Raw genomic sequence first — 72,089 nt, forward strand, 5'->3', positions numbered from 1 at the left:
CTGACTTAAAGTCTCATCAACTATGCAAATAAATATAAATCAGGATTTTCAAACCACAAGAAATAACACAAATACTGTAATAAAATTCAATTCTGACAGATAAATAAATAGAAATGAGTCTCACTTTTGTCATTCTTCAGCCTTATTTCATGTGCTGGGACTGCAGTTTAACTCTTACCTATTTTGAGATATCCTCAGATAGAATAAGGGTGTAGAATGAACATTGAATAAAAAATAAAATTCAAAATAATGCTAATGGTACCTTGGAAAATTCTCAAGGGATTCTGTTTGTGATAACTGAAGGCTCCCTCCTATCTACAGCATGATATTTAGATTCAGGTGTTTCTAGTCTCAGGCTCAGCAAGCAACAAATATGTATTGAGCCTGCTATGCTCCAGACCTTCTCCAAGGCAATGGTGATACTATGTTGAACAAGACGAAGTCCTTCCTACCTGAAGTTGCAGTCTGGTAATCCTACTGCAATAAGCCAACCATTTCTTTTACTCCCACTCCCACCACAAAATCTTGTGCTCTAATCAGACCTGTATTGTGCTGCTTTATACTCATTCTTACTTAATTACAGTTATCTCGTCCCATAAGCCCTAATCCTTTCAGTCAAGGCTTGTCTGAAGTCTCCTGTGAAGCTCCCCCCAGCTATTACAATAGTCTGAACACTTAATTCTGTACTTACACTTTAGAACTTGATTATTCATTGTCTTGAATAATAGCAAAGACTTGGAACCAATCCAAATGCCCATCAATGATAAAGGCTGAGTAAAGAAAATGTGGCACATATACACAATGGAATACTATGCAGCCATAAAAAAGGATGAGTTCATGTCCTTTGCAGGGACATGGATGAAGCTGGAAACCATCATTCTCATCAAACTAACAGAGGAACAGAAAACCAAACACCGCATGTTCTCACTCATAAGTGAGAGTTGAACAATGAGAACACATGGACCCAGGGAGGGGAACATCACATACCGGGTCCTATAGGGGGTTGGGGGGCTAGGGGAGGGATAGCATTAGGAGAAATACCTAATGTAGATGATGGGTTGATGGGTGCAGCAAATCATCATGGCACGTGTATACCTATGTAACAAAACTGCACGTTCTGTACATGTATTCCAGAACTTAAAGTATAAAAAAAAAGTTACATGCATGAAGTGTTCTAGTTTCTCCCTTTCCTCTTAAAGAGGGAGAGGACTTATTAAGGATAAAGAGTAAAGGTAAAAGGGACTCCGAGATAACTGTTTGCCATAAATTGCAGGGCCTGGCAAAAAGGGGGCACTGGCTTTTCATTTTGCTTTGTTTTAACCTCTGCTTATCAGGTGGACCATCTTATTTGTCCTTTATGACTGAGCACCAGGAGAAAACAGCAGAAAAGAGATATTAGTGGAACAGTCTGAACTCCCAATTTGTCATAGAAAGTACATATGTGTTTCCCTTTGATCAAATGGATGACACCAGAGGTAGCCAGGCTTGAGTCTTCCTTCCAATATGCTACCCAAGTGGGCTATCAATTGATGAAGCTGTTCCCAACATCCAAAGGCTTTGAGGTGTGCTACCAGAGGCAGGAGCTGAGGGAAGCTTCGAAGAGGTTGAAATTCATTGTCAGATTAACAGTGCAGTAGGGGAGTCACTCAATTATATAGCTCCAAAAGACCTCACATGCACCCATTATTTGGATAGCTGACATGCAGAGGGCATTGATGACCAGCCATTCATAGCCAGAGAAGCAGTGACAGCTGAGCTTAGATTATACCAGTAGTGCCTTCTAACTGCAACTCTGCAGAGTAGAAAGGAACTCTGAAGAGAGAGGAGGAAAGTGCAGGTGGTATTCAATCAGCACTCCAAGTCTCTTGAGTTGAAGTTTGGCTGTTACTGAGGGAAGGGAAGAAGTAAACTGGCAATGAATTGAAATTTTAAAATGGGTTACAATTTTTAAAATGGGTTGGACTTTTTAATAACTAAAAGTGATTAAAAAAAAAAAGCTAGGGATCTGCCTAAGGTGTTTTTAGGGGTCAGGAAATGCAGATTGAAGACATCATGGTTAAAGGTAATAATCTGAAAAAAATCACATATTTGTACCCATCACAATTCAACAAACTGAATATCAATACAGATTTTTTTTCCTAAAAGTACCCTAGTCAGAATAGGCAATAGGATTTAGTACCTATGTCAGAAAACGTTGCTATTTTTTGTCTGTATCTACAGCATTTTTTTTTTGCATCAAGAAGTTATGTAACAACAATGTGTTTTCTTCTGAACTACTTAACAAAAAGGACTAGGACACACTATACCTATTTCACTTGTAATATCCGATTATAAGCAGCAACTCAAGCTGGTAAAATGATTAAATGGAAAGATACTATGTAAGAGGTACTGTTTAAACTTTTTTCTGCATTTTCATTACTTCCTAGTAAGTTTTAATCACATAGCTCCCTTCATTTCTAGACAAAAAAAGATCTAAACAAATGAGTCAGACTGTAACCCACACCGAGGCATTAGCTGGTGTTGTGTAATTACAAGACAGGTGTATCACCACTCCTAAGCCTGAAAACAACAGTATTCCAATAACACAGGTCATGGGCCAGACCACCTGTAACTGATTGCTGCACCCCACTGATGTTAACAACTATAATAATACTGATTATACAGCTGGACTCCACTTAATTGTTTATGAGTCCTCCCTTCCATGGATATTGGTGGAGGTCCCAGTGCTAGTTTCATAAACTGATCTCTGATTGTTAGTTGAAAAGTCTATGGAACTGATCCAATTGGCTTATGCACAGAATCGACCCTCCTCTCTTCAGCAGTCTCCTGAGAGGGATCCTCAGTTTGGAGCAGTGAGATATCTATCCGGTGTTAAGGTGTTATCTCCTCAGGCTGGTAATTAATACTAATTAGCCCTTTGTTTGTGTTTTAAGGAGAAACTGGATAAGAGGGGAAAGGTGGAAGGAAGGAAGTCTTCCAAGAAAAAGAAAACAGTTTGGAAGAAGGACTGGGTGAAGCATGACGTGGGGTAGAGGAAGGAGAAATAGAAGTAAGCAAGAGGGAGGAATACTAAGAGGGAAGACAATTTAATAGAATAATTGAGAAAGGCTGAGGTGGAAAGGAGACCCTCTGTAGCAAAATTACTGGGAAAAACTCAGGTTTTGTTAACACAACTGGGTTTGAATACCAGCCCCTATATATTCTAGCCCTACGACCTTGGACAAGTTATTTCACCTATCTCTGCCTATTTGTTAATATGTAAAAATGGGGATAGTAGTACACTTGTGTGGTAGAGTTGTTGTGAAGATTAGAAATAACACGCATAAAGTACATGGCATATGGTAGCTATTCAAAGAAAAGGGTAGCTGATATTGTGGTAATAGTGGTTATTGTTATTGTTAGAAGCAGTCACATTATTATTCTTAGTGACAATATTATTTGACAGTAATAAAGCACAAGTTAATTAGTTGCCATGACATTCAGCAAAAAAAGAAAGTGCATCAATGAAGGATGCCTCAGATAGCCCTCCATATGTCAGTTTTAGAAAGAAGCTAGAACATTGGTATGTGTGGTGAAGGAAAAAAGAATTGCACTGTGTTATTCACATATTAGACATAACTTTTACATTAAAGAACTTCAGGCAAGCAAGAAAAAGTAAATGCTATACTTTATGACTAGTTTTGTTTGCAGCACCTCCTTTTCCAGTTCTTTAGAATATGTAGTGATACAATTTAAACTTTATTAATTAGAAAAACATATTGAAAATGCCTGCACACGAACACACACAGATAATATTAATATAACCATTCTTTTTTTTTTTTTTTTTTTTTTTTTGAGACAGAGTCTCACTCTGTCGCCCAGGCTGGAGTGCAGTGGTGCGATCTCAGCTCACTGCAAGCTCCGCCTCCCGGGTTCACGCCATTCTCCTGCCTCAGCCTCCTGAGTAGCTAGGACTACAGGTGCCCGCCACCACGCCCGGCTAATTTTTTGTATTTTTAGTAGAGACGGGGTTTCACCATGTTAGCCAGGATGGTCTCGATCTCCTGACCTCGTGATCCACCCACCTTGGACTCCCAAAGTGCTGGGATTACAGGCGTGAGCCACCACACCCAGACTAATATAACTATTCTTTAATTGTTTTTTATCTCCTCAAAGGACTCTAGTAGGTAGGTTAGGGTTCATAATAAATTATACTTTGTTTTTATTTAAGAAGTTAACAAGAACAATTATTCCGTGGATCTTATGAAGCAAATAATTTCCTGAGGTAAGAAAGTAAAAGTAGGCATTTGGCTGTCTTGAAAGGCCTTGGATTTAAGAGCTAAGATACATAGTTTTGATAAAGTTTATTTTTGTAAATGAAAACCGGCAGCAAGCATACCTTACAGCAATGCATTTAAAAGGAGGAATACCAGTATACCAAAGGTGAAGTCTAAGTCCAGGCATACCTCATTTTATTGAACGTCACTTTTATTGTGCTTTGCAGATATTGCACTTTTTACAAATTAAGTGTTTATGGCAACCCTGGTTTGAGCAAGCCTATTGGTGCCATTTTTCCAACAGCATGTGTTCACTTTGTGTCTGTGTGTCACACGTGGCTAATTCTCACAATATTTCAAAGTTTTTCATTATTCTTATGTCTTATGGTAATCTATGACTGGTCATGTTTGATGTTAACATTTAATTATTTTGAGGTGCCATGAACTATGTTCATACAAGACGGCAAACTGTTGTGTGTATTCTGACGGCTCCATTGGCCAGCTGTTTCCCATCTCTCTCCTTCTCCTTGGGCCTCTCTATTTCCTGAAACAAAACAGTATTGAAATTAGGCCAATTAATAACCCTGAAATGGCCTACAAATGTTCAAGTGAAAGGAAGAGTCTCACATCTCTCACTTTAAATTTAAAAAGCCAGTAATGATTGAGCTCACTGAGGAACCATTATTGAAAACTGAGAGAGGCTGAAAGCTAGGCATCTTGTGCCAAACAGCCAACTTGTGAATGCAAAAGAAAAGTTATTGAAGGAAATTAATAGTGCTATTCCAATGAACACATGAATGATAAGAAAGTGAAACAGCCTTATTACTGACATGGAGAAAGTTTTAGTGGTCTGGATAGTAGACCAAACAAGCCACAACATTCCCTTCAGCCAAAGCCTAATTTGGAGCAAGGCACTAACTCTTCAATTCTATGAAGGCTGAGAGAAGTGACGAAGCTGCAGCAGCAAAGTGTGAAGCTAGCAGACCTTGTTCATGAAGTTTAAGGGACGAATCCATCTTCATAACAGGAAAGTGCAAGATGAAGCAGCAAGTACTGATGTAGAAGCTACAGCAAGTTATGACAAAGATTTAGCTAAGACTATTGATGAAGGTGGCTACATTAAACAACAAATTTTCAATGGAGGACAAACCAGACTTCTATTCAAAGAAGATGCTATCTAAGACTTTCATAGCTAGAGAAGTCAACACCTGACTTCAAAACTTCAAATAACAAGCTGACTTTTTTGGTAGGGGCTAATGTAGCTGGTGACTCTAAGTTGAAGCCAGTGCTCATTTACCATTCTGAAAATCCTAAGGTCCTTAAGAATTATGCTAAATCTATTCTGTCTGTGTTCTACAAATGGAACAACAAAGCCTGGATGACAGCACATCTGTTTACAGCATAGTTTATTGACTATTTTAAGCTGACTGTTGAGACCTACTGCTCAGAAAAAAAGATTCCTTTTGAAACATTACTGCTCATTAACAAAGTATCTGGTCACCCAATAACTCTGATGTACAAGGAGATTAATGTTCTCTTCATGCCTGCTAACACAGCATCCATTCTGCAGCTCATAGATCAAGGAGTGAGTTTGACTTTCAAGTCTTATTATTTAAGAAATATATTTTGTAAAACTATAAGAGCCATAGACAGTGATTCCTCTGATGAATCTAGACAAATTAAAGTGAAAAGCTTCAGGGAAAGATTTACCATTCTAGATGACATTAAGAACATTCATGATTCATGGGAGAAGTTCAAAATGCCAACATTAACAGGAGTTTGGAAGAAGTTGATTCCAACCCTCATGGATGACTTTGAGGGGTTCAAGATGTCAGTGGTGGAAGTAACTGCAAATATGGTGGAAATAGCAAGAGAACTAGAATTAGAAGTACAGCCTGAAGAGGTAACTGAATTGCTGCAATCTCATGATAAAACTTGAATGAATAAGGAGTTATTTCTTATGCATGAGCAAGGAGTTGTTTTTATTTATTTATTTATTTTGAGATGGAGTTTTGCTCTTGTTGCCCAGGCTGGAGTGCAGTGGTATGATCTCGGCTCCCTGCAACCTCCACCTCCCAGGTTCAAGCGATTCTCCTGCCTCAGCCTCCCAAGTAGTTGGGATTACAGGCATCTGCCACCACACCTGGCTAATTTTTTGTATTTTTAGTAAAGACGGGGTTTCGCCATGTTGGCCAGGCTGGTCTTGAACTCCTGATCTCAAGTGATCCACCTGCATCGGCCTCCCAAAGTGCTGGGATTACAGGCGTGAGCCACCACACACGGCCAGAATTTTCTTAAGATGTCATCTACTGCTGGTGAAGATGATGTGACTATTGTGGAAGTGACAACAAATAATTTAGAATATTACATAAACTTAGTTGATAAAACAGTGACAGTGTTTGAGAGGACTGACTCCTATTTTGAAAGAAGTTTTGCTGTCAAACAGCATCACATGCTACAGAAAAATCTTTTGTGAAAGGAAGAGTCTGTTTATGTGGCAAGCTTCACTGTTGTCTTAAGAAATTGCCATAACCACCACAACCTTCAGCAACAACCACCTCTATCAGCCAGCAGCCAACAATATCAAGGCAAGGCCATCCAGTAGCAAAAAGATTATCACTTGCTGAAAACTCAGATGATTGTTACCATTTTTAGCAATAAAGTATTTTTAAATTAACACATATACATTGTTTTCCAAACAATCCTATTGCACACTTAATGGACTACCATGTGGTGTAAACATAACTTTTATATGCACTAGGAAACCAAAAAATGTGTGTGACGTGCTTTATTGCAATATTCACTTCATTGCGGTGGTCTGGAACTGAGACTGCAGTATCTCTAAACTATCTCCGTACTTCCCTCCTTTAATGCATCACTAGAATAGTATCAGGTAACTAGGTCATGTTAAAATGTTTTATTCATTGTTTGTTTAAAAAAGTAGTTAAACAGCCACACTAGCTCCATTGCCCAGTTGATTTAGGTGTGCCTTATATTAAGGATTTGGCTTGGTTAAACATATTCAGGAAAAAGGGTGCATTGCATGGGTTGGTTAGTGAAGCACCCAAGTATTCCAGAGTCTCCGAACCTATTTGTTTGTTATACCTTAGTAAACAGTATATGTCTATATTTGTTTCTGAGCCATAGCTACTGAAATCCAGCCTTCATCTTGAGCACCTAGCACTGATTGTCCTCACTGTGGATCCAAACTTCTTGCAGGTGACACTTGTAAATGGACAATGTGAGACTCAGCTGGAAAGGAGGCACAAATGTTGTTTAAGTTGCGACCTCTTCAAAGAGGAAATATAAATAAATGTGTTCAGTCTAACTGAAGTGGATATTAAACAGAGTTTCATCTATGTGTGGTGCTCTATTAGATATGGAGGGTGAAGTGATGCCTAATTATTCCGTGTTACCATAAATGCTGGTGGATTACAGCAGGGAGTCAACAAACAGAATTTTCTAACATGTTACCTTATTTTCTTATAGTAAAATAGTTAGAGAACATAGGCTTTAGAGTCGGATTGTTTGGGCTGGAATATCAGATCTTTCACTTACGAGTTGTGTTATTTTGAGCAAGTCACTTAACTTCTCTGAGCCTTAGTTTCTTCATTAGTAAAATGAGAATTATAATTTTTCCTACCTCAAAGGGGTTCTGTGAAAATTAAATTCGAGAATAAATGTAGATCACTTAACACAGTACCTGGCTCAGTAAATAATGGTTTTCTTTTCTCATCAGGCACCCTCTTTCTTCTACCTTCTTTCTTTTCCTGCCACAGCTCATTCCATGCCATGAGGCCTTTAAAGGTCTATGTTGTAGTGCTGATGCTGATGGAAAGATACATTGGAAAACTGTTGGGTAACATATATTAAAGCTGAATTGATTATACCCTGTGATCAGAAATTCTACTCTAGGTCTATACCTAACAGAAATACATACAGAAGAAATGTTAAAAGAAAGTTCGTAGCAGGAATATTCAAAATAGCTCTAATCTGGAAACAGCTCAAATGTTCATCAGTGAAATGGTTAAGTGAATTTGGTATGTATTGTATAGTAGCATATTCACACATTGTAATATGATACAGAATGATAATAGGTGAACTACAGAACCATGTAACAGTATGAAAGACCCTGTAAAACATAAGGTTGAGTCAAAGATATCAGACACAAAAGTGTATATATTACAATATTCCGTTTGTTAAAAGTTCAAACACTGGCAAAACTAACTTAAGGTGGTAAAACTCAAGATACTGGCCAATCTTTGGGAGGGTAATAAGAGGCCTTCTGAGGTTCTGCTAATGTTGTTTCTTGAACTTACTGCTAGTTGCATGGGAGTATTAAGTTTGTGAAAACTCATCAAGCTGTATATCTATAATTTGTGCATTTTTGGTATACATGTTACACTTCAATATAAAGTTTATACTAAAAGCTCTATGTTATGTTACAGGCAATGTAACAAAAACATGAAATTTAACAAATTCAGCTTCCCTATTTGGAAAGAACCAATATGAAATTATGCATCAGGAGCTATTATTTTCTTTCAAGTTTCTATAGCAAGTTATCCTTTATATTCTGTAGAAAGCAAGATTTGTGTTCTCTGTCAATTCACTAGTTGATACTGCTAGAGCATCATTACTTCTTTGGCTGACAACAAAATTTTCTTTCTTAAATAAGTCTTGCTTCTTAGAATTATAGGAACCTTTTCTAGAAAAACTTACTAATGTTTTGACTATGGGTAGACTCTGATTTTTAGTAAAGTGGTTAATGTCTGAAATCATAAACTTCAAATGCTTAATTCATGTATACACATTTACTAAAATAGGAATTTATATTATCTTTACTGTAGACCAACTAGTCTTTCTTCTTCATTCTTTCACACTTTCAGATGGTGAAGTTTAAAAGAGTTCTTTCAGGAGAGGGCTAAAAAACAATGTGGTTGCTCAATAAGGCATTGGGTTTCATGAAAGTATTCAAATGGCTTCTCTTTTGTTTGTATTTTTTTAATTACATATTTGATGTATATATTTTGGAAGTACATGTGATGGATAATTTGATATATTCATGTAATCAAATCAGGGTAATTGGGATATCCATCGCCTTAAATATGAGACTAAAGACAACTTCCATGGTTAATGACATAATCTTAGTGAGAAAGAAGAAGAATATGGGATGTAACTATTGGATCAATTTTTATTTTAACTTGTTTCCTGGAAAAAAATCACAATTATGAGCTGATTTTTAGTTGCTAGTGACTTATTACTAACTAAATCTTTCGATTGCTGTATTAGTCTGTTTTCACACTGCTGTAAAGATACTACCTGAGACTGGGTAATTTATAACTAAAAGAAGTTTAATTGACTCACAGTTCCACATGGCTGGGTAGGCCTCAGGAAACTTATGGAGGAAGGGGAAGGAGAAACAAGCACCTTCTTCACAAGGTGGCGAGAGAGAGAGAGAGAGAGAGTGCAGGGCAAACTGCCACTTTTTAAACCATCAGATCTCATGAGAACTCCCTATCACCAGAACGGCATGGGGGAAACTGCCTCCATGATCCAATCACCTACCATCAGGTCCCTCCCTTGACAAGCAGGGATCACAATTCGAGATGAGATTTGGGTGGGAACACAGGCAAACCATCTTATTTGCTGACAATGCTTTGTGTGTGTGTGTGTGTGTGTGTGTGTTTGTGTGTGTGTGTGTGTGTGAAAAAAAATAGCAAATCAGGTTCATGGCTATTGTTGTGTGTGTCCTAGCTGGGATGGCCCATATTTAAAAGTCCCCCACTGAACAACGTAGTGCCTGTGGGTCATTAATTATAATGTTGAGGTGTTTTTGCACAACTAAAACAGAGCTTGCCATGTGTCATGCCCAAGTTAACAATCACTTTACTATTGCCATTCAGACTGTGGCTTAGGCTTAGATTGCAAGGCAGATGAGTGGTCACACACTCTCTCTCTCTCCTTATTTTTTATTACTGCAATAATGAACAGTCTTCTCCTGTTTTCCCACACCATGCTCATTCATATCCCTGTGATCAAGTTTACTTAGTTCCCTCTCTCTTTCACCCATTCAACTTCTATACTTCTTTCAAGTTCCAAATCAATAATTCATAAACATAATTTGTTCATCAGTTAATAAATCAGGGCCCAAAGAAAAGAAAATATTCCCTTGGATCTCTTGAGCCTTTGAGAGTGAATTACAGATCAGGTGTCCTTCCCTTTTTTGGCAACAAAGTCATTAAATTACTTGTCTGAGTCAAATTTTCTAATAAATATTTACTGAGTGCCTACTCTGCATCAGGTTTTGTGCTAGATGCATAGAATACAAGAAGAATTAGCACAGTCTCCCTGCCTTCAAAGAACTTGTAGTCTAGTGGATGATAAACAAGTAATTTCACACAATGTAAAAAGAATATATGGTGCACAGGGACACAGAGGAGAGACATCTAAATCTGGTCCGCTGTAATAGAGGAGGAACTATTGTGAAAAGACCTGGAGTAGGACACCCAAGCAGAGTTTTAAAGGATGAGTAGTAGCCAAATGAAGAGGAGGGTGGGAATTTCCAGAAGAAGCAATAGCATGAGCAAAGGCACTGAGGTGAGAAACATCATGTCTGTGACATACACACTAAACGTTTGAGACAATGAATGGGAAGAGATGATACTAAAAAGGTAGGCAGGAGCCAGGTCATGAAAAGCAAAGCATGGTAATGGGAATAGTCCTACCCCCCAAAATAGAAGTATATTATCTAAAATCGATCTCACATTTTATGTGTTAAATGCTCCAACTCTTAAAGGTGATAGAAACTTTACTGCATAACAGGCAGGGAAAATTGGTCCCGCTGTATAACAGATACCCTTGCCTTGTGATATGTTTGGGCTTTGTGTCCCCACCCAAATTTTATCTTAAATTGTAGTTCCCATGATCCCCACGTGTGATGGAAGGGACCCGGTGGTATGTCATTGAAACATGGGGTGGTTACCCCCATGCTGTTCTCGTGATAGTGAGTAAATTCTCACAAGATCTGATGGTTATATAAGGGACTCTTCTCCCTTTGCTTGGCACTTCTTTCTCCTGCTGCCATGTGAAGAAGGACGTGTTTGCTTTCCCTTCCACCATGATTGTAAGTTTCCCAAGGTGTCCCCAGCCACGTGGAACTGTGAATCAATTAAACCTCTTTACCTAGTCTCAAGCAATTCTTCATAGCAGCATGAGAACGAACTAATACACCTTGTGATTCCCGTAATCTCTCTATCCTTAGGATTCTTGTCTTCTTTCTATTCCCTTGGTTACCAATTGTTTGACGTGCCCCAAGGTTGGCTTCTTTCATTTATATGGGACTTTGATAGTTTACTAAATGCTATTGGATTTGCTTTTTAGCTCATCCTTTTATAAGGAGGTTTATAAGCCCTTCTTGCTCCTCTCCCTTCTATGTTTCATCTTAGCCTTTAGGTCATACCAGTAGTGTACAGTACTAATAGGCACACACTCATGCATTAGCACTCTCCAACCCCCAATTCCCCATTGATACATGCACATGTGCACACACACACACGCACATCAGCCTTTGTTATGTTCAAGACAAAGTTAAATAAAACTTATTGATACTTTCCTTACTACCATCCTACATCTTTCATGGACTTTTCTCTACCTTACCTACCAAGATTCCCCAGGGCATATTTCTATTGCAAATGGAAAATTCTTGCAGTCAGTGGAGAACAAAGGAGCTGTACATAGGGTACAGAATTTGCCTGTTTGCTCATTCCTCTGTGTGCATGAATTTGTGCTTTGCTTCATAGAACCACCATCACTATCTCTTACCTGGGCAGACTGAGTTTAAATCCTTTGAGTTTCCTGATGAAAAGGCATTGCATTGGTAAACAGCATTATAATAATTATTTCCTCCCTGGTCAAGCTGGGATGTTTCCTCATAGTTTACTTTCTAGGCCTCATCTTTCTTACAGAGTGTGCTCCTTTGTTAAGGTTAGAATTTCCCATAAACCTGCTCAATAATTTGTTTGTGTTTGGTTTCTTTGAAATACTACACAAAGCAATCCCTGTAAAAGGCAAAGCTGTCCTGAAGGCTGAGAAAGGAGCCTGAGACATAGGCTCCAAGTTGCTCTTTTCAGGCAGAGCCAGCTGGGTAATCTTATCTCAGATGGCTGCTTTTCAAGGTGCCCAATTCAGGGGCTTTTCCTCTGGGAGCAGCATTTGCTCCAGGGAATCAAGTGCTTTCTAGTCAGGGGCAAAACTTTGGGAAATCTGAGGACCCAGGGTGGTATGGTCTGTTCAGGAGAATTTTGGGGAACAGAATGGCCCCCTTCTCCCTCCAGCACTTGTGCAGATCAGCACTTGGCCCCAGAACAGAGACCAGACTGAGAGGCGAGGTTAGGAGGAAACAGGGGACCCAGGAAAGGAGGCTAGATTGCAAACGCACCTACACAGCTCTGAGTCAAAGCCTGTCAGTCATCTCGGCTCAGACTGCTCTGCTCTCCAGCAGCCCAGCCCTTTCCCAGGGCTGGGGCAGGAGATTGCTACATGTAGGCTTATCTGGGGAAAAACCAGAGCCTCACTTTAGTCCCTTCCGGTAATTGACACTACTGGACACCCGGGAGGGGGAGGAGAGAGCTTCTCTTCATAAATGTTCCCACCCCTGGGCAAGGTGGCTCACTCTGGCAGGTAGGAACAGGGGAGTGTGCACCTGCCACCAGTCAAGCTCAGCCAGACTGCAAGAGGAGGCGAGGCGGAGCCAGCCGAGGGAGTGAACCATGGACAAGTTGAAATGCCCGAGTTTCTTCAAGTGCAGGGAGAAGGAGGTAGGGGTCTGGGAGCTGCGGGAGGTGTGGAGGACCTGAGAGTGGAAAACTTAAGGGGGGTTGCTAGTCTCAGTTTTTGCTTTCTGTGGCTGTTCCTTGTGCTCCACATTTCTGTTCAACTATTAGGTGTGACTGAGATATACCTATAGAGTAGAGAAGAAAGAAAAGCTCTTACTCTCATAGCTAGAAGACTTAGAGCCACCTCATCCTCTGCCTTGGGAGTACCCACAAAATCCTGTTCTCTATCCCTCTCCTAACTGTGTCCATATGCTAGAGGAAAGTACAAAAGTACACTGTTCTTAATTGACCCAAGGAACCCTCCATACCCCAGAGAAGTGAGCAGGTTGGGATAGAACCCCTGTCCCTTCTCTCCCTCCCAAGTGGAGAAAGAGCTACTTCATCTGGTGAGACAGGAGAATTTGTCTCTGCATATTATTCTACGGCTTTTAGAAAGGCATTGATTTTAATCTGTAAGACAGAGAAAAGTTAAACTACCCTTAACTTGATACATCCAATACTATCAAGCCATAAGAAAAGTTTATAGATTCTTGATTTTTTTTCCAGCAGACACTACATTTGATCCTGCTCAAAGATCTGCTACAATATCAGTACTAATGACTTTATCTAATTCATCTTTAAGACTTTTGTATTTGAAACCTGATTTGTCTACTTTCATTTTTCCCTCACACCAGTGTGACAAAGACCTTTGTATTTCAAACCTAATTTGTCTGCTTTCATTTGTGTCTCACACTGGTGTCACATTTAACGTTTTTACCAAAATTTGGATAATCTTAGCTGATGGAGTAGTAAACATATCTACCTACAGAACTTTGCTCATTTTAAGAGGTAAATGTTGTAAAGTAAAAGCAGCTATCAGCAGAAATCTCCCCAACTTTGTAAAGCATTCCCCTCAGCTATGGTTTTCAGGGTTTCCTCCGCCCATTTTCTGTTGCTCTATGGATTTGTGAAATTATGCTTCTGTGGAATTTGTAATGGTAGAAAGGCAAGCTGTTGATATTTTTTCTTTCCCAGAAAGTGTCGGCTTCATCAGAGAATTTCCACGTTGGTGAAAATGATGAGAATCAGGACCGTGGTAACTGGTCCAAAAAATCGGATTATCTTCTATCTATGATTGGATACGCAGTGGGATTAGGAAATGTGTGGAGATTTCCATATCTGACCTACAACAATGGTGGAGGTATTCTATTTCACCCCCACCCTCCCACCCCCGCTTTTCCCTCCAGTTTTAAGTGTGGTTCTGTATGGCCTCTGAGAATATTTTACGAGTTGAAGGAAGGCATATGATAGTTGATAGTTTGGGTTAGTGGGAGAATGAGAAACAAGCATATTGAATTTATTATTAGTCTGAGCTACTAGCTCAAGTTAGAAACCTAGTTTCACAAAATCCTCAGGTATAAACTTGATAAAAAAGCTTTATTTTTAGCACTTCTAAGCTTCTGATTTGAGATCTCACGTAATCTTCAACTATGACATACTTTTCCTAATTTATGCATGTTTCTGTGATAATCTGTTCAAACTCAAGTTGTGCTTTGCTTAATTTATAGCTGAATCAGAAATAAACAGAAAAATAAGTTCTACTAAGAAGCTCAAGTAAATTATTTGCTTAACTAAAATAATGCATTACATTTTGGTGATTTAAGTGTGGAAAGAGATCATTAAAAAGTAATTAAAGGTTTAGTATTTTAAGCTGCAATATTGAGTTACACGTATTCCAAATTGGACTGACTATGTAGAAGATCCTTCTAAAATGAAATAATTTAGTTCAAGGATTGTTGTTTTATTCCTGCAAAAAAACACTGTTTATACCTTGTAGATCATTAGGGTAGACTCAATTAGAAAAAGGAGAGAAAAATAACTTTGAGGTGACACACAAAGGGGAACAAAATGAATTGCACAATTCTCTAGTAATGTCCAAACAACTTTTCACTTACACCATATTTTATTTACTTGTAATTACAGGTTCTATTAGAAGTATAGAGATGACATGCCCCTATATTTCATAACTGGGTACCAGTGAGACTGTGCCACTATAATTATTTTTCTTAGTATAATAGGATTTTGTGTGGTGATATTTCAATCATATTTCTTATTAATTGGTTACATTAAAATATTCAAAGTGGTCTTCAGAGACTTAAGAAAGGAGCTCTGTTTATTAAACAGTTTAAGGGTCAGTAGCATGAATTCCCCTATCTAGAAGCTGGGTCACTTAGTTGTCTTGGTATCGAATATTAGCTGGAAAATGCATCAGAAATCAGTTTTATTTCCGTCTATGTCCTAAGGTCCAGTGTGGTAAAGAGAAGCATTCTGGATCATTTTGAGCCTCTTGTAACTCATGTTTAGAAAAAGAAATTCCCTGTGCCTTGACATCATACATAGGCCCAGTAATTGCTACAAATTTCTAGGAACTATATTAAACTAGTTTTAATAGAAACTTTTAAAATATAGCCAAAACAAAAATAATAATATTAATTGTATGCTATTATCTTTTTCACCATTTCCTCTAAAATTTAATATGCTACATTGGCTTTCAATTTTTTATAATAACATCATTTGGGTAATAGATGATCTAGGCGCTCTCAATCCTTCTTTCATCCAAGAGTAGAAGGGGAAAATGAAATTAAAATTTGTTAAATGCGAATTAGGTTTAAAAATATGGTCAGGTTTGAAAAGTTGTTTCTAAAATCTGGAAATATTTTTATCTGTATATTCTTTTTAACAGTTTGTTAAAGAGAAGTGTCATACCACTTTAAGGTCTAGGTCTGCAGTATTGACAATTTGTGGCTATATTAACTATATTAACAATTTATCATCTGTGGATAGTATTAATAATAAAATAATATAATAGGTGAAAAGTCAGGTATAACACTGAAGAAAATAATCTTTTTTAACGAAAAATACCTGTTCACACTCGGCTGGTAAAGCTTGTTTATTGTTGTAGTTAAACAGTTGTATTTTTTTCTTCATATTTGTCATTCATAGGACTTAAACTTCTATTAGTCATAGTAAAGATGGTATGTACATTGCAACATCTATACAAACATATTTTTCCCTATGGTCTAGTGACTTCCAGGGTTAGTATTAAAGTAAGTCACTTACCTATGAATAAATAACAAGTTCTTTATAGACTCATTTTTAGTAGAATGTATTTTGAGAGTTGAAAAAAATGTATTCCTAGGTATGATGTTACAGTATCATAATATGAAAAATACTTGAGGCAAAACTGTAACATGAGTAAATTAAATGTATATAATCTGAAAACCCATTTTTATCCACTGATCCCCACATTCTTCATTAAACTTTGCCAATACTTCTGGAATGTTTTATTAATAAGTTTAATATTCTGCCCTTGCTTCAACCTATAATTTGGCAAAACTTCTAACGAAAAATACTATGCCCCAAAAGTGGAAAGAAAAAAAAGGAAAATGATAAAAGGTTAAAAGGATGGGGGAGGTGAATTGTCTAGTGCGGGAGAATTATTCCTTATGAAATTGAAAGTTGGTGCAGCGCACCAGCATGGCACATGTATACATATGTAACTTACCTGCACATTGCGCACATGTACCATAAAACCTAAAGTATAATAATAATGATAATAATAATAATAATAATAATAATAAAAGAAAAAAAAGAAAGTTAACTACAAGTATTTCTCAAAAGTTCAGAGTCTTCAAACAAAACCAATACATTTTGTATTAACATTGAGTGAAGAACCTTGTGACTCTTTGGAGAATAATAAACTTAATTGCAATAGCTTACACTCTGAGCCACATTAGCATTTTTACCCCAAGTCTTAAAAATAGACCATTTATTTTTAAAGGAGAAAGGAAGATAACCAATGTTGAACACGGGCTATGTGCCTGGCATTTTGGCAAGTGTTCTCACATAGGCCCTGTATTTGAGCCCTTATGACAAACTGAGTTGGCATTGTTCTCCCCTTTTATAAGGAATCCAAGATTCAGATGTTAGGCAAATTGCTGGAGGTCACATAACTGGTAAATGGTCTAGCCAGGATTTCAACCTAGGTTTATCTGGCTCCAACGCCTGGGATCGCTCAATTCCTCTGGCTTACTTTTTATACTCTACCATTTTTAATAATCACAACAGCCTCATTAGGTAATACTAGCATCCCCATTTCATAGATGAGAAATCCAAGGTTTAAAGAATCAACTACTTATTCATGGAAAGCAGTGAATTTTAGGCCCAAACCCAGCACTCTTTGATTCCACTATATCAGGATGCTTTTAAAATGTTATGCTGGTTGTCAAAGTGCCATCAAGACTTTGAGCTGTAATAGTGCTTTGGTTCTTTCTCACCTTTTTTAGGCGCCTTCTTGATACCTTATGCAATTATGTTAGCATTGGCTGGTTTACCTTTGTTCTTTCTGGAGTGTTCACTGGGACAATTTGCTAGCTTAGGTCCAGTTTCAGTTTGGAGGATTCTTCCATTGTTTCAAGGTTGGTATTAAAGCACTTTCTTGGTATTAAAGCATTTTCTTCACCATGCTTTTTTGTATATTTGTGCATATAGCTACCTTCACCGTGAGGAACAAAAAATTGCTTAAAATTCTGACAATTTAAAGCAAAGAAAACATGCATTATTGTTGTTTTGCTGTACAGTTTGCAGCTGCAGAATTTAAAAAATCAAATGTTTTTATTTCTGTTTATCATGGGCTGCAGAAATGGGAAGGGTTAGAAAGCACGCTAAAGAAGGTTAGAAGGGTGTCATTATTTTCCTATTTTCACCCTGTGAATTCTTTTGGCACATAGTCTCGTGCTCTAATTTAAAGGCCCTAACTTTTTCCTAATTCATATGTAGTTTTTGTCTTACTGCCTTTGCATATCTTTTACAATGCCTCATTCAGAAAAGTTGAAGGGTAGGTCACTATTTTTTTTCTTGGATGCGCTTAATACAATAGGACACTGGTAAAGCTTAAAAATGCCTTGTTATTAAACATCAAACTACCTCTTTTGACTGAAGATTAAATATCATTTTGGTATGTGCTAGCTGCTGAAAATTATTTGTTTTCAATGCAACATCAAAAATAAATTCATAGTGAGGTGAATAGAATATTGCTCTGGAAGAGTGGAGAAACTACCTTAAAAGCTAGTTTTAAGCATTGGAGTTATATTCAGCACGCTAAACTGCATTTTGAAACTACCTAGTTAAGGAAACTTTGGATATTTAAATTCAAATTGTTACTGAATTATTTAATTTTCTTTACACATAATTGTAGATACATGTACACCATCCCTCCAGGTCATTATTTTAGAGGCTTCACTTTCTACTTCTCAAAATGTTGATTTATAGATGAATATTGTATTGGTCAGTGAGTAAATAAGATACAAGCTTTGAATTTTTTTTGTCTAAAGAATGTCGACTTTGCATGATCTGACAAGAATTTGCAGGCTTAACAAGAAAAAGTAATAAACATGGGTTTTTCTTTATGTGAATTTGATGCGCTTACCACAAGTCTTCTGGCCTTGGCCTTAATACTCTTTCTAATCAACTGAGAAACTGCATCAGAAAGCCAATCATAAAATTAAATTTAAATTTAGAAGAAAATTACTCAGACAGCATTAGCCCCTACTCTCTCAGAAAGAAAAAGGAAAAAAGTAATTTAAAACAGTCTTTATTTATTTAGAGACAGAGTCTCACTCTGATGCCCAGGCTGGAGTGCAGTGGTGGATCTCGGCTCACAGCAACCTCTGCCTCCCAAGGTCAAGCAATTCTCCTGCCTCAGCCTCCCCAGTAGCTGGAACTACAGGCATGCACCACCACGCCTGGCTAATTTTTGTATTTTCAGTAGAGACAGAGTTTCACCATGTTGGCCAGGCTGGTCTCGAACTCCTGACCTCAAGTGATCCACCCTCCTCAGCCTTGAAAAGTACTAGGATTATAGGCATGAGCCGCCGCACCCTGCCTGAAACAGTCTTTTTTATTTTAAAATAGATTTTGTGGTAATTGAGATACAACTTTTTTATGCATTAGCAAAGTAAATTTCACTTGAGTTTGGTTTTTATTTTAATTGTTCTTTTTTTTCCAGGTGTGGGAATTACAATGGTCCTGATATCCATTTTTGTGACAATCTATTACAATGTCATAATTGCCTATAGTCTTTACTACATGTTTGCTTCTTTTCAAAGTGAACTACCGTGGAAAAATTGTTCTTCGTGGTCAGATAAAAACTGTAGCAGATCACCAATAGGTAAAATTTGTCCACCCCCAAATAGTTCCTTTATATATTTTTTTTATAAGCTTGAAGGGTCAAATCATTCTCTAAGCAACTTAGGTACAATTTTAAATGTTCCAAAGGTCACTGGTGAAAGCAGAAGATAGCATATATAATCAGAAAAATGATTAATACAATGTATTAATCTCTGAGAGCAGTCAGGAAGGCTAAATCATGCCTAAGAGTACTTCTTCCAGGCCTAAGTCTTGGGCAGGAGAGGAGAAACTGAGAAAATGATAAAGGGAGAAAAGTGCTATCTAGGATAGTTGTGTGTGTCTCAGGAGACAGTAGGTGTTGTTCATGTCATATGTTGCTAATCTTTGGAATAACGTACCATCCATGTCATAGGCTATTACCATTTTAACTACCTATGTATATCAGAGGATAAATTTATAAATATTTAATGCTTCTGAGAAGTTTAAAGGCCTTAATTTGTCTATATACATAGGTTGGATAGGTAAATCCACATACAAAATTTGTTAGAGCACTCAACTTCAACTGAAACAATTGTTACTCTATACCTGTTGTTACTATAAATACAATCACAGCTTAAAACGGCAGACAGTTTTGTAATCCCTCCTAGTTTAGTAGAAAAGATTTTAAGATGCTGAATGTACATAGCTTATTCCATCTGTAAGATTTCTACTCCACTTTTTTCAAGTAACAATTTTGATGATAATTTAAATATTTTACCATTAAAACATTTTCTAGGAAAGTAATCTTCTAAAACTAAGTACATGTCTGTGTCTATATTTTTTTATCATCTTTAGTAACTCACTGTAATGTGAGTACAGTGAATAAAGGAATACAGGAGATCATCCAAATGAATAAAAGCTGGGTAAACATCAACAATTTTACCTGCATCAATGGCAGTGAAATTTATCAGCCAGGGCAGCTTCCCAGTGAACAATATTGGAAGTAAGTATACTAGATGATTTACTTTTAAGCAGATGCTATCTTAAAATTTGTACAAAACAACAAAATATTAATCATCTCCTTCCTTAACTCACATAAATAGAAAAAGGAAAATCAGGACAAATTATATTTCATTTAACTCAAATGTCTACCTATCCCAGGTGATTAGTAGTTACTTGCAAAATTAGCTCATAGTCAGCAATGTGTCTTTTATAAATTAGTTATTAAATGGGCACAACACTGTAATGATTTATGAAGTGCTTATTAGCTATGAGTTAGGAAATTGCTTTGAAGAAAACACATACAAATTTTAGACTACAATGATCAAGTTGTAATGATAAATAGTTGGGTGATGAGTAATATTGCTATTTAAAAAAGTGTAATTCTTCAGCAGTTTTGTTTACAATTGTCATTATATGGTAAGAATAGATATGTAGTGTTCTATTTACTTTTATTAATTTCAAATGATCTCTCTACTTACTCTATATCTATCCATTACTCTTACCTAATATTGTTGACTCTACTGCTAAATGACCTCTTCGTCATTCACTGTTAATGACCTTTGTAACTCTTTTAAACTTTGGATCTTCAAATGTTCTCAAACTTCAAGCTTAGAAATAAGATCCTAGATCCATGCATGTACCTACTGAGAATCTTGGAATTTTACAGAAAGTCTGTGGAAAAGGCATGAATAACAGGATCATTTGAGTTTGATGATATCTATAAATATGGAATGAGGAAATATTTATTATAATTGTAAATGTTTTCCTCATTATTTTAACATGAGAAAATACTGTAATAGTAAAATAAAATAATCTGACATAAAGTCAATTTATTTACATAAAGGATCTTGAAATAGAGGAAAGTAATAGCTAAAAGAATCAGTAGATCTTTTATTCTATGGTTTGAAACTTTGGATTGGCTGTGGTTAACTGAAGTTCAGAGCCTGGCCTTTTAATGAACTATCTGTGCCCTTCATATTGATAGTATCTATCAATAAAGGCTCACCGAACTTTGATATACAATATTCATGAAGCTTCCACCTGGATAAATGGTATTACAAAACTCAATGTATTTTCTTTAAGTCAAGTGATTCTGTGATCATAAAATGGCTTATGTGTTTCAGTAAAGTGGCGCTCCAACGGTCAAGTGGAATGAATGAGACTGGAGTAATTGTGTGGTATTTAGCACTTTGTCTTCTTCTGGCTTGGCTCATAGTTGGAGCAGCACTATTTAAAGGAATCAAGTCGTCTGGCAAGGTAACTTGAAAAACACATTAGATAGTGATATAGCAGCTTTCCAATTTCATGGTAGTTCAATATCAAGCATTATCAAAAGCGTGTTTTTTTTTCTTTAATGGGAGCATTCAAATGTGTGAAAAGCTTTCTAAATAGTCTGTGAAAAGCTTTCTAAATAGTCATTTTAAGCTCTAAGTAAATACATAGGATCTCTGTTATTGCTAAATACAAAACAAACAAACAAAATAAAAACTGGTACTAGAGGTGCACATTTCCTAAAAACATGGACCCTTTTAGCTGATAGAGCATTCTGAAGCTTGAGTATATTATTAAATTTTATATCCTACTATATAAAGAAGCATCTTGAATGGAATCATATATTGCAATATATGGTTTGGAAAGTCTAGATTCTTGTTCTATAGAGTAATAGTATCAGGAATCCCCTAGTCGGAGAGAGAGAGAGAGAGAGAAATGTGTGTATGTGTGTGTTTGTGTGTATGTATGTGTGTGTGTGTGTGTATGTATATATACACACAAACTATGTATTCATTCTCTTAAAGATTGCCAAAATGGACACAGAACTTTTTCTCTCAGTGAAAGGGCCTCTTCTGAAAAACATTGTTATATTTTCCCACTTCATTGTTTACTTTTATAAACTTTCAGAGAGAATAATGGTAATTTAAGAGAACAACATGAAATTTTCTCTGTGAACAGTTACACAATACCCAGAAAAAAATGTCTATGTGTTTTTAACTAGTAAATGGATATTTCCTTAAAGGTGGAGGACAGGAATAACTGGGGATCTTGTCTTTGTATTCTCAGTACAATATCTAGCATGTTCTGTTAATGTTAAGTTGTGATGAGACATGCTGTTACATCACAAAAATACTGTGAATATCACAAATCCAGTGAAAACTTTCCAAAATGTTTTAGTTCCACATTTTTTAAACCCTTGGTTTCCTTTTGATGTTAATATTGAAAGAGTCCATTAAAGGCCATTTACCCAGGCGATTAATTTTTATTGGTCTCTGAATGACTTGTTTAAATCATCTCCTTGGGTGTATTATAAAACATAGGACATCTATGGATCAAGGAAATTATCCTCATTAAGGCAAAGTTGGTCTCAAAGGCAATCTGCTCATCTGGAACCCTGTGTTATCTAGTACAGAAGCAATGTACTTGTATGTATGCTATCAAACTCTCTTAATGGTAGCTGTAAGGATAACAGTAACAAGTATCCAGTATTCACTTCAATATGCTTTTCTGGGATTTGAACATCTACTAGGAAATATTTTCCTTTTCTTTGAAGACTGAATATATATTAATCAATGCAGGGATTAAATCATTTCTCTCCTCACCTCAATGCAGTAATTTACTGAGAGAAGACATTCAGTCTCCTTAGACATGTATAAGGATATATTTATCAGAGCAATCCATTTAGATCCCAAGTTATCACTGCTGATGTATTATTTATTTACAGAATAAACCTGGGAAATGTGGATTAATACATCAAATTATTTTTGAAATGGATCATTTGAGAGTAGTGAGGACACAAATAAGAAATTATGCTAACTTTGGTATATCATCAGACCCTATGAAATCCCCTGTACTTTATTTAATTAATCTCAACTGGCTAATAATTTTACTTGTACACAGTCATACATCATGATTTAAAAAATAACTTACCAATTTTTGGTTACTTTTCTTGGTAGGTGGTATATTTTACAGCTCTTTTCCCCTATGTGGTCCTACTCATCCTGTTAGTACGTGGTGCAACTCTGGAGGGTGCTTCAACAGGCATTTCATACTACATTGGAGCACAGTCAAATTTTACAAAACTTAAGGAAGCTGAGGTGAGTCTTAATTTGGATTTCAAATTATCTGAGGAGGTAAATCTTAAAAGTAAATGCCAAACATCCTTGGTTCCATATGAATATCATAATGTAATAGCTTGAAAAATAATATACAGTTAAATTTATTAGTTTCTATCCACTAGGATGTCTGACTTAGCTAATATTTAACCTGCCATTAATATTCTTTTATTGATGGTGAGATAATTTTTAGAAATAGGATTTTTAAAGTCATTTTTTATTCATATAAACTGAATCTATTTGACCAACAAAATTTCAGGCTTATTAATCTGAAAAACAATCTTTCATGCATAAATACCTGCAAGTTGATGATTGGGGCTATGTGATTTATTGGATAAACTCAGACTAGCTTTAGAGATTACTGTTGAAAGTTTAATAGTCTAATATACATTTTAGTTTTCTTCAAAATTTAATATTCGCAAAATATTATCAAATTTTGTCTAGTGAATTGTGAAGTTAAAACATAAATTTGACATGGATTAAGCATTCCAAAATCGTTACTTATACCAAAAACTTAAACATGTGCCATGAATAAGAATTGGGTAACCCTATTTCAACTTTACCTTCAGATAATGGCTGAATGTATCACTGGCATGTAACATCTTTTAAAATTTGACTGCTGAGAGTATTAACAGTAAGTGTACTACAGATAGTATGCTTCTATTAGTATGGTCTAGAATGCTTTCACTTCTTTTTTTTTTTTTTTTTTTTTTTTTTTTCTGAGACAGAGTCTCACTCTGTTGCCCAGGTTGGAGTGCAATGGCACAATCTCTGCTCATTGCAAACTCTGCCTCCCAGGTTCAAGCAATTCTCCTGACTGAGCCGCCCAAGTAGCTGGGATTACAGGCGTGTGCCACCACACCCGGCTAATTTTTTGTATTTTTAGTAGAGACAGGGTTTCATCATGTTGGCCAGCCTGGTCTCAAGCTCCTGACCTCAGGCGATCCACCCGCCTTGGCCTCCCAAAGTGCTGGGATTACAGGTGTGAGCCACCGCACCCGGCCCTTTCACTTTTTTACTAGTCACATCACATTCTTAGCACACATTAAGCTTCTGTTCAACTAAAAACCTGTAATTTTATGTTGAAATCAAGAGAGACTATGTTAATATTATCTGCCATACTACTAGTACTATTCAAAATGGATATTAGTTTGCTATAGTATTCTTCATGAAACTCATGCTAATTTCCAGCCATTGTTGTCTTCTTTTCTAAATATTTACAAGAGGATGTGTAATTATTTCTTGTAAATTTTTTTTGTCAGCAGTGCCAAATTTATTAGCTTTTAGTTGTGGAAATCTGTCATTAATTTACAATTACCTTTCTGAAAACTGAAATGCCAATCTTTGGTCTTTGGTTACCTTTTTTTGTGCTCAATAATTTCCACTCAATGATTAATCACATAGCTTTAACTTATTTTAGATCTATGGAATTTTATTATTATAGTCTTGGAGATTAATATACTTTGATGTGTCCACAGGACATCTTAATTTGCTTCTTCATTTATCTTGGGCCTCACTCTTTTTATCCCTGTTGGTTAATCTCTTCCTAATTTGAAGACCATTTTGGATGGTGAATAAGAAACAAATAAAATGGAACTTAGCATTCATCACCTTCTCCATGTTAGGTTATTGAACAAGATAAATTATGTTAATGCACTTGGAAATAGTAAGATTTTATATAAATATGAGCTAATGTACAATTATTTCAATTATTCCTGTTATATTATACTATCTTGTTAGAGTTGCAACATTTTCCCTAAGAAATAGATTCACCATTTTCTTTGAAACTCATGACTTTGGGCCTAGTTAAAAATCCCCTTTGATATTCTTTTAGTGGCTTTTGCAAGCCTAAGATATCTGTTTTGTAGTTCCTTGAAATCATTCTTAAAAATTTATATGACACTTTTATATTGATCTGTGTTTCAGTGACTCTAACATCTTTGAAAAATCAGAGTGAAACCTAAAGCTCCTTGTGAGACAAACAATTTCATCTTCTCACCTCTCTACTTTCCAACACGACACGACCCAACTCCTTCTTTTTGGGGTTTGCTGGCAATGACAATTGTTTTTCTTAGATTTTTTTTTTTATTCCTCACAATATATATTCTAAACATGGAATCATAATCAGGTGTATTTCCTTTCCTTTCCTTTCCTTTGAATATCTGAACTTCATTGAGATCTCCAGGAGAGTAAAGAACCACACAAATTTATAGATAGAGGAGTCTTCAGCAATGCAGAGATTATTTTTCTAGCTCCCTCATTTTACAGTGATGAAACTAAGACTTACATAGATTCAATTTTAGCCAATTGTACACAGCCAATTAATAAAGTTTGAATTATGATTTCCTAATCCCGAATGTAATAATCTTGTATATTGGTATGAGATTAATAGATAATGGAGATTAAAACTATGTTTGAAATTTCTCTTCACTTTTGTTTGCAACCTAGCTACACATCATGGTATTCAGTAGCATTCTTACACAACACAGGACTGCCACACCCACTTCCAGCTCCCCCTGTCACACAGGCACATGTAATGTATCAAGTAAAAGAAGCTCAGAGACCAACATGAGCATGCTGTTCATCTGTTAATATGGGCAATGACCAAAGAAAAAAGAGGGCATTTTATTTCTAACACAATTTTCTAAAATATAAGTGAAATAACCATGATCTATCCCAAAAGAGTTTTCTATGAAACTTGAAAACTGATTCTAAAGTTTATTTGAAAAAGAAAAAGGCCAAAACCCCAAGGTGTATCTGAAGTGAAGAGGACTTGTCCTATCAGATATGAAACAATATTTATAATGCTGTACTAATTAAAATAGTGAGGTGTTAGCATAGGTATAAACATATAAACCAGTGGAACAGGATAATAGTCTCAGAAATAAATTCAAAAACAAATGGAACTTGGTATGTGGCAGAGGTGGCAATGCAGATCAATAAGGAAAGGGATGATAATCCAATTGATAGAATTGATATCCAATTGATATCTAATTGATTTAATTGATAATATCAATTATCCTTGAACAATTGATATCCCATTTAGGAAACAACATCAGTTGGAAATTTCACATATCATTCACATATCACATATATTGATATGCACAATATCAATTTTAGGTGAACTGAAAATTTAACAATATAGGCAAAACTTGAATTCCTTTAGAAGAAAATACAGAACAGTACCTTTATAACCTTGGGCTAAGCCATTTTTTAAAAATAATAGAGATCAAGGATAATACCTATAGTCAAAGATGGATACCTTCAGCTACAGTAAACCAACAACAAAAACTTTGGTTCATCAAAGGACACAATGTTAAAAGGTAAACAAAATTAACCCACAAATTTTGGAGGAAAAAAAACAACATATATAATAGTCAAAAGATTCGATTCCAAATTACATCAAGAATTTAAAAAACCGAGTAAGACAGCCCAAACCCAAAACTGGCAAAAGACATGACCAGAAATTTCACAGAAAAAAACAAATCATATGGAAAATGAAGTGTTCGCAAGTAGGTGGAGGAATGGGAACCCTCACAGCCAGCTGGTGGGAGTGCCAAATGGTACAGCCCTTTAAAGAACAATTTGGCAAGATTTAGTAGAAGGGAGGAATGCATATACTTTTCGACATCACAGTTCCACACCTACATATGGGGAATGTACAAGAATGTTTACAGCTCCATAATAGCAACATACTGAATGATCTAAATGTCCGTCAACAGGAGAAAGGATAAATTGTGGCATACGCAGTGTGGCAATAAAGAAGTGGAAAAGGGCCAGGCGCGGTTGCTCACGCCTGTAATCCCAGCACTTTGGGAGGCCAAGGTGGTCAGATCACCTGAGGTCAGGAATTCGAGACCAGTCTGGCTGACATGGTGAAACCCTGTCTCTACTAAAAATACAAAAAAATTAGCCGGGTGTGGTGGTGCATGCCTGTAATCCCAGCTACTTGGGAGGCTGAGGCACAAGAATTGCTTGAACCTGTCAGGCGGGGATTACAGTGAGCCAAGATTTCACCACTGCAATCCAGCCTGGATGACAGAGCGAGACTCTGTCTCAAAAACAAAAACAAACAAAAAAGAAGTGGAAAAGAATGATTAAAACTACATATATTTAATTTAACCAAATGAATTTGCTTATATTCTTTCACTTTTGAATTACAAAGTGGACATTTTATATAGTTCAACTTGATGATGGATAAATTTGACAATACCTAATAAAAAATGGCACGTTTTATATGTTTACATGCATTAAGATAACTTTTCTATAAATTCCAAAACAAAACATTCAAATCTAAGTGTAAAGAAGAACAAAGAAATTATGAACACAAAAGTCAGGATAGCAATTGCCACTGGTGGGTAGAACGGTGATAATGATGAGGAAGGGATACAAAAAGGATTTAAAAGACTGCAACATTTTATTTCTTAAGCTGAGTAGTGGGCATTTGGGTGTTCATTTCATTGTTATTGATAATATGTTCATTTGCTTATGTGAAATATTTACACAAATAAAAAATTGAGTATATGTTTTAAAATACTAAATTATCTTCTCTTATAGGTATGGAAAGATGCTGCCACTCAGATATTTTACTCCCTTTCAGTGGCTTGGGGTGGCTTAGTTGCTCTATCATCTTACAATAAGTTCAAAAACAACTGCTTCTCTGATGCCATTGTAGTTTGTTTGACAAACTGTCTCACTAGTGTGTTTGCTGGATTTGCTATTTTTTCTATATTGGGACACATGGCCCATATATCTGGAAAGGAAGTTTCTCAAGTTGTAAAATCAGGTATATAATACTATATATTATCAACTTTGATTAACTCAATGTATCTCAGTTATGCAACTCCAATAGAATTTATAGAAATTTACTCAACACAGTCATGATTTAGAATATTGAATTTTCTTCCTCATTTCATCTTATATAATTTTGTTGCTGTAACAATATAATAATTCTTAGATTATCCATATAAACAAGAGTATATTAGGGAAATATTGCTGAAGAAGATAGGATGTTTAATTTTGTTTAGTCCTTGCTAAGCACTTTCCATGCATTATAAAAGAAAGAAAATGTATATACAAATTCCCTCTGTACGATTATACTATTGGGTTTGAATTTTTAAAACACATGACTCTCTCATATAGGTGAGAGAGTCAAGTGACTTTGAGTTTCCAGTTGTGTCTAGCTTTAAAGGAATCTTAGTGAACTCCCTAACTTTACAGATATTAGCTAGGGATGCTTAATTATCTGGCTACAGATTCTGGGGGAAAATACTACGGCTGTTTTAAGTAGGGATGCTTCATTAAAATTTTGTTTATAGTTAGTATCATATGATGGAAAGACTGGTGATTCATAAGAGAATGTCAAGGATCTTGTAGATTATCTAGTGTCCAGCTCCTCATTTACAGAGAAGTGGATTGATACACAGTAATGTCATATATGTCTTGTAGAAGGTCAAATATTTAGGACGTGATAGAGCCTAGACTAAAAGCTAATTTTCATGAATCCCAAGTTAGTCCTCCGGGAGGTCGAAGAAACTTAAAAATACTTAAAACTGAGGATCACGTAATAGAACTGGCACAAAATTAAAAAGCATTCTAAAGGTAACATCAAATGGAAAACAAGATTTAATTTGTAGTTTCCTTACATACGATTTTGCATATATGCATATAGTGATTCTGGGTAAACATTTGGAGAGAAGGTTAAAAACAAAAGTTAGTTCGTAAATATATGTTTCTTTAATAGTGCAATTCTTTTAGAGCATCTAGGCTAAGATAATGTGAACTAATTTACGTTTCTGGAATTTAAGACAGTTTTTATTCTTTGTCAATCTTAAAAAATAAGATAAGTTAAATAAAACTATTAAAAGAATTAAAATTTCTTATGTGAGGAATGTACCATTTACATTACAGTCTATTTGCTAACTTAATTCATGTCACATGTTCACATTACCACATCACAAAACAACCAAATTAAATATTGTAAAAAGGGAATGTGAAATAGTTGGTAAAAAAAATTTATGTCATGGATTGTGTTGCCAAATAAGATGAGATTTTTCTAATATCTTATATTTTCAATGTTGAAATATGTGAATATTCTTGGTAACTAATTTATAATATCATACATGTTTCGTAGGTTTTGATTTGGCATTCATTGCCTATCCAGAGGCTCTAGCCCAACTCCCAGGTGGTCCATTTTGGTCCATATTATTTTTTTTCATGCTTTTAACTTTGGGTCTCGATTCTCAGTTTGCTTCGATTGGTAAGTAATACTTCCAGTGGTAACATATTCCTCTTATATTTCTTTTGCATTTCCTCTACTTGAAAACAAGGTGCTTTTATTACCCCTATTACCCCCTCTAGCTGTTAATCTCAGAATGATCTTTCTGAAAGTTGTTTTAAATAAAATTTAAATACAGAAAAACACTTGACACTCAAAAGGAATACACATTAATGTTTTATCATACTTGTTTCAGGTATTTTAAGAAAATAAACTGCTACAGGTGAATTTGAAGTCCTCTTTCTTTTCCTAATACAATCACATTTTTTTCTAGAAGCAACTCTTACCATAGATTGTGTACGTTATTCTGTCCATGTTTATATACATTTTATATGTGTCTGTACATATCATATACAGTTTTAAATTTGCACATAAATGTGAAGTTTCATAGCATGCATATGACTCTGAAAGTTGTTTTTGCATTGATTATGAATCCCATTGATACACAGGCATATAGATCTAATTAAATCACAATCTCTTTGTTGCCATAATAATGGGCATATGAATGATATACAATTTTTAAAAAATTACACACACTGCTGCAATGATCATCCTTGCACATACTTCTAGGCACACATAGGGATTTACCTAGGTTACATGACTAGAGAAATTCTGAAACAATTTTCATCCTACCACTCTCTCACATACAATCTTTTCAGTTTACTCTGTTTATTTCTGGTTGACTTTCAAAGTCCTTGAAAATCTCAAACATATTTTCTGATATTTTCATTCTCACATCCTTCTACTCTTAGCCAGTTCCCTATTTCATGAACACATTTATTTCTTAACCTAGAATCCTTTCTGTTCCCACACCACTGATTCAAATATTTACCTTATTTAAAAGTCCTACTAGAATTCTTCCTTTTAGACTAATTCAGCTCACGGGGGACTGTTACCTTACAGTTGTTATCGATGAAAAATCATATAAAGCAGACTAAAAACAACAAATAGAGCTGCATTTGATTTTCATCAGAACCAAGTGGTGACTGCCAAAAGAAAAACCCTGTGGGTTTTTAAAAGCAAGGAACAGGGCTCAGAGTCTATTTTCCACATATATTTGTAAATTTGATTAACATACATTGAATTCTGTGATTAACAGTATTGGCAAATAAGTTGACATAACATGTCATTTCTCTCCCTCTGAAGAAACGATCACAACAACAATTCAAGATTTATTTCCCAAAGTGATGAAGAAAATGAGGGTTCCCATGACTTTGGGCTGCTGCTTGGTTTTGTTTCTCCTTGGTCTCGTCTGTGTGACTCAGGTATACTACAGCATTTTTTTTTCATAGAAACATATTAGTTGGAACATACTTTATAACCTAACTAAAGAAACCAAAGCTTAAGAGGATGTTTAGTGACAAGTCCAGGTCTGACTTGGATCAAGGTTTTCTGGGTTTTAGCCCATTTTTCTCCATTATTACTTTTATAGAAAGTCTGTTTTGTAGATGAGGAGGCCGAATAATGGACAGTTACCTCAGTTACAATAAGATTATAGACTTTAAACACATACTACATTTCTCAAAGCCACTTCAGAACATACAGACATTGCATACCATTCTGATAATCAACAAGTTTAAGTGCTTATTTTCTTTCTAGTGACTCAGTATAGATTGAAAGATTTTTGAGATATTTAAAGTCACATTTGGGTTTACATTTGAAACATTGCTTTTTGCATTTTAGCAGAAGGGAAACTAAGGAGCATATGTCAAGATCAAATTAATAGATTCAATTTGAATATCCCATCAATCATAAAACAATTAAAATATACTTAGAAGTAATTAATATTTTATTGGTAGGCTGGAATTTACTGGGTTCATCTGATCGACCACTTCTGTGCTGGATGGGGCATTTTAATTGCAGCTATACTGGAGCTAGTTGGAATCATCTGGATTTATGGTAAATAGTAACTATAAAATTATTTTCCAGTTTTATTAAAATAGTTTAGTTTGATTCATTTTCATTATATTCACCTAATTATACTATTAATTTTTATACTATTATAATAGCAAAGTACAATATACTGCACAAAATTATGTTATAAAAAATATAATTACAGGTGTATGATTCATTGTTGTGGTAGAGAAAAATGTTAAGACACAGAAAGATAATTGATGCCAGAATGGTTACTGGAAGAAAATATTAGCAAGCACTCAATGTACTCTTTGTTTTCTTTAGGAGGGAACAGATTCATTGAGGATATAGAAATGATGATTGGAGCAAAGAGGTGGATATTCTGGCTGTGGTGGAGAGCTTGCTGGTTTGTAATTACACCTATCCTTTTGATTGTAAGTAATAATATACCATGAACTTGGTTTCAATAATACATACATTCTAAGACAAACTTAATAATTCACATTGAAGACAAAAGGCAAATTAATTTTATAAATGAATGATTTTCAAGTTTTGCAGTATTTATGGCTGGTGCCTCCAAGTTGCCTAAATTAAAATGCCTTTGTAGTATTATTTTGAGGCCATCAGTTTAAACATTTACCATTTGAGAAAATAAACAGGTTCGTATAGATGTAAAAGTTATCAATAATTTAAAATGTATCATTAGAAAAAATGAAAACAAAACATGAATTTGCTCATTCCCTAAAAAAAATGTTGAGCCATCAATAATATTCCTAACCTCTCTGCCAAGCACAGAAAAAATAAAGATGCATAAGGCCCAGATCCTCTCTTCAAAGAATTCAGTTTAAATATACTGACTGCTGAGAAACAATGGTCATATTTTAACTCATATTTTATCTCTTAATGAGGGAGGTATTTGGCAGATGATAGTAAAAGAAACTTACCTGTGTCAATAGGGGCAATGGTTTATGTTAACAAATTCAACAATTAATACTATTTAGAAGCTGAGGTAAAGCAAAAGTGTGCCTTACTCGAGAGACATAACTTATCAACTTAAAATGTTCAAATAACATTTCAGGACAGTAAATGGCTGAGCACCAAAATAAACACTACACTGGAGGGAGAATGATTATGGACTAGAAATAATGGTGGTGGGGTGAGGCAGTGTCAAAGCTTCATAGATTTATTTTGGTTTTCGTTGCCTTCATGCTTCAAAGGTTTTCCTAGAAAAGGCCATTAAGTAATTCTATGCAGGATTTCCTTCAAATCTAAAGTATCACATTTGTTTGTAGAGAGGATTACATTTTTTTTTTTAACATTATGAGATCACTTTCAAAAGCTGAGCAGTTTGGAACGAGATCATGGTGAATTAAAATATTTGGATATTCCATATTTTTGCTAAATGATTTTGAAAATGACACTAAATATTTTTATTTCACAAGTCTCCATATAAAGTAAGCCCCCTTGTCAACTTAGAGGGTCTAAGCTGGATCTTTTAACAAGCGAATAATCAATGATTACATAAGTTTGACACCTGAATTTAATTTAAAATGCAAAAGTATTACATATGAAATGATTTACATTGCCATCTAGTTTTTATAAAGTCGTGTGTATTGGACTCCAGTATCCCTCATCCATTCTTTTGTAGTTATGTACATTGATAGTAACTGTAAAATATATTTAAATTACTGTAATTAAATTAATGGAGCTAAGCCATTTAATTTTAAAATTAAACATAGATATATTTATTGTTTTCTCACTGATTTTAATAAAACAAAATCAGCTAAATTTAAGGAAACTCCTTAATAATTATTGGGTTTTGTTTTGTTTTGCTTTACCAATTTCTAAGTAATTAGTTTTAATGCTTCAACATTTTGGGTTTATTTTAACTTGGCCTTATAATGTGTTCATCTTTAACATTCATATTTGACCGTATTGCCTAAACATATATTGAGAGTTTTTTTGTTTGTTTTTTGTTTTTCCCTCAGTAAGATGCTGGAAGTGAAATGTGCTTTGGTAAATGCTCACCAATAGTGTCTGTAAATGCATGTGTGTTTTTGATGTGTCAAAAGGGGATCTTTGTGCAGTGGGAAAGAATAGAAGCAATTCCTAAGCAAGGAGAAAAGCATGCCCACTAAGGTGTACTTCACATTCTCATTGTATTAATCTATATGCTGGCATGTAGATTTAATCTATGGCATAGAATAAAACCATGCTATTATAAATCAAAGTGAAAAGCTCAATAACAGAAAATTTCAGATATTATTTTACTTTCAATCAGATATATGGTCAAGTGTTTTATTAAAATATATGTTGAAAAAGTATTTGGATTTATAAATATATGATGGTATTAATTTTGGAAAAATTTATTCAAAGTAAAAATAAAAGTTATGTATTTTTGTTCATTCCATATTGTTATCTTCTGGCTTGTTACCTGATTATTTCAATTATTTGAATATATTTTCATATTATTTTTGACAAATCATATCTGAGGAACAGAATCAAATTGCTAATCATCAGTGCAATGCAGTCTAATCTTTAGCTTTGTCTTTGCATATTTAACTTTGACAGGCAATATTTATCTGGTCATTGGTGCAATTTCGTAGACCTAATTATGGCACAATTCCATACCCTGACTGGGGAGTTGCTTTAGGCTGGTGTATGATTATTTTCTGCATTATTTGGATTCCAGTCATGGCTATCATAAAAATAATTCAGGCTAAAGGAAACATCTTTCAAGTGAGTGCATTAAAATTGTTTATACTTTATACAAAGTAGTTATGATCAAAATGGAGATTAATTTACTCACATGGTGGTAATATGAGATTATATGAAATACAATTAATTACTCCTTCCTCTTGGCTACTTCTATACCTGACACAGTCATCTGTTACTAGTGCACAACATGGTATTATGTTATTTATATATTTGCTGTGTTTCTCTATGCTAGACTATAAGCTCCTTGTGGGGAAAGTCGGGTCTTATTTGTTGCTGTACCTCTGGCCTTGCTACAGTGCTTAGCATATGACAGCTATGATATCTATACCTATGTTGAGTTGTCCCTGAAGATGTCACAAAGCAAATGACCTGTTTGCTTTATATCCATAGTCACTACTTTTAAACCTCATCTGGCTATAATATACATCCTAACAGTGTTTTTATACTGGAATAAGCCTGGTAAATATCGTGAACCCAATCTAGAGCCTGAGTCATCCCTCTTCCATGGAAGTCTAGGGGTATGAAGTTCATTATGACATCTCAGTAGTACAATGACAAAGTAGGCTTAGCAGCCTTAGATTTAAATAAATTCCTAAGTCCATACAACAATGGATCCAAATCAATGGTTTGATCCTGGAACTCCCATTTCCTTTGTTCTTGAAACACATCCCAGGTATACACTGGTTTAGATCCTCAGCTCATCCTCATCCTAAGGCCAGGATGGAAATGTCTGATTCAGTGAAGGTACAGAGTAGTCACTCTGTTACTCTAATGGGTTCACACACCTTGTTTTGAAATCATTTACATGCTCAGTTATTTTGGTTTAGTAGTTAATATACTTCTATTAACAACTAGCTACATTTGATTATACCTTTTTCTTGGTAAACTGTGCATTATTAAGAATTTAGATGATCACTTTTTAGTTTTCTATGATTCTTATTTTTTGTTAGTAGAGAAAAATAATTTAAAGGAAAGTATAGTTCAATATTTGCTTGTTTACAGATTGTAGCACTTAAATTCTAAGACAATGATTTTTTGTTTTTGCATTTCAGCGCCTTATAAGTTGCTGCAGACCAGCTTCTAACTGGGGTCCATACCTGGAACAATATCGTGGGGAAAGATATGAAGGCATGGTAGATCCCAAAAAAGAGGCTGACCATGAAATACCTACTGTCAGTGGCAGCAGAAAACCGGAATGAGATCTCATTGAAAAAAATATGTGATAGTATAATGTGATTTTTCTTAGAATAGGGGGAAACTTATTTATTTGTATGTTAACTGAATAGGAAAATGTACATACTATGTTCATGATAGTGTGATTTTTTTCACATTTAAGCAGGAATGCAATATAAAAATGTGAATCTCTTAATTCTCAGCCATGTGCTTATTATATTTCTTTTTAGATTGTCTATCTGTATAACACACACGCACACACCTAACAGTCTCTATTTCACAATTATATTTTTGTAAATAGTATATGCATTTTTAATACATTGGAGGCTTTATTTTGAGCTAATTTCTTAGAGAATAGTTATATTTTCTATTACACAAGTTTAAAAATATTATTTACTTGTATTTTCTTAATATACAATCTTTCTTTTCCACAAATATGAGTGGGAAATAAATCAGTACATTTAAAAGAAAGTGTTAAAACTTAAGGCCTCACTTAATTAGAAACGTGATAAATATATGGACAAATGGACTATATATACTATAAGAGGACTGTAGTTTAATACTTTTTACCCAAATATGTTTAAAAACTTCATGCATTTGTTACAGCTCATGTTTTCTATATGAACTTAGTCACTAATGTTCTTTATAAAAAGTGAAATAAGATGGAAAAATAAGGATCCTACAGCCAGTAAGTGATAAATCTAGAAAATTGAGTTTTGAGTACCTCTTTTCCCATATACAATCTTCCTTCCTTAGGTAATTTGGAAGAAAACTATGACCCATTTAATTTCTATTGTGTTTCACAAAATTAAGTGTTGTTCATTATACTCTCTGAAATATAGGCTTAATTTCCAATAGAATATGGACTTAAATGTTAATGAGAAAATGGCTTTAATCAATTCTAGCATTTTATTACTGTAATACAGGGCTGATAGAGTGATTTTGTCTTATATGAATAAGTTACTACTTACAGGTGATAACTTACATACTATTGGAAGAGAAACTTGTCAAACTTGTCAGGAATGAGGAAAGCCAAATTAGAAAATCCTATGTCCTAGTTTCCTTACCAAGGATAATTAAATATATCACTAAGAGCTTTATATATTGATTATATATTGTTGACAACTGGTTTAAGCATCATAGCCTATGATGATAAACACTGCCTATATATGTAAAGAACTTTTCATCAATTCTTAAATTTCTTAACCTAGGCTTCAGGGAACATATGAAACCAAAATTATATGGAACATTTTCTGTGTGTACATGTACATGCATTTTTCTAGGGAGAGAGTTCGTAGGTTTATCAGAATATCAAGGAAAACTGTGACCCAAAGAAGTTTAAGAACCACATACACTGCTGCTGGCTTTTTGTGCTTGGCAAATGAGTGACAATAGAAGAAATAATTTTTCTTACACATTTTAAAACATTTTCTCTTCCTTGTGATTGAAGATGAAAGGAGTAAGAAATTAAGGCATTTGTTTAATTTATACTGGTAATTTATTTAGGGGGGATGGGACATGAAGGTAGGTAAATAGGTAGGCCTCTAATTGAACCACCTCTCTAAGTTATGTACATATATATAAGCTGAAATTGTGTTTGACATTCTGAGGGTTTTCTTTTTCTTTTTCCTTTTTTTTTTTTTTTTTTTTTTTTTTTTGGTGGGGGGCTGGGGGTCAGAGTCTCATTCTGTTGCCCAGGCTGGAGTGCAGTGGCACGATCTCAGCTTACTGCAACCTCTGCCTTCTGGATTCAAGTGATTCTCCTACCTCAGCCTCCTGAGTAGCTGGGACTACAGGTGCCCGCCACCACACCAGCTAATTTTTGTATTTTTAGTAGAGGCTAGGTTTCCCCATGTTGGCCAGGCTGGTCTCGAACTCCCAACCTCAAGTGATCTGTCTATCTCGGCCTCCTAGAGTGCTGAGATTACAGGTGTGAGCCACCGTGCCCGGCCCATTCTGAGGGTTTTCTTTGAAGACAGGTCAAATGCTGTTAGTAAGTTTCAAGAGATTGTTAATTCCTTAGTTATACCAGATTTTATAAAATATTTGAGACTAGATGGCTAACAAGAGGTTAGAAATACTTTTCCTTAATTTTAATCCACATTATGTTACATGCATTCTACCACTACATTTGGTACTATTTAAGGTGTGCAATTTTCTATAGGTGACTTTTGCAATTCAGGGAAGATTTGGGCATTTTAAATGAAAGAATATCTAATTGGGGGAAGTGTGAAGGGAAAGAAATTCTTTTCAAAAGCTGACCACAAAGAGTAGTTAAAAGTTTTTGTCATTATCTTCACAAGTGTGTAAAGCACAGATATTAACAGAGTGCTTGGCATATTGTAGGGTGCTCAATGGTGGTTTTTATTATTATTACTCAGATTCAACAGTGGCAAGAAACATCATTCTACATAATGGAAAACATTTCCATCAAATCCCACTTACTTTAATGTGAACTTGGAGATAATTTTTGGTGCTGTATTGTAAACCATTAATGAAAACTTTTTCACAGTTGAGTGAAATTAAAATCACTATATCTCAACCAGTCGTTTACTGTCACTTTTTTATTGTTAAGAAACTTTTGAACTGTTTTTCTTTCTCTATTGTGCTTCCATTTCTTCCCCAGTAAGTATATTTTAGCCATATGTAATCAATTACTTAAAGTATAAATAAGAAACTTGGGGAGGGAGGAGCCAAGATGGCCGAATAGGAACAGCTCCGGTCTACAGCTCCCAGCGCGAGCGACGCAGAAGACGGGTGATTTCTGCATTTCCATCTGAGGTACCGTGTTCATCTCACTAGGGAGTGCCAGACAGTGGGCGCAGGTCAGTGGGTGAGTGCACCGTGCGCCAGCCGAAGCAGGGGCGAGGCATTGCCTCACTCGGGAAGCGCAAGGGGTCAGGGAGTTCCCCTTCCAGGGGTGACAGACGGCACCTGGAAAATCGGGCCACTCCCACCCGAATACTGTGCTTTTCTGACGGGCTTAGGAAACGGTGCCCCAGGAGAGTATAGCCCGCACCTGGCTCAGAGGGTCCTACGCCCACGGAGTCTCACTGATTGCTAGCACAGCAGTCTGAGATCAAACAGCAAGTCGGCAGCCAGGCTGGGGGAGGGGTGCCCGCCATTGCCCAGGCTCGCTTAGGTAAACAAAGCAGCCTGGAAGCTTGAACTGGGTGGAGCCCACCACAGCTCAAGGAGGCCTGCCTGCCTCTGTAGGCTCCACCTCTGGGGGCAGGACACAGACAAACAAAAAGACAGCAGTAACCTCTGCAGACTTAAATGTTCCTGTCTGACAGCTGTGAGGAGAGCAGTGGTTCTCCCAGCACGCAGCTGGAGATCTGAGAACGGGCTGACTGCCTCCTCAAGTGGGTCCCTGACCCCTGACCCCCGAGCAGCCTAACTGGGAGGCACCCCCCAGCAGGGGCAGACTGACACCTCACACGGCCAGCCAGGTACTCCAACAGACCTGCAGCTGAGGGTCCTGTCTGTTAGAAGGAAAACTAACAGAAAGGACATCCACACCAAAAACCCATCTGTACATCACCATCATCAAAGACCAAAAGTAGATAAAACCACAAAGATGGGGAAAAAACAGAGCAGAAAAACTGGAAACTCTAAAAACCAGAGTACCTCTCCTCCTCCAAAGGAACGCAGTTCCTCACCAGTAACGGAACAAAGCTGGACGGAGAATGACTTTGACGAGCTGAGAGAAGAAGGCTTCAGACGATCAAATTACTCCGAGCTACGGGAGGATATTCAAACCAAAGGCAAAGAAGTTGAAAACTTTGAAAAAAATTTAGAAGAATGTATAACTAGAATAACCAATACAGAGAAGTGCTTAAAGGAGCTGATGGAGCTGAAAACCAAGGCTCGAGAACTACGTGAAGAATGCAGAAGCCTCAGGAGCCGATGCGATCAAATGGAAGAAAGGGTATCAGCCCTGGAAGATGAAATGAATGAAATGAAGCGAGAAGGGAAGTTTAGAGAAAAAAGAATAAAAAGAAACGAGCAAAGCCTCCAAGAAATGTGGGACTATGTGAAAAGACCAAATCTACGTCTGATTGGTGTACCTGAAAGTGACGGGGAGAATGGAAACAAGTTGGAAAACACTCTGCAGGATATTATCCAGGAGAACTTCCCCAATCTAGCAAGGCAGGCCAACATTCAGATTCAGGAAATACAGAGAACGCCACAAAGATACTCCTCGAGAAGAGCAACTCCAAGACACATAATTGTCAGATTCACCAAAGTTGAAATGAAGGAAAAAATGTTAAGGGCAGCCAGAGAGAAAGGTCGGGTTACCATCAAAGGGAAGCCCATCAGACTAACAGCGGATCTCTCGGCAGAAACCCTACAAGCCAGAAGAGAGTGGGGGCCAATATTCAACATTCTTAAAGAAAAGAATTTTCAACCCAGAATTTCATATCCTGCCAAACTAAGCTTCATAAGTGAAGGAGAAATAAAATACTTTACAGACAAGCAAATGCTGAGAGATTTTGTCACCACCAGGCCTGCCCTAAAAGAGCTCCTGAAGGAAGCGCTAAACATGGAAAGGCACAACCGGTACCAGCCACTGCAAAATCATACCGAAATGTAAAGAACATCGAGACTAGGAAGAGACTGCATCAACTAACGAGCAAAATATCCAGCTAACATCATAATGACAGGATCAAATTCACACATAACAATATTAACTTTAAATGTAAATGGACTAAATGCTCCAATTAAAAGACACAGACTGGCAAACTGGATAAAGACTCAAGACCCATCAGTGTGCTGTATTCAGGAAACCCATCTCACGTGCAGAGACACACATAGGCTCAAAATAAAAGGATGGAGGAAGATCTACCAAGCAAATGGAAAACAAAAAAAGGCAGGGGTTGCAATCCTAGTCTCTGATAAAACAGACTTTAAACCAACAAAGATCAAAAGAGACAAAGAAGGCCATTACATAATGGTAAAGGGATTAATTCAACAAGAAGAGCTAACTATCCTAAATATATATGCACCCAATACAGGAACACCCAGATTCATAAAGCAAGTCCTGAGTGACCTACAAAGAGACTTAGACTCCCACACATTAATAATGGGAGACTTCAACACCCCACTATCAACATTAGACAGATCAACGAGACAGAAAGTCAACAAGGATACCCAGGAATTGAACTCAGCTCTGCACCAAGCGGACCTAATAGACATCTACAGAACTCTCCACCCCAAATCAACAGAATATACATTTTTTTCAGCACCACACCACACCTATTCCAAAATTGACCATATACTTGGAAGTAAAGCTCTCCTCAATAAATGTAAAAGAACAGAAATTGTAACAAACTGTCTCTCAGATCACAGTGCAATCAAGCTAGAACTCAGGATTAAGAATCTCACTCAAAACCGCTCAACTACATGGAAACTGAACAACCTGCTCCTGAATGACTACTGGGTACATAACGAAATGAAGGCAGAAATAAAGATGTTCTTTGAAACCAACGAGAACCAAGACACAACATACCAGAATCTCTGGGATGCATTCAAAGCAGTGTGTAGAGGGAAATTTATAGCACTAAATGCCCACAAGAGAAAGCAGGAAAGATCCAAAATTGACACCCTAACATCACAATTAAAAGAACTAGAAAAGCAAGAGCAAACACATTCAAAAGCTAGCAGAAGGCAAGAAATAACTAAAATCAGAGCAGAACTGAAGGAAATAGAGACACAAAAAACCCTTCAAAAAATAAATGAATCCAGGAGCTGGTTTTTTGAAAAGATCAACAAAATTGATAGACCGCTAGCAAGATTAATAAAGAAAAAAAGAGAGAAGAATCAAATAGATGCAATAAAAAATGATAAAGGGGATATCACCACCGATCCCACAGAAATACAAACTACCATCAGAGAATATTACAAACACCTCTATGCAAATAAACTAGAAAATCTAGAAGAAATGGATAAATTCCTCAACACATACACCCTCCCAAGACTAAACCAGGAAGAAGTTGAATCTCTGAATAGACCAATAACAGGAGCTGAAATTGTGGCAATAATCAATAGCTTACCAACCAAAAAAAGTCCAGGTCCAGATGGATTCACAGCCGAATTCTACCGGAGGTACAAGGAGGAGCTGGTACCATTCCCTCTGAAACTATTCCAATCAATAGAAAAAGAGGGAATCCTCCCTAACTCATTTGATGAGGCCAGCATCATCCTGATACCAAAGCCTGGCAGAGACACAACCAAAAAAGAGAATTTTAGACCAATATCCTTGATGAACATTGATGCAAAAATCCTCAATAAAATACTGGCAAACAGAATCCAGCAGCACATCAAAAAGCTTATCCACCATGATCAAGTGGGCTTCATCCCTGGGATGCAAGGCTGGTTCAATATACGCAAATCAATAAATGTAATCCAGCACATAAACAGAACCAAAGACAAAAACCACATGATTATCTCAATAGATGCAGAAAAGGCCTTTGACAAAATTCAACAACCCTTCATGCTAAAAACTCTCAATAAATTAGGAATTGATGGGACGTATCTCAAAATAATAAGAGCTATTTATGACAAACCCACAGCCAATATCATACTGAATGGGCAAAAACTGGAAGCATTCCCTTTGAAAACTGGCACAAGACAGGGATGCCCTCTCTCACCACTTCTATTCAACATAGTGTTGGAAGTTCTGGCCAGGGCAATTAGGCAGGAGAAGGAAATCAAGGGTATTCAATTAGGAAAAGAGGAAGTCAAATTGTCCCTGTTTGCAGATGACATGATTGTATATCTAGAAAACCCCATTGTCTCAGCCCAAAATCTCCTTAAGCTGATAAGCAACTTCAGCAAAGTCTCAGGATACAAAATCAATGTGCAAAAATCACAAGCATTCTTATACATCAATAACAGACAAACAGAGAGCCAAATCATGAGTGAACTCCCATTCACAATTGCTTCAAAGAGAATAAAATACCTAGGAATCCAACTTACAAGGGATGTGAAAGACCTCTTCAAGGAGAACTACAAACCACTGCTCAAGGAAATAAAAGAGGATACAAACAAATGGAAGAACATTCCATGCTCATGGGTAGGAAGAATCAATATCATGAAAATGGCCATCCTTCCCAAGGTAATTTACAGATTCAATGCCATCCCCATCAAGCTACCAATGACTTTCTTCACAGAATTGGAAAAAACTACTTTAAAGTTCATATGGAACCAAAAAAGAGCCCGCATCGCCAAGTCAATCCTAAGCCAAAAGAACAAAGCTGGAGGCATCACACTACCTGACTTCAAACTATACTACAAGGCTACAGTAACCAAAACAGCATGGTACTGGTACCAAAACAGAGATATAGATCAATGGAACAGAACAGAGCCATCAGAAATAATGCCACATATCTACAAGTATCTGATCTTTGACAAACCTGACAAAAACAAGCAAGGGGGAAAGGATTCCCTATTTAATAAATGGTGCTGGGAAAACTGGCTAGCCATATGTAGAAAGCTGAAACTGGATCCCTTCCTTACACCTTATACAAAAATCAATTCAAGATGGATTAAAGACTTAAATGTTAGACCTAAAACCATAAAAACCCTAGAAGAAAACCTAGGAATTACCATTCAGGACATAGGCATGGGCAAGGACTTCATGTCTAAAACACCAAAAGCGATGGCAACAAAAGCCAAAATTGACAAATGGGATCTAATTAAACTCAAGAGCTTCTGCACAGCAAAAGAAACTACCATCAGAGTGAACAGGCAACCTACAAAATGGGAGAAAATTTTCGCAACCTACTCATCTGACAAAGGGCTAATATCCAGAATGTACAATGAACTCCAACAAATTTACAAGAAAAAAACAAACAACCCCATCAAAAAGTGGGCGAAGGACATGAACAGACACTTCTCAAAAGAAGACATTTATGCAGCCAAAAAACACATGAAAAAATGCTCACCATCACTGGCCATCAGAGAAATGCAAATCAAAACCACAATGAGATACCATCTCACACCAGTTAGAATGGCATTCATTAAAAAGTCAGGAAACAACAGGTGCTGGAGAGGATGTGGAGAAATAGGAACACTTTTACACTGTTGGTGGGACTGTAAACTAGTTCAACCCTTGTGGAAGTCAGTGTGGCGATTTCTCAGGGATCTAGAACTAGAAATTCCATTCGACCCAGCCATCCCATTACTGGGTATATACCCAAAGGACTATAAATCATGCTGCTATAAAGACACATGCACACGTATGTTTATTGCGGCATTATTCACAATAGCAAAGACTTGGAACCAACCCAAATGTCCAACAATGATAGACTGGATTAAGAAAATGTGGCACATATACACCATGGAATACTATGCAGCCATAAAAAATGATGAGTTCACGTCCTTTGTAGGGACATGGATGAAATTGGAAATCATCATTCTCAGTAAACTATCGCAAGAACAAAAAACCAAACACCGCATATTCTCACTCATAGGTGGGAATTGAACAATGAGAACACATGGACACAGGAAGGGGAACATCACACTCTGGGGACTGTTTTGGGGTGGGGGGAGGGGTGAGGGATAGCATTGGGAGATATACCTAATGCTAGATGACGAGTTGGTGGGTGCAGCGCACCAGCATGGCACATGTATACATATGTAACTTACCTGCACATTGCGCACATGTACCATAAAACCTAAAGTATAATAATAATAATAATAATAATAATAATAAAAGAAAAAAAAAGAAACTTGGTATCTGGATTTTTTGTATCTGACTTGGCATCCCCTCCCTCTTAAAAAAATAATTCATTTAGTATAAACACACAATCAAATGAATCTACTCAAAGTGTCTTTAATGATTTCCATCACTGGCATTACATCCTGTACGCTTTTAGGTGGATTTCCGGTGAGGTGATGCACCTCTGAAACCCTTGCTAAGTAGAGTATGTTCCAGTTCAACCAGCTTGTTTTCCACCCTACTGAGGTTTCCCAATATTCGCTTCTGCATGGCTATTGAGTGTGGGAAATTATTTAAAATATCCCGAGAGAGGTCGTAGACTGCAAGATTGTTGTCTGTATTGCTGTTAATTAACCCGGTAGAAGAGGGTCTCACTAGTGCAAGAGCAGTTGAATTTGATGACATTTCGCCAGCGTTTCTCTGTAAAGGAAGGGAATTATACATATGTAGTTTATCGAATTAAGCAATTTCCAAACTACCGAAAAACAACTTGTTTAATCTTGGTCACCAAAATAAACTGATTTCCCCTAATATGTCGAGATTAAAAATGTATTGAATTACTACATTAATTCAAAAACATATTCTTCCAAAACCAGACTGAGAAAAAAAATACATGAAAGTAGCCGTTAGTGACAAAGTTCCATATCCTTTCCTTACATTTCCTGTAAGGAAAGCAGCCCAGTAGGTAAACATATGAACCCTGTCTTTGACTCTTATCTAAAAGCACCTCACTTGTGACTTTAACACCAGAAAATCCACATTCACACTCGAATTATTTGTGAACGCCCAGAAAGCACCATAAAATAAAGATGGTGAGATTAGCAAACAGACACGTGGGAGAGGAGAAGGAAGAGAAGAAAGAGAGAAGGTAAGATTCTTAAAGTGGAGAGATGGTGGTGGGGAATGGGCACTGACAACTGCACTTTGCTCTCCAATAAGTGAAAAGCTGACCATATTACTTAGGGACTTGCGGCTTTTTGGAAGAGACCACAACTGTCGAATCACTGGTCAGAATACAGGAATTGCGGGAGTGAGGGGGTAAAAGTCCGGGGCTCCTTTGAGCGAAAAGGAGAGATGAAGTGATCTCCCCTTACCTCTCATTTTACTGTATTTTACTCTCTTACATACACACTCCCAAGTCCATCTACTCATCTAGCTTCATGTAATTCAAATCTCCCTTACCTTCACCATTACCTGAAAGCGGCGGTATTTCCAGAAGACAATCATCAAGGCACACAGAATGCCGCTCGCTAGGAGTAAATAGAAGTTCATGGCTCCTCTTCGGCCTCTTCTCCCTTCTCGGGACGGACCCCCTCAGCTGGTAGCTGGGAAGCAGTGGGCCTCTAGCCGCCCGGATTTGGGAAACTTCGGGCCAGGATGCTATGTGTCTTGCACTGCCTGGTGTAACTGGGATCCTCTGCGTTGTCCCGCTTTATATACTGCTGAGGGCGCGAGACCTCACAGTTGGGCACGCACGCGGCGGTGCTGCGCCACAATAAGATGATGTAAAAACCGGCCCTGCCGGAAACCAGGCGGCACTTAGTACTGCCCACCTGGTTAGTGTCAGGTCCTTAGAGAGGAGAGTGAAAGACAGTGAGGAAGTTTGGGATTTCTGGGAAGCCGAAAGGTAGTAGAAGGACAGGCTGTAAATGGATTGGTTAAATAGAATATTTAAAGTGCTCCTACCTTTTAAAAAATATGTCTTTGGTACAACCACTGCTTTATTCACTTCAAAAACAAGACAAAAATGCAATGTAAAAAGTAATTACCCCCAAATTATCTTTGCCAGAAACTACCTCCTCCACAGTCACCTTGCAATTTTAGCATTTACTCCAACCCTAGTTACATTGGAATAATTATGTACATTTGTGTCATTTTACAGTTTAAGAAATAATTTTGGGGACATTTTCACATATAAACCTCACAATAAATTTGTACTAAGGGTACTTTTTTTTAAATTTCAAGTTTATACCATGACATTTATTTTTATTTTATTTTTTATCAACTTTTAAGTTCTGGGATACATGTGCAGGATGTGCAGGTCTGTTACATATGTAAATGTGTGCCATGGTGGCCTGCTGCTCAGATCAACCTATCACCCAGGTATTAATTAAGCCCAGCACCTATTAGCCCAACACCCATTAGTTGTTCTTCCTAAGTTAAAATGTTCAGGAAATGTTCCAGTTAAAAATGTTCAGGAAATTCAGTTAAATGTAGACTATGACACTGACCTAAAGACCCGGAACTAAAAATAATACCCACAGTAATCTTAAGGTGAGTGTCCAAATGCAACCCAGTAACTCTGCTAGGTAAACAACTCTCATCTTCATAGAGATGGGAAGGGGAGAAATTACATTTTTAATTTTTTTCGTATCATACCATTTCCTAGTTATGAGTACAAAGCTTAAAGTTTTGTTGATTCAATGAATATTTATTAAGCACTTATATACTAGACACTGTTCTGTATTTTAAGAATCTGATTATAAGCAAAAATAAAGTCTTTCTCCACCTGGAATGTGCACTCTAGTTTAAGAGACAGACATTAATCAAATACAGAAATGTATGTGGAAGTGCTGAGATAAATGGTACCAAAAAGTACCTGGTGGTGTGGGAGTTCATAATAGAATATAGGATCTAAAGAGGAGTGAAGTTCCTGGCTTTATGGCTTACTCAATTGGATGAATAGGAGATAAAAAAGTATGGAGTTGCTGGTCATGAATTTAGTCTTGGACAAACGCAGTTTGAGGTGGCTTTGAGACATGAAATAAATGCTCCCAGGGAGATAAGAGAAGACATAAATTTGTGAGTCATCTACATATAAATCATAATTGAAATTTTAGATATAAAATAAATTTCTTCATGTCAGTCTAGGAAGTACAAATGAAGACAAATTTGAATAGAGCATTGAAAGATTTTAATATTCAATAACTGGGCAATAACACTTCTATTAGTATGTGATTGTGGGCTTCCTGACATCTAAATTTTCCGTTTCATTGAATAACATTGAGTGAAGCCCATTAACATTATCTCTAACAATAGGATATTGAATTTTGATCCTACTGGTATTTAAGTGAAAACTTCAGAAATATTTGAAAATATTCTCATCAAACACATTAAAGTACTGTTGCTAACCATTGATTTTTTTCATTTTATTTTTTATTATAAAACATATATGACATAGAATTTAACATTTTAATCAATTTTAAGTGTATAGTTTTGTGGCAATAAGTACAATCACATAGTTGTATAAACATTAGCCATCCATCGCCAGAACTTTTTCATCTTCCCCAACTGAAACTCTATATTTATTAAACATTGACTTCCCATTTTCCCCTTTCCCTAGTCCTTGACAACCCCCCTTCTATTTTCTGTCTCTATTAATTTGACTACATTAGATACCTCATGGAAGTGGAATTACGCAATATTTGTCCTGTCCTGAAGGGCTTATTTCAATGAGCGTAATATACTCAAGTTTCATCCATGTTGTAGCATGTGTCATAATTTCCTTTTTTTCAGGAAGGGAAGGCTGAATAATATTCCACTGTATGTGTATACCATGTTTGGCTTTTCCATTCTTCTGTTGATAAACTTTTGTGCTGTTATCATGTTTTAGTATTGTGCATAATGCTGCTTTGAACATGGATGTACAAATATATCTTCAAGACCCTGCTTTTAATTCCTTTGGGTATATACCCAGAAATGGAATTTCTGGATAATACGGTAATTCTATTTTTAATTTTTCAGGAACTTCATGATGTTTTCCACAGCTGCTACACCATTTTATATTCCATGAACAGTGCACAAGGTTTCCAATTGCTCCATATCCTCCTCAACAATTGTTATTTTCTGTTTTCTTGCTTTTGTTTATATAGTAGCCATCCTAATGGTTATGAAGGGTATTTCACTATGACTTTCATTTGCATTTATGATTAGTGATATTGAATGTCTTATGTGCTTATATCTTCTTTGGAGAAACCTCTATTCAAGTCCTTTCCTGGTTTTTAATTTGTCTGTTTTCTGTTGTTACTGAGTTGTAAAAGTTCTTTATATATTCTGGATACCAATCTCTTATCAGATATTTGCAGTGCAAATATTTTATTTCTTCCTGTGAGTTGCTTTTTCACTGTTTTAATAATGTCCTTTAAGGCACAAAGCTTTTAATTTTGATGAACTCCACTTTACCTACTTTTTCTTTTGTTGCCTGTAATTTTGGTGTCATATCTTGAAAATCACTGCCAAATCTAACATCATGAAGCTTTTTTCAAATGTTCCTTCTAAGAGTCTTATTGTCTTACCCCTTAAGTTTAGGTATTTGATTCCCTTGAGTTAATTTTTGCATATTGTCTAAAGGGTCCAACTTTATTCTTTAGCATATGGAGATCCAGTTTTCCCAGCACCATTTAAGGAAAAGACTAATTATTCCTCATTGAACAGTCTGGGTACCCTTGTTGACAATAAATTGACCATACATTCAAGGGTTTATTTCTGTGCTCTCTGTTCCGTTGGCTCATGTGTGTCTTTATGTTAGTAGCACATTTTTTTGATTACCATAGCTTTGTGGTAAGTTTTGAAATCAACAAATGTGTGTCCTCTAACTTTGTTCTTATTTCTCAAGATAGTTTTGGCCATTTAATGTCTCTTGTGTTTCCAAGTAAATTTTAGCATGGATTTTGATATTTCTGCAAAAAACATCTTTGGGATTTTCATAAGTCTTGCTTTGACTCTGTAGATCACTTTGGGTAGTATTGACATTTTAAGATTATTAACACTTTCACCCCAATATTACGGTATATATTTTCATTTATTTGTATCTTCTTTAAATTCTTTCAGCAGCATTTTGTAGTTCTAGTGTACAAGTAATTTGCCTCCTTTGTTAAGTGCATTTCTGTGTTTTACTGTTTTTGAGACTATTGAAAATGGACTTGTTTTCTGAATTTTCAGATTTTATTGTCAGTGGACAAAAGTGCAAGTGATTTTTGAGTGTGGATTTTACATCTTGCAACTTTGCTGCATCCTTTTATTAGTTCTAATTTTGAGTGTGTGTGTCAAGGTGTGTGTGTATGTATCGGTGTGTGTGCGTGTGCAATGTTTAGGGCTTACTAAATATAAGATCATGTTATTTGCGAACAGAGATCATTTTACTTCTTCCTTTTCCATTTGGAGATCTTTTGTTTCGTTTTTCTTTTTTAATTGCTCTGGCAAGGACTTTTAGTACCATGTTAAGCACAACTGGCAAGAGAGGGCATCCTTGCCCTTTTCCATGTCTTACAAGAAAAGCTTTAGCCTTTTATCACTGAGGATGTTTGATTCCTAGTTTGTTGAGGGTTTTCGTCTTGAAGGCTGTTAAATTCTGTCAAATATTTTTCTGCATCAATTCACATGATTGTGTGCTTATTTCCTTTTAATTCTGTTAATGTGATGCATTACACTGACTGATTTTTATATATTGAACTATGTTTGCTTTCCAGGAATAAATTCTACTTGGTTATGGTGTATAATTTTTTAAATATTCTGTTGACTTCAGTTGGCTACCAGTTAAAAATATACAATTTTAGAGAAGCTTCAGATCCACACAAAAATTGAGCGGGAAGTACAGATATTTATCGTATGCCTCCAGCCCTCACACATGCATGGTCTCCCGGACTTTCAACATTCCGTGATCAGAGTAGTAAATTTGTCACAACTGATGAATCTAAATTAGTACCTATTTATCATACAGAGTCCAGAGTTTATATTAGGATTCACTTGAGCATTGTACATTCTATGGGTTTGGCAAATTTATGATGACATGTATCCACCATTATTGTATTGTACAAAGTAGTTTCACTGACCTAAAAATCCTATGTGCTCTACCTATTTACACCTCCCTCACCTCAACCCTTGTAAACCACTGATCATATTACTGTATCCATAGTTTTGCCTTTTCCAGAATGTCATATAGTTGGAATCATACAATTTGTAGCCTTTCCTGATCGGGTTCTTTTTCTTAGTAATATGCACTTAGGTATCCTCCATGTGTTTACATGGATTCATAGTTCATTTCTTTTTAGTCCTCTCTGGATGTTCAAGAGTTTATCTATTAACCTACTCAAAGACATCTTGGTTGCTTCCAAGTATTTGCAATTATGAAAAAAGCTGCTATAACCATCCATGTGCAGGGTTGTGTGTGGACATAAGTTTTTAACTTTTTTGAGTAAATATCAAGGAATACGACAGATGGATTATATGGTAAAGGTTTACTTAGTTTTGTAAAAAACAACCAACTGTCGGGGAGGAGCCAAGATGGCCGAATAGGAACAGCTCCGGTCTACAGCTCCCAGTGCCAGCGACGCAGAAGACGGGTGATTTCTGCATTTCCATCAGAGGTACCGGGTTCATCTCACTAGGGAGTGCCAGACAGTGGGCGCAGGTCAGTGGGTGGGTGCACCGTGCAACACCCAAAGCAGGGGCGAGGCATTGCCTCACTCGGGAAGCGCAAGGGGTCAGGGAGTTCCCTTTCCAGGGGTGACAGATGGCACCTGGAAAATCGGGCCACTCCCACACGAATACTGTGCTTTTCCGACGGGCTTAGGAAACGGTGCCCCAGGAGAGTATAGCCCGCACCTGGCTCAGAGGTTCCTATGCCCACGGAGTCTCCCTGATTGCTAGCACAGCAGTCTGAGATCAAACAGCAAGTCGGCAGCCAGGCTGGGGGAGGGGCGCCCGCCATTGCCCAGGCTCGCTTAGGTAAACAAAGCAGCCAGGAAGCTTGAACTGGGTGGAGCCCACCACAGCTCAAGGAGGCCTGCCTGCCTCTGTAGGCTCCACCTCTGAGGGCAGGGCACAGACAAGCAAAAAGACAGCAGTAACCTCTGCAGACTTAAATGTCCCTATCTGACAGCTTTGAGGAGAGCAGTGGTTCTCCCAGCACGCAGCTGGAGATCTGAGAACGGGCTGACTGCCTCCTCAAGTGGGTCCCTGACCCCTGACCCCCGAGCAGCCTAACTGGGAGGCACCCCCCAGCAGGGGCAGACTGACACCTCACACGGCCGGCCAGGTACTCCAACAGACCTGCAGCTGAGGGTCCTGTCTGTTAGAAGGAAAACTAGCAGAAAGGACATCCACACCAAAAACCCATCTGTACATCACCATCATCAAAGACCAAAAGTAGATAAAACCACAAAGATGGGGAAAAAACAGAGCAGAAAAACTGGAAACTCTAAAATGCAGAGCACCTCTCCTCCTCCAAAGGAACGCAGTTCCTCACCAGCAACGGAACAAAGCTGGACGGAGAATGACTTTGACGAGCTGAGAGAAGAAGGCTTCAGATGATCAAATTACTCCGAGCTACGGGAGGATATTCAAACCAAAGGCAAAGAAGTTGAAAACTTTGAAAAAAATTTAGAAGAATGTATAACTAGAATAACCAATACAGAGAAGTGCTTAAAGGAGCTGATGGAGCTGAAAACCAAGGCTCGAGAACTACATGAAGAATGCAGAAGCCTCAGGAGCCGATGCGATCAAATGGAAGAAAGGGTATCAGCCCTGGAAGATGAAATGAATGAAATGAAGCGAGAAGGGAAGTTTAGAGAAAAAAGAATAAAAAGAAATGAGCAAAGCCTCCAAGAAATGTGGGACTATGTGAAAAGACCAAATCTACGTCTGATTGGTGTACCTGAAAGTGACGGGGAGAATGGAAACAAGTTGGAAAACACTCTGCAGGATATTATCCAGGAGAACTTCCCCAATCTAGCAAGACAGGCCAACATTCAGATTCAGGAAATACAGAGAATGCCACAGAGATACTCCTCGAGAAGAGCAACTCCAAGACACATAATTGTCAGATTCACCAAAGTTGAAATGAAGGAAAAAATGTTAAGGGCAGCCAGAGAGAAAGGTCGGGTTACCATCAAAGGGAAGCCCATCAGACTAACAGCGGATCTCTCGGCAGAAACCCTACAAGCCAGAAGAGAGTGGGGGCCAATATTCAACATTCTTAAAGAAAAGAATTTTCAACCCAGAATTTCATATCCTGCCAAACTAAGCTTCATAAGTGAAGGAGAAATAAAATACTTTACAGACAAGCAAATGCTAAGAGATTTTGTCACCACCAGGCCTGCCCTAAAAGAGCTCCTGAAGGAAGCGCTAAACATGGAAAGGCACAACCGGTACCAGCCACTGCAAAATCATACCGAATTGTAAAGACCATCGAGACTAGGAAGGGACTGCATCAACTAACGAGAAAAATAACCAGCTAACATCATAATGACAGGATCAGATTCACACATAACAATATTAACTTTAAATGTAAATGGACTAAATGCTCCAATTAAAAGACACAGACTGGCAAATTGGATAAAGACTCAAGACCCATCAGTGTGCTGTATTCAGGAAACCCATCTCACGTGCAGAGACACACATAGGCTCAAAATAAAAGGATGGAGGAAGATCTACCAAGCAAATGGAAAACAAAAAAAGGCAGGGGTTGCAATCCTAGTCTCTGATAAAACAGACTTTAAACCAACAAAGATCAAAAGAGACAAAGAAGGCCATTACATAATGGTAAAGGGATTAATTCAACAAGAAGAGCTAACTATCCTAAATATATATGCACCCAATACAGGAGCACCCAGATTCATAAAGCAAGTCCTGAGTGACCTACAAAGAGACTTAGACTCCCACACATTAATAATGGGAGACTTTAACACCCCACTGTCAACATTAGACAGATCAACGAGACAGAAAATCAACAAGGATACCCAGGAATTGAACTCAGCTCTGCACCAAGCAGACCTAATAGACATCTACAGAACTCTCCACCCCAAATCAACAGAATATACATTTTTTTCAGCACCACACCACACCTATTCCAAAATTGACCATATACTTGGAAGTAAAGCTCTCCTCAATAAATGTAAAAGAAAAGAAATTATAACAAACTATCTCTCAGATCACAGTGCAATCAAGCTAGAACTCAGGATTAAGAATCTCACTCAAAACTGCTCAACTACGTGGAAACTGAACAACCTGCTCCTGAATGACTACTGGGTACATAACGAAATGAAGGCAGAAATAAAGATGTTCTTTGAAACCAACGAGAACCAAGACACAACATACCAGAATCTCTGGGATGCATTCAAAGCAGTGTGTAGAGGGAAATTTATAGCACTAAATGCCCACAAGAGAAAGCAGGAAAGATCCAAAATTGACACCCTAACATCACAATTAAAAGAACTAGAAAAGCAAGAGCAAACACATTCAAAAGCTAGCAGAAGGCAAGAAATAACTAAAATCAGAGCAGAACTGAAGGAAATAGAGACACAAAAAACCCTTCAAAAAATCAATGAATCCAGGAGCTGGTTTTTTGAAAGGATCAACAAAATTGATAGACCGCTAGCAAGATTAATAAAGAAAAAAAGAGAGAAGAATCAAATAGATGCAATAAAAAATGATAAAGGGGATATCACCACTGATCCCACAGAAATACAAACTACCATCAGAGAATATTACAAACACCTCTACGCAAATAAACTAGAAAATCTAGAAGAAATGGATAAATTCCTCAACACATACACCCTCCCAAGACTAAACCAGGAAGAAGTTGAATCTCTGAATAGACCAATAACAGGAGCTGAAATTGTGGCCATAATCAATAGCTTACCAACCAAAAAAAGTCCAGGACCAGATGGGTTCACAGCCGAATTCTACCAGAGGTACAAGGAGGAACTGGTACCATTCCTTCTGAAACTATTCCAATCAATAGAAAAAGAGGGAATCCTCCCTAACTCATTTGATGAGGCCAGCATCATCCTGATACCAAAGCCTGGCAGAGACACAACAAAAAAAGAGAATTTTAGACCAATATCCTTGATGAACATTGATGCAAAAATCCTCAATAAAATACTGGCAAACAGAATCCAGCAGCACATCAAAAAGCTTATCCACCATGATCAAGTGGGCTTCATCCCTGGGATGCAAGGCTGGTTCAATATACGCAAATCAATAAATGTAATCCAGCATATAAACAGAACCAAAGTCAAAAACCACATGATTATCTCAATAGATGCAGAAAAGGCCTTTGACAAAATTCAACAACGCTTCGTGCTAAAAACTCTCAATAAATTAGGTATTGATGGGACGTATCTCAAAATAATAAGAGCTATTTATGACAAACCCACAGCCAATATCATACTGAATGGGCAAAAACTGGAAGCATTCCCTTTGAAAACTGGCACAAGACAGGGATGCCCTCTCTCACCACTTCTATTCAACATAGTGTTGGAAGTTCTGGCCAGGGCAATTAGGCAAGAGAAGGAAATCAAGGGTATTCAATTAGGAAAAGAGGAAGTCAAATTGTCCCTGTTTGCAGATGACATGATAGTATATCTAGAAAACCCCATTGTCTCAGCCCAAAATCTCCTTAAGCTGATAAGCAACTTCAGCAAAGTCTCAGGATACAAAATCAATGTACAAAAATCACAAGCATTCTTATACATCAATAACAGACAAACAGAGAGCCAAATCATGAGTGAACTCCCATTCACAATTGCTTCAAAGAGAATAAAATACCTAGGAATCCAACTTACAAGGGATGTGAAGGACCTCTTCAAGGAGAACCACAAACCACTGCTCAAGGAAATAAAAGAGGATACAAACAAATGGAAGAACATTCCATGCTCATGGGTAGGAAGAATCAATATCATGAAAATGGCCATCCTTCCCAAGGTAATTTACAGATTCAATGCCATTCCCATCATGTTACCAATGACTTTCTTCACAGAATTGGAAAAAACTACTTTAAAGTTCATATGGAACCAAAAAAGAGCCTGCATCGCCAAGTCAATCCTAAGCCAAAAGAACAAAGCTGGAGGCATCACACTACCTGACTTCAAACTATACTACAAGGCTACAGTAACCAAAACAGCATGGTACTGGTACCAAAACAGAGATATAGATCAATGGAACAGAACAGATCCCTCAGAAATAATGCCACATATCTACAACTATCTGATCTTTGACAAACCTGAGAAAAACAAGAAATGGGGAAAGGATTCCCTATTTAATAAATGGTGCTGGGAAAACTGGCTAGCCATATGTAGAAAGCTGAAACCGGATCCCTTCCTTACACCTTATACAAAAATTAATTCAAAATGGATTAAAGACTTAAATGTTAGACCTAAAACCATAAAAACCCTAGAAGAAAACCTAGGCAATACCATTCAGGACATAGGCATGGGCAAGGACTTCATGTCTAAAACTCCAAAAGCAATGGCAACAAAAGCCAAAATTGACAAATGGGATCTAATTAAACTAAAGAGCTTCTGCACAGCAAAGGAAACTACCATCAGAGTGAACAGGCAACCTACAAAATGGGAGAAAATTTTTGCAACCTACTCATCTGACAAAGGGCTAATATCCAGAATCTACAATGAACTCCAACAAATTTACAAGAAAAAAACAAACAACCCCATCAAAAAGTGGGCAAAGGACATGAACAGACACTTCTCAAAAGAAGACATTTATGCAGCCAAAAAACACATGAAAAAATGCTCACCATCACTGGCCATCAGAGAAATGCAAATCAAAACCACAATGAGATACCATCTCACACCAGTTAGAATGGCAATCATTAAAAAGTCAGGAAACAACGGGTGCTGGAGAGGATGTGGAGAAATAGGAACACTTTTACACTGTTGGTGGGACTGTAAACTAGTTCAACCCTTGTGGAAGTCAGTGTGGCGATTCCTCAGGGATCTAGAACTAGAAATTCCATTCGACCCAGCCATCCCATTACTGGGTATATACCCAAAGGACTATAAATCATGCTGCTATAAAGACACATGCACACGTATGTTTATTGCCGCATTATTCACAATAGCAAAGACTTGGAACCAACCCAAATGTCCAACAATGATAGACTGGATTAAGAAAATGTGGCACATATACACCATGGAATACTATGCAGCCATAAAAAATGATGAGTTCACGTCCTTTGTAGGGACATGGATGAAATTGGAAATCATCATTCTCAGTAAACTATCGCAAGAACAAAAAACCAAACACTGCATATTCTCACTCATAGGTGGGAATTGAACAATGAGAACACATGGACACAGGAAGGGGAACATCACACTTCGGGGACTGTTGTGGGGTGGGGGGAGGGGGGAGGGATAGCATTGGGAGATATACCTAATGCTAGATGACGAGTTGGTGGGTGCAGCGCACCAGCATGGCACATGTATACACATGTAACTTACCTGCACGTTGCACACATGTACCATAGAGCCTAAAGTATAATAATAATAGTAATAATAATAAAAATAAAAAAATCAAAAAAAAAACAACAACAACAAAAAAAACAACCAACTGTCTTCCAAAGTGACTATAACATTTTGCTTTCCACCAGCACTAAATGAGAGTTCCTGTTGCGCCACATTCTTGACAACATTTGGCGTCAGTGTTCTGGATTTTGGCAATCCTAATAGATGCATATTAATATCTCATTCTTGCTTTAATTTGGATTGTTCAGATGATATCTGACGCTTGGCATATTTTTGTATGCTTATTTGCCATCTGTATATTTCCTTGGTGAGGTGTCAGTTAAGATTTTTGTTTCGTTTTAAAATCAGATTTTTTGTTTTCTTATTATTGAGATTTAACAGTTTTTTGTATATTTTGGATAGCAGTCCATTATCAGATATTGTTTGAAAATCTTTTCTCCTAGTCTTTGGCTTATCTTTTTATTACCTTGACTGTGTCTTTCACAAAGGAGGAAATTTTAATTGGAATAAAATTCAGCTTATCTTTTTTTCATGGACTGTGCCTTTAGTGTTGCATCTAAAAAGTCATCACCAAACTCACTTTAAATTTAGATCTGTGATTCATCTTGAGCTCATTTTTATGAAAGTTGTAGGGTCTGTCTGTGGATTTATTTTGTGCATATGGATGTCCTGTTATTCTGCCACCATTAATTGAAAGATTATGTTTGCTCCATTGTATTGTCAAAGATCAGTCAACTATATTTATGTGGGTCTGTTTCTGGTCTCTGTATTCTGTTTCATTCGTCTGTCTATCCCTTTTTTTGAAATGAGATCTTGGTATATTGCCCAGGCTTGTCTCCAACTCCTGGGCTCTAGGTACATGGCGGGTGTATGTATTTATGTATTTACTCTTCAAGCATTTATGTTTTGTATTACAAACAAACCAGTTATACTTTTTTAGTCATCTATTATTATTTTTAAACAATTTTAGAATTAAATTATTATTGACTAGAGCTACCCTGTTGTGCTACCAAATACTAAGCCACTTCTATTCATTCTGCATTTTTTGTACCTATTAATCATCCTCATTCCCCGCCTCCACCACCACCTTCCTCGCTTCCCTTCTCCGCCTCTGGTAACCTTCTTCCTACACTTTATGTCCATAAGTTCAATTGTTTTGACTTTTAGATCCCACAAATAAATGACAACATGCCATGTCAGTCTTTCTCTGCCTGCCTTATTTTGCTTAAACTTAATGATCTCCAGTTCCATCCATGTTGTTACAAATGACAGGATTTAATTTTTTTATGACTAAATAGTAATCTATCATGTATATATACCACATTTTCTTTATCTATTCAACTGTTGAAAAACACTTAGGTCACTTCCAAATCTTGACTATTTGCAGCAAACACGGGAGTGCAGACATCTCTTTTATATACTGACTTCTTTTGAGTATATACCCACCACTGGGATTACTGGATTATACGCTAGCTCTCTTTTATTTTTTCTGAGGAAACTCAAAGTGGTTGTACTAATTTCCATTCCAACCAATAGCATATGATGGTTCCCTTTTTCTCCACATTCTTGCCAGCATTAGTTATTGCCTGTCTTGGATATAAGCCATTTTAACTGGGGTGAGATGGTATCTTATTGTAGTTTTGATTTGCATTTCTCTGATGATCAATGATGTTCAGCACTTTTTCATGTGCCTAATTCCCATTTGTATGTCTTCTTCTGAGAAATGCCTCTTCAAATCCTGTGCTCATTTTTTATGGTATTATTGGATTTATTTCTATAGAGTTGTTTGAGCTCCTTATATGCTCTAGCCGTTAATCCCTAGTCAGATGGATAGTTTGCAAATATTTTCTCCCATTCTTTGAGTTTACTCTTCACTTTGTTGATTGTTTCTTTTACTGTACACAAGCTTTTTAGCTTGATGTGATCCCATTTGTCCACGTCTGCTTTGGTTGTCTGTGCTCAATAAACGTTTGCCTAGAACAATATCCTGGAGGTTTTCTCCAATTTTTTGTAGTAGCTTCATAATGTGAGGTTTTAGATTAAAGTCTCTAGTCCATTTGATTTGATTTTTGTATCTGGTGAGAGATAAAGGTGTGATTTTCTTCCTCTGCATATGAATATACAGTTTTTCCCAGACCAATTTATTGAAGAGACTCTTTTCATCAGTATATGTTTTTGACACCTTTGACAAAAATGAGTTCAATGTTGGTGTGTGGATTTTTTCGGGTTCTCTAATCTGTTCCATTGGTCTATGTGTCTGTTTTTATGCCAGTAACATGCTGTTTTGGTTACCATTGCTGTGTAGTATAATTTGAAGTGAGGTAATGTAATCCCTCCAATTTTGATCTTTTTTAGGATAGCTTTGGCAATTCTGAGTCTCTTCTGGTTCCATATAAATTTCAGATTTTTCTTCCATTTCCATGAGGAATGATATTGGTATTTTGATAAGCATTACATTGAATCTGTATATTGCTTTGGGTAGTATGAACATTTTAAAAATATGGATTCTTCTAATTCATGAACATGGAATTTCTTTCCATTTTACGGTTTCATCTTCAATTTCATTCATTCAATATTAGTGTTTTATAGTTTTTATTATACTGATATTTTACTTACTTTGGTTAAATTAATTCTTAGGTATTTTATTTTAAATTGTGGCTATTGAAAACGAGATTATTGTTTAAAATTTATTGTTCACATTGTTCATTGTTGGCATGTTGAAATGCTACTGATTTTTATGTGAATTCTGTATTCTGAAACTTGAGTGTATTTATCAGTTTTAATAGTTTTTTGTAGTCTCTAGGTTTTTCTAAATATAAAATTATACCACCAGCAAACAAGAATACTTTTACTTCTTTCCTTCTAATTTGTATGTCATTTATTTCCTTCTCCTGTTTGATTGCTCTAGCTAGGATTTCCAGTACTATGTTGAATAGCAGTAGTAAAAGTGAGAACCCTTGTTGTGTTCCAGATCTTAGAGAAAAGGATTTCAGTTTTTCTCCATTCAGTATGATACTGGCTGTGGGTCTGCCATATGTGGCTTTTATTACGTTGAGGTGTGTTCTTTCTATACCTAGATTTTTGATGGTTTTTATCAAAAAGGGATGTTGAATTTTATTAAATGCTTTTTCAGCATCAATTGAAATGCTCATATGGTTTTTGTCATTTTATTGATATATCACATTGATTGATTTGTGTATGTTAAACCATCCCTGCGTCTCAGGAATAAAGCTTATTTGGTCATGATGAATGATCTTTTAAATGTCTGGTTGAATATGACATGCTAGTATTTTGTTGAAGATGTTTGCATCAATATTCATCAGAGATCTTGGACAGTGGTTTTCTTTTTTTGATGTGTTTTTGTCTGGTTTTGGTATCAGGGCAATACTGGCCTCATAGAATGAATTTTAAGTTTTTCCTCCTTCTCTATTTTTTGGAATAGTTTGAGTAGGGTTGGTATTAGTTCTTCTTTAAACATTTTGTGGAATTCAGCGTAAAGCCATTGAGTTCCAGGCTTTTCTTTACTGCTAGATTTTTTATTTTTTAACAGCTTTTAACTCATTATTTGTTATTGGTCTGTTCAGGTTTTGGATTTCTCCCTCGTTCCATCATGCTAGGTTGTATGTGCCTAGGAATTTGTACATTTCCTGAATATTCCAATTTATTGGCGTATAGTTGCTCATAGTGGCCACTAAAGATTTTTTGAATTCCTGCAGTATCAGTGGCAATGTTTCCTTTTGGATGTCTGATTTTATTCATTTGGATCTTTTCACTCTCCTTTTTTTTATGTCCTTATTTTTTTATTTTTATTTTTTATTTTTATTATACTTTAAGTTTTAGGGTACATGTGCACAAAGTGCAGGTTAGTTACATATGTATACATGTGCCATGTTGGTGTGCTGCACCCATTAACTCGTTATTTAACATTAGGTATATCTCCTAATGCTATCCCTCCCCCTCCCCCCACCCCACAACAGGCCCCAGTGTGTGATGTTCCCCTTCCTGTGTCCAAAAGTCTGGCTAAAGGTTTGTCCATTTTATTTAACTTTTCAAAAAAAGCTTTTTGTTACGTTGATCATTTGTATTGTTTTCTTCATTTAAAATTTCATTTACTTCTGCTATGATTATTTCTTTTCTCCAATTAATTTTTAGTTTTGTTTGCTCTTCTCTTGTTCTTTAAGATGCATCGTTAGATGTTTATTTGAAGTTTTTCCTCTTTTTTCATGGGCACACTTACTTATAGCTATAAGCTTCTCTCCTAGTATTGGTTTTGCTGTATCTAATAGGTTTTGCTATGTTGTGTTTCCATTATCATTTGTTACAAGAATTGTTTTCAATTTCTTTCTTAATTTTTTCATTGATCCACTGGTAATTTGGGAGTATATTGTTTAATTTCCATGTGTTTGCATAGTTTCCAAAATTCCTCATTATTGATTTCTAGTTGTATTCTACTTTGGTCAGAGAAGATGCTTGATACTACATCAATGTTTTGAATGTTTTAAGACTTGTTTTGTGACCTAACATAAATGTCCTTGAGAGTAATCCGTGTGCTGAGGAAAGGGATGTGTATTCTGTACCACTTGGAAGAAATGTTCTGCAAATATTTAGCAGATCTATTTGCTCTATAGTGCAGATTAAGTCCAATGTTTCTTTGTTGATTTTCTCTCTGGAAAATCTGTCCAATGCTGAAAGTAGGGTGTTGAAGTCTCCACCTATTATTGTATAGGGGCCCATCTCTCTCTTTAGCTCTAATAATATTTGCTTTATATAACTGGATCCTCCAGTATTGGGTGGATATATATTTAAAATTGTCATATCCTCTTGCATTAACCCCTTTATCATTATATAGTGACATTCTTTGTGTCTTCTTACAATTTTTGTCTTGAAATCTATTTTATGTGAGAAAAGTACAGCTACTCCTGCTCTTTTTTGTTTCCATTTGCTTGGAATAACTTTTCCGTCTTTTGATTTTCATTCTTTATCTGTGTTTATAGGTGATGTGTGTTTCTTGTAGGCAATAGATCAAGGGGGTCTTTTTTTTTTTTTTTTTTCCATTCAGCTACTCTGTGTTTTTTGATTGGAGAGCTTAGCCCATTTACATTAAATGTTATTATTGGTAGGTAACGACTTACTTCCATTTTGTTATTTGTTTTCTGGTTGTTTTTGGTCTTCTCTTCATTCTTGGTTTCCTTTCTGTCATCCTTCAGCAAAGGTGATTTGCTCTGGTGATACAATTTCGTTTCTGGCTTTTAAAAACTATTCATTGTATTTTGTTTGGTTTGAAGTTATTATAAGGCTTGTAAATTCTTTTTTTTTAAATCATACTTTAAGTTCTGGGGTACATGTGCAGAACAGGCAGGTGTGTTACATAGGTATACACATGTCATGGTGGTTTACTGCACCCATCAACCTGTCATTTACATTAGGTATTTCCCCTAGTGCTATCCCTCCCCTAGCTCCCCACTCCCAGACAGGCCGCAGTATGTGATGTTCCCCTCCCTGTGTCCACGTATTCTCGTTGTTCACCTCCCACTTATGAGTGAGAACATGCAGTGTTTGGTTTTCTGTTCTTGTGTTAGTTTGCTGAGAATGACGGTTTCCAGCTTCATCTATGTCCCTGCAAAGGACATGAACTCATCCTTTTTTGTGGCTGCATAGTATTCCATGTTATATGTGTGCCACATTTTCTGTATCCAGTCTATCATTGATGGACATTTGGGTTGGTTCCAAGTCTTTGCTATTGTGAATAGTGCCACAATAAACATACGTGTGCATGTGTCTTTATAGTAGAATGATTTATAATCCTTTGGGTATATACCCAGTAATGGGATTTCTGGGTCAAATGGTATTTTTGGTTCTAGATCCTTAAGGAGTCGCCACACTGTCTTCCACAATGATTGAACTAATTTACACTCCCATCAACAGTGTAAAAGCACCAGCATTTTGGTACGCCGAGAAGGGCAGATCATGAGGTCAGGTGATTGAGACCATCCTGGCCAACATGGTGAAAACTTGTCTCTACTGAAAATACAAAAATTAGCTGGGTGTGGTGGCACCTGCCTGTAGTCCCGGATACTCAGGAAGCTGAGACAGGAGAATTGCTTGAACTTGGGGGGCAGAGGTTGCAGTGAGTCGAGATCATACCACTGCACTTCAGCCTTTTGACAGAGCGAGACTGCGTCTCAAAAAAAAATTATACCTTATAATACATTAATTTAAGGTGATAGCAACACTTTTTGCGTAAACAAACATACAATCGAAAAACCTAGTGAAAGCCCAACGCCATAACTTCATACCCCGCTTTTTAATTTTTGTTGTTTAAATTTTGTTGTTTCTATTTGTACCTTATTGTACTCTATGTCTTCATAGAGTACAATAATGTAGTTATTTTTTATTAGTTTATCATTTAGTCTTTCTACTTAGGATAACAGTAGTTTACACACCAAAATAACAATGACATAATATTCTGTGTCTTTCTGTGTACTTAATATTAACAGGGAGTTTTTTACCTTCAGGTAATTAGTGATTTTTCATTAATATTCTTTTTTTTTCTGAAGTACTCCCTTTAGCATTTCTTGTAGGACAGGTTTACAGTTGATAACATTCCCCAGCTTTTGTTTGTCTGGGAAAGTACTTCACCTTCATGTCTGAAGGGTATTTTTACTGCATATGCCATTCTAGGGCAAAAGGTTTGCTTTAAGCACTTTCAATATGTTACGCCACTCTCTCCTGGCCTGTGAGAGTTCCACCGATAAGTCTGCTACCAGATGTGTTGGAGTTCCATTGTATATTATTTGTTTCTTTTCTCTTGCTGCTTTTAGGATGCTTTCTTTATCCTTGACCTTTGGGAGTTTGATTATTAGGTGGTGGTCTTTGGGTTAAGTCTGCTTGGTCTTTTATTTACTTCTTGTAGTTGCACATGATATCTTTCTCTAGGTCTGGAAAGTTATTTGATAATATCCTTTTGATACTCTTTCTACCTTTATCTCTTACTCTGCCTCCTCTTTAAGGCCAATAACAGATTTGCCCCTTTGAGGCTATTTTCTACATGGTGTAGATGTGGTTCATTGTTATTCAGTCATTTTTATTTTGTCTCCTCTGACCATACATTTTTAAATAGCCTGTCTTCAGGCTCACAGATTCTTTCTTCTACTTTATAAATTTGGCTATTAAAAAACTGTGAGGCATTCTTCAGTATGCCAATTGCAATTATCAGCTCCAGAATTTCTGCTTGATTATTTTTCATCATTTCAATCTCTTTGTTAACTTTATCTCATAGGATTCTGAATTCCTTCTCTGTGTTATTTTGAATTTTTTTGTTTCCTCAAAAGAGCTACTTTGAATTCTTTGTCTGAAAAGCCACATTTCTCTGTTTCTCTAGGATTGGTTCCTGGTGACTTACATAGTTCATTTTTTGAGGTCACATTTTCCTGGTTTATCTTGATGCTTATAGATGTTTGTCAGTTTCTGGGCATTGAAGAATTACATATTTATTGTAGTCTTCTCAGTCTGTGCTTATTTGTACCTGTCCTTCTAGTATGGCTTTCTAGATATTTTAAAGAACTTAGGGATTGTGATCTTAGCTTCATCTGTTTTAGAGGGCACCCCAAGCCCAGTAGTACTGTGGTTCTTGTAGATTCACAGAGGTACTGAGTTTATGGTCTTGGACAAGATCCAGAGGAATTTTTTAGGCAACCATGCAGAAACTCTTATTCATTTTTCTTACTTCCACCAAATAAACAGAGTCTCTCTCTCTCTCTGTTCTGAGCCCCCTGAACCTGGGTGTGTAGTAACACAAGGACTCCTGTGGCCACCACCACTATGACTGTGCTTGGTCAGACCTAAAGCCAGCATAGCACTGGTTCTCACCCAAGGCCTGATGTAACCACTCCCTGACTATCTCCTGTGTTTGCTCAATGCACTGGTGCTCTACAATCAGCATGTGGCAAAGCCACACAGACCTGTGTCCTTCTCTTCAGGGTAGAGAGTTCCCCCTGGCCTTGGGTTGATCAAGAGATCCTGTATTGGAGCCAGGGACTAGAATCAAGAACCTTATAAGTCTACCATCTATTATATTGTATTGTGGCTGAGCCTGCACTCAAACCACTAGATGCAGACTTTCACACTCCTCCTTCCCCTCTCCAAAGACAGAAGTGCTTTTACCCATGTCCACCATGACTACAAGCCCATGTGGAGTATCACCAGGCTATTGCTCATATTCCTGTAAGGCCCAACAGCTCTTCAGTCAGCCTGTGGTAATTGCTGCCTGGTCTGGAACTCACCCTTCAAGGCACTGGGCTCTCCTCTGGCCCGGGGCAGGTCCAGAAATAATGTCCAAGATTCAAGTCCTGGAATCAGGGATCAAAAGTGCCTGCTTGATGCTTACCACTCTTTGGTCAAGCTGGTACCTAAGGTGCAAGACAAAGTCCCCTTTACTTTTCCATCTGCTTTTCTTAACCAGAAGGACTCTCATCCAATAGCCAACACAGGTGGGAAGGTGCTGAGTCTCAAATTAAGCCAGGAAGTCTGAGTCTCATCCAAATTTCTGGATATATTTCCTGGGGATAGCTGCTGGTTATTCAGGGTGCAATGGCTCTATGGTTTGTAGGTGATGAATGCTATCAGGACAGGGTTCTTCTCTTCAAGGCAGCAGGTTCCCTTTTGGCGTACAGTGTGTTTAGAAATGTCATTCAGGAGTTAGGGCCTGGAAAAGGGGCCTCATGAAGCTGACAGGTGCCCTATCTTGCTGTGGCTCAGCTCTTATACAAGATGCAAGGAAAGTCCTCCCTAGTCTTTTCTCTCCTGTCCTTAAAAAAAAAAAAAAAGGAATGTGTTTTTTTTGTGCAGCCTGGAGTTAGGGAAGGGATGATGCCAGCACCGCCTTATCTGCTTCAGCTGGTATCTTGGTAGGTCATGTGCCTTCCCACTCCGCTAACCTTGGGCCCAGTTCAGCACTAGGATTCACCTAGGCCTTTCAGACCTTGTGGCCTAGATTGCCTTCCAAGTTTATTTAGGGTCCCAGAATGCTTTAGCCTGCTTTGGCGAGGTTTGTGGGAACCGAAGTTCAGGCTGCTGGGATTGGCTATTCCTCTCTGGCTATGGCTGTTTTAAATGCTCACTCCATGGATGAGCATTAGCTGACTTTGTTCTGGCTTTATTTTCTGCTATAACAGGAGTACTGAGTTCAATTCCTCACAACTTCTGCAGTTTCTCTTTCCCTAGCACACAGAAACACTCTTTGCACCATACATCCACTGCTGGGGGATTGGGAAGGGGTGGCGTGGACAATTCAAGACTGTCTTTTTCTACCTCTTCAGTGCTTCCTTTCAGTAACATGAAGTTAAAACCACATACTGTGAGTGCTTACCTAATTTTTCAGTTTTTAACGATGGTGCTTTTTTGTGTAATTATTTGTTAAATTTGTGTCCATAAACCTGGGGGTTTAATTAACAATAGAGCCTTCTACTCTGTTATCTTACTCTCATCCTCTATTTTCTGTTTTTTTTGATAGAAAAGATACATGTTTCCTGTAAAATTATTTTAGTTTAGAATATTATTATTTTTATTAATACCTCAGCGTGAATGTGTTTGATATTATGATGTTGGGCATTAGACACAGATGGGTTATTGGCATCGACAAAGACTCAATGTTCATACACAGTTTTAAAATTGGGATACCTACCTCTTACAACAATAGAAAATATTAAAGATATTACAAGTGAACAAGGCTAGGAAGATGCAGAAGGAGAGTACTTCAACATAATAAAAGCTATGTAAGAGGAGCCTACAGCTAGCAGTATACTCAACCAGTGAAAAATGGAAAGCTTTTACTCTAAGATGAGGAGTAAAACAAAGATGCCCACTCTCACCACTTGGATTCACCACAGTAGTAAAAGTCCAAGCCAGAACAAATTCGGCAAGAAAATGTATAAAAGCCATCTTAATAAGAAGTTAAATTGTCTCTTTTTGCAGATGACAGGCTCTTATATATAGAAAACATCAAAAATTTCATTAAAAATTGTTAGACCTAATAAATTCAACAAAGTTGCAGGATATAACATACAAAAATTTGTTGTGTTTTTATGCACTAGTCATGAAGAATCTGAAGAGGAAATTGAAGAAAAAAAAATCCCACTTCCAATAATGTCAGAAAGAAGACCATATTTAGGACTGAAAAGGTGGGGCAAGATGGCAGAATATAAAGGCTCAACCAATTGTTGCCCCATAAAAGCACCAATTTAACAACTATCTACACAGAAAAAAAAAAACCTCTATAAGAACCAAAACTCAAGGAAGCATTCACAGTACATAGTTTTAACTTCATATCACTGAAAGAAGCACTGAAGAGGTAGAAAAAACGGTCTTGAATCACTGACCCCACTCATCCTCCATCCCCCTAGCAGTGGTGGTGCAGTGCAGAGATTGTTTCTGTGCCCTAGGGAGAGGGTGAGCCAGTAATTGTGTCATTGAACTCAGTACTGTCTATTATAGGAGAAAGGAAAACCAGAGCACACTCAGCTGATGCCCACCCACAGAGTAAGAATTTAAACCAGCCATAGCCAGAGGAGAATCACTGATCCCAGCAGTCAGAACTTGAGTTTTTGCAAGCCTGACCAATGTGGGCTAAAGTGCTCTAGGTCTGTAAATAATTTGGAAAGGCAGTCTAAGCCACAAGGACTGCAACTCATAAGCATGTCCCAGTGTTAAACTGGGCCAAGAGCCAGTAGACTGGGGGCTCACACAACCGACTGACATATCAGCTGGGGCAGCAAAAGGAATACTGACATCACCCCTCCTTTAACCCAGGCTGCACAGCTTATAGCTCCAAACGAGATTCCTTCCTTCTGCTTCAGTAGAGGGGAAGTAAGAGTGGGGAAGACTTTGTCCTGCATCTTTGATACCAGCTCAGCCACAGCAGGATGGGGCACTGGTAAGAGCTGTGAGGTCCCTTTTCAGGCCCCAGCTCCTAGAAGACAATTCTAGACATACTCTGAGACATGAGGGAACCCACTTCCCTGAAGGGAAGGATCTAGTCCTGGCAGCATTCATCACCTTCTAACTGAGGAGCCCTTGGGCCCTGTATAGCCAGCAACAATATTGAGATACTACCTTGATGGCTTTGAGTGAGACTCTGAAACTATCTGGACTCAGGTGAGACTTAGCAAATTCCTCACTATGGTAGCTACTATAGTAATGAAAAAGAATCAAGCAGAAATTCTGGGGCTGAAAATTGCAATCTGCTTACTGAACAATGCATTAGTCTTTAGTGGCAGAATTGATCAAGCAGAAGAAAGAGTTAGGGAGCTTAAAGACAGTTTATTTGAAAATACAGACACAGAGGGGACAAAAGAAAAAGAAAAAAGAATAAAGAGCAAGGAAGCACACCTACAGGATCTAGAAGATAGCGTCAAAAAGGAAAATCTAAAAGTTCCTGGCCTTAAAGAGGAGATAGAGAAAGAGATAATGGCAGACAGTTGTTCAAAGGGATTATAACAGGAAACGTCCCATACCTAGAGAAAGATATTAATATCCAAGTACAATAAGGTTATTGAACACCAAGCAGATTTAACTCAAAGAAGACTACCTCAAGGCATCTAGTAATCAAACTTCCAAAAGTCAAGGATAAAAAAGGATCTTAAAAGCAGCAAAAGAAAAGAAACAAGCAACATACAATAGTGCTCCAATACATCTGGCAGCAAACATTTCAGTGGAAATCTTACATTCCAGAAGAGAGTGGTACGACACATTTAAAGCACTGAAAGAAAAAAATAATTACCTTAGAATAATATATCCAGTGAAAATATTCTTCAAAGATGAAGGAGAAATAGTTTCTCAGACCAAAAAAAGCTGAGGGATTTTATTAACACCAGATCTGTCCTATAGCAAATTCTAAAGGGGGCCCTTCAATCAAAATGAAAAGAATATTAAAGAGCAAAAGGTAATCATCTGAAGGTAAAAAAATCACTGGGAATAGTAAATACACAGAGAAACAGATAATTTTATAACACTGTAACTGTGATGTGTACGCTAGTCTTAAGTAGAGGGACTAAATGATGAGCTCATCAAAATAATAACTAGAACAACTTTTAGAGACATAGAGAATACAGTGAGAAATAAATAGGTACAACAAAAAGCTAAAAAGTGGGGAGACAAAGTAAAGGCTTATAGTTTTTATTAGTTTTTTTTTTGCTCCTTTTTTTTTTAATGAAAAGAGCATGAAGGTGCCATCAGCTTAAAATGATGGGTTATAAGTTAATGTTTGAAGCCTTATGGTAACTTGTAACAAAAGCATAGAGTAAATGCACAAAATATAAAAAGGGAGACACTAACTCATATCACCAGAGAAAATCACCTTCAGTAAAAGACAGGAAAGAAAGAAAGAAGGAATAAAAGACCACAAAGCAACCAGAAAACAAACAACAAAATGGTTGGAGTAAGCCTTTACTTACCAATAATAACATTGAATGTAAATGGACTAAACCTTCCAAACAAAAGACAGAGTGGCTGAATGGATAAAAAAGAAAAACTACAAGGCTACAATAACCAAAACAGCATGGTACTGGTACCAAAACAGATATATTGACCAATGGAACAGAACAGAGGCCTCAGAAATAACACCACACATCTACAACCATCCGATCTTTGACAAACCTGACAAAAACAAGCAATGGGGAAAGGATTCCTTATTTAATAAATGGTGTTGGGAAAGCCATATGCAGAATTCCCTATTTAATAAATGGTGTTGGGCTAGCCATGTGCAGAAAACTGAAATTGGACCCCTTCCTTACACCTTATACAAAAATTAACCCAAGATGGATTAAAGAGTTAAATGTAAGACCTAAAACCATAAAAAATCCTAGAAGAAAACCCAGGCAATACCATTTAGGACATAGGCATGAGCAAATACTTCATGACTAAAACACCAGAAGCAATGGCAACAAAAGCCACAATTGACAAATGGGATCTAATTAAACTGGAGAGCTTCTGTACAGCAAAAGAAACTATCATCAGAGTAAACAGGCAACCTACAGAATGGGAGAAAATTTTTGCAATCTATCCATCTGACAAAGGGCTAATATCCAGAATCTGCAAAGAACTTAAATAAATTTACAAGAAAAAACAAACAACCCCATCAAAAAGTGGGCAAAGGGTATGAACAGACACTTCTCAAAAGAAGACATTTATGCAGCCAAAAAACAAATGAAAAAGAGCTCATCATCACTGGTCATTAGAGAAATGCAAATCAAAACCACAATGAGACACCATCTCACACCAGTTAGAACGTCTGTCATTAAAAAGTCAGGAAACAACAGATGCTGGAGAGGATGCAGAGAAATAGGAACGTTTTTACACTGTTGGTGGTGTAAATTACACTGTTGGAGTGTAAATTAGTTCAACCATTGTGGAAGACAGTGTGGCGATTCTTCAAGGCTCTAGAACCAGAAATACAATTTGACCCAGAAATCTCATTACTGGGTGTATACTCAAAGGATTATAAATCATTCTACTGTAAAGACACATGAACATGTATGTTTATTGCAGCACTATTCACAATAGAAAAGATTTGGAACCAACCTAAATGTCAATAAATGATAGACTGGATAAAGAAAACGTGGCACATCTACACCATGGAATACTATAAAGCCATAAAGAAGAATGAGTTCATGTCCTTTGCAGGGACATGGATGGAGCTGGAAACCATCATTCTCAGCAAACTAACACAAGAACAGAAAACCAAACACTGCATGTTGTCACTTATAAGTGAGAGTTGAACAATGGGAACACATGGAAACAGGGAGGGGAACATTACACCCTGGGGCCTGTCAGGAATGGGGGGCTAGGGGAGGCATAGCATTAGGAGATATATCTAATGTAGGTTACAGGTTGATGAGTGTAGCAAATCACCATGGCACATGTATACCTATGTAGCAAAACTGCACATTCTGCACATGTACCCTAGAACTTAAAGTATAATAATAATAAAAAAAGAAAATGTGGTATATACACAACATGGACTACTAACTCAGCCATAAAAAAGAAAGAAATAATGTCTTCTGCAGTAACTTGTATGGAGCTGGAGGCCATTATTCTAAGTAAAGAAACTCAGGAATGGAAAATCAAATGTCGTACGTTCTCAATTATAAGTGGGAACTAAGTTAGGAGGATGTAAAGGGATTGGAATAATGTAATGCACTTCAAGGAAAGGGTGGGAGAAGGGTGAGTGATTAAAGACTACACACTGGTTACAGTGTACATGGCTTGGGTGACAGGTGCACCAAAATCTCAGAAATGACCACTAAAAAACTTACCCATGTAACCAAAAACTATTGAAAGAAAAATAAAATAAAATAAAAAGTCAAAAAAAAGAAGAAAAAAAAAAAACAAGACCCAGTAATCTGTTGCCTACAAGAAACACAATTCAGACTGATTCAGGCTTGGAGGGCAGCCAAGATGGCCGAATAAGAACAGCTCCAGTCTACAGCTCCCAGCGTGAGGGACGCAGAAGATGGGTGATTTCTGCATTTCCATCTGAGGTACCGGGTTCATCACACTAGGGAGTGCCAGACAGTGGGCACAGGACAGTTGGTGCAGCGCACTGTGTGTGAGCCAAAGCAGGGCAAGGCATTGCCTCACTCGGGAAGCACAAGAGGTCAGGGAGTTCCCTTTCCTATTCAAAGAAAGAGGTGACAGACAGCACCTGGAAAATCGGGTCACTCCCACCCTAATACTGCGCTTTTCCGATGGGCTTAAAAAAAATGGTGCACCAGGAGATTATATCCCACACCTGGCCAGAGGGTCCTACGCCCACGGAGTCTCGCTGATTGCTAGCACAGCAGTCTGAGATCAAACTGCAAGGCGGCAGCGAGGCTGGGGGAGGGGCGCCTGCCATTGCCCAGGCTTGCTTAGGTAAACAAAGCAGCCGGGAAGCTCGAACTGGGTGGAGCCCACCACAGTTCAAGGAGGCCTGCCTGCCTCTGTAGGCTCCACCTCTGGGGGCAGGGCACAGACAAACAAAAAGACAGCAGTAACCTCTGCAGACTTAAATGTCCCTGTCTGACAGCTTTGAAGAGAGCAGTGGTTCTCCCAGCACGCAGCTGGAGATCTGAGAACAGGCAGCCTGCCTCCTCAAGTGGGTCCCTGACCCCTGACACCCCCAGCAGCCTAACTGGGAGGCACCCCTCAGTAGGGGCAGACTGACACATCACACGGCTTGGTACTCCTCTCAGACAAAACTTCCAGAGGAACGATCAGACAGCAGCACTCGCAGTTCATGAAAATCTGCTGTTCTGCAGCCACCACTGCTGATACCCAGGCAAACAGGGTCTGGAGTGGACCTCTAGCAAACTCCAACAGACCTGCAGCTGAGGGTCCTTTCTGTTACAAGGAAAACTAACAAACAGAAAGGACATCCACACCAAAAACCCATCTGTACATCATCATCATCAAAGACCAAAAGTAGATAAAACCACAAAGATGGGGAAAAAACAGAGCAGGAAAACTGGAAACTCTAAAAAGCAGAGCACCTCTCCTCTTCCAAAGGAATGCAATTCTTCACCAGCAATGGAATAAAGCTGGACGGAGAATGACTTTGACGAGTTGAGAGAAGAAGGCTTCAGACGATCAAACTACTCCGAGCTACAGGAGGAAATTCAAACCAAAGGCAAAGAAGTTAAAAACTTTGAAAAAAATTTAGACGAATGTACAACTAGAATAACCAATACAGAAAAGTGCTTAA

The 72,089-nt window shown here is 37.1% G+C and overlaps 2 protein-coding genes across 3 annotated transcripts; one reads left to right on the forward strand and one right to left on the reverse strand.

The window, feature by feature from the left end:
- The first annotated feature begins 12,920 nt into the window (after window positions 1-12,920).
- SLC6A14 (solute carrier family 6 member 14) lies at window positions 12,921-37,910 on the forward strand. Its single transcript, XM_054472190.1, has 14 exons — window positions 12,921-13,072; window positions 14,105-14,270; window positions 17,416-17,547; window positions 19,137-19,298; window positions 20,093-20,240; window positions 21,364-21,496; window positions 23,188-23,328; window positions 27,904-28,132; window positions 29,480-29,605; window positions 30,770-30,888; window positions 31,423-31,522; window positions 31,802-31,911; window positions 34,049-34,216; window positions 35,248-37,910. Exons 1-14 carry the CDS (start codon window positions 13,025-13,027, stop codon window positions 35,392-35,394), a joined length of 1,929 nt encoding a protein of 642 aa, XP_054328165.1. The 5' UTR covers window positions 12,921-13,024; the 3' UTR covers window positions 35,395-37,910.
- Window positions 37,911-44,183: 6,273 nt separating this feature from the next.
- CT83 (cancer/testis antigen 83) lies at window positions 44,184-45,533 on the reverse strand. Of its 2 annotated transcripts, none has more exons than XM_054471956.1 (2): window positions 45,288-45,533; window positions 44,184-44,513 (listed from the first exon to the last, which is right to left on the reverse strand). In XM_054471956.1, exons 1-2 carry the CDS (start codon window positions 45,363-45,365, stop codon window positions 44,247-44,249), a joined length of 345 nt encoding a protein of 114 aa, XP_054327931.1. In that variant the 5' UTR covers window positions 45,366-45,533; the 3' UTR covers window positions 44,184-44,246. The 2 variants fall into 2 exon arrangements, with proteins under 2 accessions (XP_054327931.1, XP_054327930.1); XM_054471955.1 differs by having other exon boundaries at window positions 44,190-44,513; window positions 45,276-45,533.
- Between the last annotated feature and the right edge of the window lie 26,556 nt (window positions 45,534-72,089).

The sequence above is a fragment of the Pongo pygmaeus genome, chromosome X, assembly GCF_028885625.2.
Source record: "Pongo pygmaeus isolate AG05252 chromosome X, NHGRI_mPonPyg2-v2.0_pri, whole genome shotgun sequence".
In the NCBI taxonomy this organism is placed as follows: domain Eukaryota; kingdom Metazoa; phylum Chordata; class Mammalia; order Primates; family Hominidae; genus Pongo; species Pongo pygmaeus.

Coding starts and splice junctions, on each gene's coding strand:
- SLC6A14 (XM_054472190.1), top strand. CDS start 13,025: ATGGACAAGTTGAAATGCCCGAGTTTCTTCAAGTGCAGGGAGAAGGAG. Junction 28,133..29,479: donor TTCTCAAGTTGTAAAATCAG/GTATATAATACT, acceptor CATGTTTCGTAG/GTTTTGATTTGGCATTCATT. Junction 30,889..31,422: donor GTCTCGTCTGTGTGACTCAG/GTATACTACAGC, acceptor TTTTATTGGTAG/GCTGGAATTTACTGGGTTCA.
- CT83 (XM_054471955.1), bottom strand. CDS start 45,365: ATGAACTTCTATTTACTCCTAGCGAGCGGCATTCTGTGTGCCTTGATG. Junction 44,514..45,275: donor GCTTTCAGGTAATGGTGAAG/GTAAGGGAGATT, acceptor CTTCCTTTACAG/AGAAACGCTGGCGAAATGTC.